General features: G+C 47.2%; 1 protein-coding gene across 1 annotated transcript; it reads left to right on the top strand.

Annotated features, from left to right (window-relative positions):
• Positions 1-26,479: 26,479 nt before the first annotated feature.
• LOC309375792 (E3 ubiquitin-protein ligase TRIM7-like) lies at positions 26,480-63,861 on the top strand (the record flags this gene model as incomplete). Its single annotated transcript, XM_081921717.1, is given in 3 exon segments — positions 26,480-26,622; positions 62,713-63,027; positions 63,029-63,861. Coding segments are annotated over 3 exon segments (1,011 nt in total). The 3' UTR covers positions 63,582-63,861.
• Positions 63,862-72,089: the final 8,228 nt, after the last annotated feature.

The raw sequence follows: 72,089 nt of genomic DNA, 5'->3' as shown, positions 1-72,089 counted from the left end.
CATGCTGGCCATATGACCCGGAAGCTGTATGCCGGCTCCCTCGGCCAGTAAAGCGAGATGAGCGCCGCAACCCCAGAGTCGGTCACGACTGGACCTAATGGTTAGGGGTCCCTTTTCCTTTACCTAAAGGCTCCTCTCTGTTGCGTTGTCTCCCAAAACACCTCCCAATACAAGACGCAGCTGGTCAAGTGCACGGGTCAAGATTTGGCAGCTCTTTTGACCACCAGAGCTCCACATGCCAGCCCTCTCCCTTTACAATGAATGCCCGCAAATTAATTAAGCAGAGGATTAGCACTTCATCATAAAGTGCTTTGAAGGTGGAAGGCACAATAGTGGTGGTAATTATGTAAATAATAATAACAGTGAGGAACTCTTTGATGTGTCCAGGAAAAGCGGCAGTGAGATTGCGGGGGTGCTGGGAGCCTGAGAGATGAAGCAGGATTTGTGAGCAGTAGCATCTCAGTGAGACTGGGCAAAGCGTTGCAAATTTAGTGGAGACGCTCCTATGGAGGGAACTGCAAATGGGTGGCCTGGGGCAGGGGCGGTGGAGAGGTCCCAGCTGGAATGTCATAGATTGGTTGGGTGCTGAGGAATTGTTAAGTTGTGGGTGAACATATCAAACGACACAGTGATTCTTCAAACAGCTCTTGTTTATTCACAGGCCAGAACAGAACTGAACAGAACTGAAGGGTTCAGCCAGCCTGCTTATATGGAGCTCCACTACAACGCAACAGTTTCTGTAACTATCCAATCACTGAACGTCACTTTCAACCCCTTATTTGCTTATGTGGACCTGAGTGAAAACTATCTACAGTATCCCCCTGCTGGCCCAGGGTGAGAACTTCAGTACATAACAGGAATGGTGGGAGGAACCAGCTGGGGAGCACCCAAGAGAAGAAGGCTCAGAGGCTAGGGAGTGCTGCTGGGATGATGATGAGTGTTCAGAGGGAGAAAACCGGGAGGAGGAGGTGTCAGAAGCTGAAGCGGTAACGGGGGTTAGTGAGCTCAGAGAGTCTGTGCAGAGAGAAGCCCAGAATCAGAGGTAGAAGCTGAATCAGGAGGGTGGCAGGAGTGAGGCTGTGCTGGTCCCGTGGGTTACCCGAGAGGCGAGGTCCAAGTCCAGTCCGTGGTTGAAGGTGCAACGTGGATGCAGTCCGTAGTAGCTGAAGCTGGGTGCAGGGCAGGGAGTCGGGTGAAGTCAGGAACAGGCTTGCAAGCAGGGAGCCAGGGCAGGTCAGGAGCTCAGGCAGGAAAGCAGGACAGGGTTCAGGCAGGAACTAACAACCAACAATGTTGCTCCCACAACTTGGGACTGGGGCTGGCCGGCTTTTATCTGCCCTGAGGCATGGGGCAGCCCCGATCCTCTGGTGACTCACCTCTCCTGGCCTGGAGGCGAGCACTCCTCCTGTGGGAACTTAGTTCCCTCCACCTTTCTGCCCTGAGCCTCTGCAGCTCAGGAGAGGTTGGAGGGTTACTGGACTCAGAGGCAACCTCAGCTTCCCCTGACGGGGCTGAGAGTGGAGCACCTGCAGGCAATGGGTCCTCAGGAGCCAGAGCAGACTCAGCTGGTGCCTGCACCTGAGGACCCAGCACAGGTGAGGACCCTTCAGGCTCATGCCCCAGCCCCGGCTCAGCTGGTTCTGGAGGCGGGGAATCCTGTGCAGGCTGGGATCCCTCAGGTTCAGCATCCGAGTCCGAATCACAGAGGCCAAGAAGCAGAGATGAGTCAGGATGGTGTCTTCCCCTCCTTCTGGGACAAACTTCCTTCCCTGATGGTCTCTCAGAACCAAGAGAGGCGTGAAAAGGTGGAGGTTGGCTGCACACAGGCGCAGTCTCCGATTGCTTGGGGAAAACCCTGGAGAGGCGAAGACACAGATGGCTGCAAGGAGGCTGGGACCTTTATTCTTGGCAACTGACCCATGGAGGCAAAGACCTATGGGATGGGGGTGGAGAGTTCCTGTGCTCATTAGGTCTGACACTCTGCCAAATCTGTGCAGACCCTGTTCTTGCTAATGTAGTTAACTCTGATGTGCATGGTGTGATTTACTACTGGCTGGCTCCTGTCAAAGCATAACAGAGGGCCTTCTCGGTAGTGGCGCCCGCCCTGTGGAATGCCCTCCTATCAGATATCAAAGAAATAAACAACTATATGACATTTAGAAGACATCTGAAGGCAGCCCTGTTTAGGGAAGTTTTTAATGACCGATGTTTTAATGTATTATTAATCTGTTGCTGGAAGCCGCCCAGAGTGGCTGGGGAAACCCAGCCAGATGGGCGGGGTAGAAATAATAATAATAATTATTATTAAATGAAACAAAGAAGAAAAAATGTAGACTGTAAAGTATCACAGTCAGGAAGGACCAAAGTACAAAGTTCTAGTGCAGTTTGGGGGCAAAAAAACACCACCCATCCCCTTCACAGATAATAAAGATTTATTAAAAAATAAAAGTATTCTCCACCTGTGAGTTCCATAGATATTGACAAAAAAAGTTCTATATGGTTTTAAAGAGTCGTCCATGACTGGACCTCATAGTCAGGGGTCCTTTTAGCTTTACCTTATGGTTTTAACGTGGGTAGCGCTGTGGGTTAAACCACAGAGCCTAGGACTTGCCGATCAGAAGGTCGGCGGTTCGAATCCCCGCGACGGGGTGAGCTCCCATTGCTCTGTCTGTGCTCCTGCCCACCTAGCAGTTCGAAAGCATGTCAAAGTGCAAGTAGATAAATAGGTACCGCTCCGGCGGGAAGGTAAACGGCGTTTCCGTGCGCTGCTCTGGTTCACCAGAAGCGGTTTAGTCATGCTGGCCACATGACCCAGAAGCTGTACGCCGGCTCCCTCGGCCAGTAAAGCGAGATGAGCGCCACAATCCCAGAGTCGGCCACGACTGGACCTGATGGTCAGGGGTCCCTTTACCTTTACCTTATGGTTTTAAATGAGCCGGATATTTGCATTTACTTGGTGGCACTGAGCAACCACGGGCCTCACAGGCGTATTTGTGTAAGAAATAAAATCATGCCTGAGCTCTACCCTTTAGATACTTTTAGTTTATGAGATATGTTTTCGAGAAGGGCATTTTACCAAACACAACTGTCTGCCAGCTCGGCCAGACCTCCACCCCATCGCTGCATCGCCAAACCTTCTTCCTCGCGATGCGCTTGCTATAACCTCCACTGTTAGATATGGAGGGAACCAGTGGCCCAGCCAGGCTCCATTTTACTGGGTGATCAATAAACTGTTAATTTAAAAATATCCTTAGAAAACAGCTTCTGGTCTGAGGTCTCCGAATGTGCAGCTGGGAAACAGATTGCAAAGGCGGCAAGAAATGCTATTAACAAGACTCCAGTGTTCCAGGAGATATTAATATTAATGGCGATATTAATGCCAACGAGCGTCAGCTCCAATATTTTGAGGCATCTTCTAAGCGCTGCTAATGGGTAATGACAACCCGGCAGTTTCTGGGGGGAATAGAATTGTCTCTGTTTAACGTGACGGGGCAGGAGCCAGGCTGGGGCTGCTTCCATAGCTGGTACTGTGATGGATCGGGGTAGGGGGGTGTCCCGTTTTGTGCCAGGGCCTGATCCCCCCCCCACAAAAAGGCTACCACTGGACATAAGTCTCTAGGAAGTTCAGCTTTTCAGAGGAGGGGGTCCTAAACCTCACAGACAAGGTCTCCTCCCTCCCTCCAGAAGAGAGAGAGAGGGAGATAGATATATTCTATATTCTTATTGTCCAGAGGACCCAGCTTTGGAACAAAAAGGGCATTGGACTCCCCTTCATTGGGAGCTTTTAAACAGAAGGTAGATGGTCAAGAACGGGAAATCGATGATGAAGAGTGAAATATACTTGGAGTCGAGAGTGGATTTCATGCTCTTTATTCAGCTCATAGTAGTGAGGAGGAATGGAAGTTCCCCCGAAATTTCTGCTTTATATACATTATTTACACAATGGGCCCCACGTGATTGGCTAAATGTAGGATTCTCCTGTAGGCCAATCAGGTTGCAGATTCCCTTCCACCTAGAGCTGGATTGGGTGGCTCCTGCGGACCAATCAGACTGCTGCATTCTGAATCCCATTGTTCTGGGACCAATCATACTGCTGCATTCTGAATCCCATTGTTCTGGGACCAATCAGACTGCTGCAATTTGGATCCTATTCAACATAACAAAGAGGTTAAACGTGTTATGATTAAATGGGCACAAGATTTAGGACACAATATTCAAATGAAAGACTGGGGGAAATTATGGAAAGTAGTTTTAAAATTTACTGCTTGTACAACTTTGAAAGAGAACTATATGAAAATGATGTATCAATGGTATTTAACTCCTGTTGAACTTGCAAAAATGTATAGAATTAGTTCCAATAAGTGCTGGACATGTAAAGAGAAAGAAGGTACGTTTTATCATATGTGGTGGGATTGTAAAGCAATTGAAAACTTTTGGGAAATGATATATAATGAATTGAAGAAGATGTTTAAAATAACTTTTGTTAAAAAAACCAGAAGCATTTTTGTTAGATATAATAGGGTAGGACTTACCAAAGGAGTGGAAGAAGTTGTTTATGTATGCAACAACAGTGGCTAGGATTCTCCTAGCTCAAAAATGGAAAGACGACAAGATACCAGCAAAGGAAGAATGGCAGGTCAAACTTATGGAATATGCAGAAATGGTGAAACTTACAGAAAGAATCAGAAACAACGACAATGAAGATTTTTAAAAAAGACTGGAAACCTTTTATGTTGTATTGACAGAAATACTGTAAAGAAATGGACTCACTAGCAGGGTTTGATTAAACACTGGCAAGTAAGAAAACAAGTTTAAAGGTCAAGAAACAATAATATGGAATGTAATTGAGTGCAAGATGTAATTATGAAAGAAAATTTGGTACAAAAATGATAAGAATTTAAGGGTATTCAGATATAAGATGATAAAAACAAGATAACAATTAAGCAGAAGTAGTAAATATTTAAAGATCCAGAAGGGGAAGTTGAGGGCAGTCATGGCGAGGGGGGATTTCCTTTTTCCTTTTATATGATAAATGTTATATTGTGTTATTTGGCTGAAAACCCCAACAAACAAACAAAAACACAAACAAGCAAACCTTCCAACTCTACAATGTTGTTGTTTAGTTGTTTAATCGTGTCCAACTCTTTGTGACCCCCTGGACCAGAGCACGCCAGGCACTCCTGTCTTCCACTGCCTCCCGCAGTTTGGTGAAACTCATGCTGGTAGCTTCGAGAACACTGTCCCACCATCTTGTCCTCTGTTGTCCCCTTCTCCTTGTGCCCTCCATATTTCCCAACATCAGGGTCTTTTCCAGGGAGTCTTCTCTTCTCATGAGGTGGCCAAAGCATTGGAGCCTCAGCTTCAGGATCTGTCCTTCCAGTGAGCCCTCGGGGCTGATTTCCTTCAGAATGGAGAGGTTTGATCTTCTTGCAGTCCATGGGACTCTCAAGAGTCTCCTCCAGCACCAGAATTTCAAAGCATCAATTCTTCGGCAATCAGCCTTCTTGATGGTCCAGCTCTCACTTCCATACATCACTACTGGGAAAACCATAGCTTTTACTATACAGACCTTTGTTGGCAAGGTGATGTCTCTGCTTTTTAAGATACAATACTTAACCAAAACCAAAGATGCTTTACGCAGTATTTCGAATGAGCCATCGATTTGTATAGCAGCATTATGTTATCGGCTGTTTTCAATTCCTCTCCTAATGATCCCTAGCATGGAATTTGCCTTTTTCATGCCCCACCACCACCACGAGGTCGACATCTCCACTGAGCTATCCCCTATGACCCCAAGGTTTCTTTCCTGTTCTTTCACTGCCATGAGCGCATGTGTGAAATTAAGGTTTTTCTTCTGGGGGCACAGTAGGTGGGAGGGAATCAGGCTGCTGACCAGGTCACAGATTTGCCTGTGGTTCGTGGCGGATGAGATGTAGAGAAGTCCCATCAGCTCCAGGAGTCCAGCAATATGGGGTGTGTGGTCCCAACAGGCTCACCACCTGTTATGTACTGAGCTGAATCCTAGAACAATAAGATCCAGAATGCAGCAGTCTGATTGGTCCGTAGGAGCCACCCAATCCAGCTCCAGGTGGAGGTGAATCAGCGACCCGATTGGCCTGCAGGAGCAGCCAATCAGGCTTCTGGAGGAGGTGAATCTGCAACCTGATTGGCCTACAGGAGCAGCCCGGAATTAGCCAATCACGTGGGCCCATTGTGTAAATAATGTATACAGTGGTACCTTGGGTTACATACACTTCAGGTTACAGACTCCGCTAACCCAGAAATAGTGCTTCAGGTTAAGAACTTTGCTTCAGGATGAGAAAATAAATCGTGCTCCGGAGGCACGGCAGCAGCGGGAGGCCCCAATAGCTAAAGTGGTGCTTCAGGTTAAGAACAGTGGTACCTCAGATTAAGTACTTAATTCGTTCCGGAGGTCTGTTCTTAACCTGAAACTGTTCTTAACCTGAAGCACCACTTTAGCTAATGGGGCCTCCTGCTGCTGCCGTGCTGCTGCTGCACGTTTTCCGTTCTCGTCCTGAAGCAAAATTCTTAACCCAAGGTAATATTTCTGGGTTAGTGGAGTCTGTAACCTGAAGCGTATGTAACTTGCAGCATATGTAACTCGAGGTACCACTGTATATAGCTATACGTTTTGAGGAAAGTTTCATTCATTGCTACTATGAGCTGAATAAAGAGCATGGAATTCACACTCGACTCTGAATATATTTCACCACCCCTGTTTTTAAAAGAGTTTCCTTCGCACATCAGGCTTCACTACCCACAACACACTCTTGCTCCATTCATTTCAACTCCTTCATGGAATCCCTCCAAATGATGCTCAAACACACATGTGACTGTGCCTCTTAACTACACACACACAATGTTTAGCACTGCCATTTCTAAGTGGTGTACAATGAGCTTTGAAAAGGGCTACAATAGAGATGCAATCAGTTGCAATTAACCACAGAATCAGGAAAACATACTGAAAATGCCTGCTGGAAAATAAATAAATTCAAAAGGGGACAGATGTTCAACGAGAAGGGGGCCTTCCTCATCTCAGACGGGAGGGAGATTCACAGAATTTGAATACATGAATGCTGGAAATTAGGATCCGTGTGCCTGAACGACAGGAACCACAAATATCAACTCCCTCGACAACCTCAGTGGGTGGATAGGAATGTAAGGTATCAGGTGGTCTCTCGGGTATCCTGGACCCAAATAATGAAGATTGGACCCGGCTCAGTGGCATGTGAGCGGCTGGTGCATTGCAGGGGGTTAGTCTAGATGTCCCTTGGGGAACCCTTCCCAGTTCTGCTATTCTATGCTTCTCTGAGTTATCTTTGGCCGAGAGCCCCTCCCTCCCGCTTCCATTCCCTTTGACTCATTCTGCTTCTGCAGCATGTTTATGGACATAATTACGGTGCGCTATTGATTTCCTGACAGCCAGCCTGATGTAGCTCAGTTACAGAGTCAAGCTAATTTCATACTTGGAGGTTTTTATGGCCCTTCGCAGCCTGCGGTGCCCACGCCATGCTGCCCTCCTCTTCGTGGCCAGAGATGGCGTCCGTGGGGGGGGGGTGTTACACCGACTCGGACCATTGGTCCATGTAGCTCAGTATTGTCTTCACGGACTGACAGCAGCTCTGGGATTTTACACAAGGGGTTTCTCCCAACCCTAGCTGAAAATGCCAGCAGGGATTGAATCTTGTGCTTGCAAGACAGATGCTTTTTCTCTGAGCTATGGTCCTTGCTAACAACACACACACACAGAGGATCTTCTGCCCAACCAACAGACGTCACAACAATACAAACACAACATGCAGGCTCCCGGTGGAGTACAGCGTCAGGTTTAAGGTGCCTGGTTTTGACCTTTAAAGCCCTATGAGGCCTAGGACCCACGTACCTACGGGACTGCCTCTCCTGGTATGCCCCATGGAGGACCTTACAGTCCACAAATGACAACATTTTGGAGGTCCCAAGTCGCAAGGTGGTTAGATAGGTCTCAAGTAGGGTCAGGGCCTTTTCAGTACTGGCCCCGACTTGGTGGAATGCTCTGTCACAAGAGACTAGGGCCCTGCAGGACTTGACATCTTTCTGCAGGGCCTGCAAGACAGAGCTGTTCTGCCTTGCCTTTGGTTTGGACTCAGTCTGACCCTTATGTTTCCCTCCCCTTATGGTTTTGATCTATGGGCTACTTTTAAAATGAGGCTGCATTTTAAATTGCATTTTAACCTATATTTTAAATTGTTTTTTTCCCCCTATTATGTTTTTACTGTAATTTTACTGGTGTTAGCCGCTGTGAGCTCTGGCTGGGGAGAGCGGGGTATAAATAATTTTTTTTTTATTTTTATTATTAGTTAATAGAAAATATATAATAGAATAATGATATCATTCAAATTGTAGGAGTAAGCCAATCAAAGTTCATATGTACAATATAACAGAGTGGTAGTGAGCCATGTGTTCAAAACAGATGTATAAGGACAGTCCCACAATAGTCTTTCAAAAGTTTCAATGGAAGACGTCTCAAAAGCCTCAAAAGGGCAGTGTCTCCGGAATGATACTACTGTTTCGTAATAGTCTTCATCAGCTTTATCTCACAGGAGGCACCACGAATGGAAGTCTGGATCAAGCCTCAGTCCCTTTGTGGCGTGGGACCGGTGAAGACTTTTTCTTTTCTTTTTGTTTCATATTGCAAACTGAAACATGGAGCGCTGAAACAAACCTCAAAGGCATCTTACAAGAAAACAGCAGTAGCGGCATAATCAAGAAGAACGAATAACAATACAGTGGTACCTCAGGTTACATACGATTCAGGTTACACACGCTTCAGGTTACAGACTCCGCTAACCCAGAAATAGTGCTTCAGGTTAAGAACTTTGCTTTAGGATGAGAACAGAAATTGTGCTCCGGCGGCGGCTAAAGTGGTGCTTCAGGTTAAGAACAGTTTCAGGGTAAGAACAGACCTCCAGAATGAATTAACCCAAGGTACCACTGTTCTTTTAAGACTTTTGAAAAGTTAAAACAGCAGCGTCCTAAAAATGGACGTCTCAGCTTTCAATACATCTGGGTAGGCTTGTCTAAGCAAAAACGTTTTTAGCAGGTGCCCAAAAGAGGAGAGCGAAGGAACCTGCTTGGTATCAATAGGCAGGGAGTTCCAAAGTATAGGTGTAGCAGTAAAAGGTCAAGTTCTTACAAGGGCGGAATGCGTATTATGTGGCACCCTCAGTAGTGCCAATTCCTCCGATCAAAGCATCCGAGTGGACATATATTGGATAAAGTTGTCTCCTAGGTCCCAAGTTGTTAAGGGCTTTATATACTAACAGTAACACCTGGAACTTGTCCTGGTAGCAAATCGGCAACCAGTGCAGGTCTCTGAGCACAGGCATTGTACGCCAACAAGGTATTGCTTGCTCCTGCCAGTGATCGTGCTGGAGCATTGGAGATGCTCCTTTAGGTATATACTGGGCAGAGGCCATTTAGGGCTTTAAAGTCAGCACCAACACTTTGAATTATGCTCAGAAATGTACTGGGAGCCCATGTTCAATTCCTGTCTCCATCCATTCTTTGTCCCCGCTGGGCCATCCTGCCTTATTTGCTGTGTGAAAGTTGCCCTCCTGGTCCGGGTCCTGGTGACACGATAAAACAATTGTTCAAATTAAACAGGCTCCTTGCTTGTCACCCAGACGAGTAATAGAGTGGTCCTGATGCAATTATGTATCGATTGGCATCGTTACAGCCACTCCTGATTGCTTCTTATTGATATACCTCCAAGGCAGCTGTTGCAGGCTGAGCCAAGGCTCTGGACGTGGAGAAAGCAGAGAAGCTCTTTCCAAACACTGGGTGTGCAGGCAGCTGGCCTCCAATAGCCCCTTTGATAACTGAGCGCAGGGGCAGTGGCGTAGCGTGGGTTGTCAGCACCCGGGGCAAGGCAAGTAATTTGTGCCCCCTAACTGCACACCTGGCACACCCCTCTCCACAGTGGGCGGCGACCCGGCGGCTTGGATCGGATTCGCACAGCCAGCACTGCAGTGAGAGAGAGTGAGTGAGCCAGGTAGGGGCAGAGAGCTGCGAGTGCGAGCGCGCCCCGCCCCCAGATGTTGCACCCGGTGTGGCCGGCCCCCCCTGCACCCCCCATGCTACGCCACTGCACAGGGGAGCAACTGAAATCAATCAGGACAGTGCAGGCGGGGAGCAAAGCAGAATTTCAGGAGCAGGTGAAGAGCCCCAGATAGATGAAGCTAGCCTAGCATCCTATCTAGAGGCCCTGGGGCCAGTCAGAAGCCCACAAGCAGAGCGGCAAGAAGGCCACAGCCCTCTGAGGCTGAGGGATCCCAGGGACTTTGGTTTGAAGTTGACTGACTCTTCTGAGACAAGTGATATAGGGAGGGCTCCTAGGGATGCGGGTGGCGCTGTGGGTTAAACCACAGAGCCTAGGGCTTGCCGATCAGAAGGTCGGCAGTTTGAATCCCTGCGACGGAGCGAGCTTCCGTTGTTCGGTCCCTGCTCCTGCCAACCTAGCAGTTCAAAACCACGTCAAAGTGCAAGTAGATAAATAGGTACCACTCTGGCAGGAAGGTAAACGGCGTTTCCGTGCGCTGCTCTGGTTCGCCAGAAGCGGCTTAGTCCTGCTGGCCACATGACCCGGAAGCTGTACGCCGGCTCCCTCGGCCAATAAAGCAAGATGAGCACCGCAACCCCAGAGTCGGTCACGTCTGGATCTAATGGTCAGGGGTCCGTTTGTCTTTGCCTTTGCCTGTTATGTACTAAGCTTGGATCCTAGAACAATAGGCAAGTAGGATCCTAGAATGAAACAACTGATTGGCTTGCAGGAAAAGACCAATCAGGCTCCAGGAGGAAGTTAATCAGCCTATTAGGCTGGTTGGACCGTAGAATGCAACAACTGATTGGCCTGCAGGAGAAGACCAATCAGGCTCCAGGAGGGAAGCAGAACCAGCCAATCAGACGGGAATCATTGTGTAAATAATGTATATAAAAGCCTGAGGTTTGGGGGGCAATTCAATCACTGTTTTACTAGCTGCAATAAAGGGGATGAAATCACTACAGGAGTATATTTCAGTTCCTTCTCCAGAGTCTTCATATCTGTGGTCTTTGTAGCTAAGTAGAGATTGTTCTTCTTGTTGGTTGGCTTTAGATGAGGAGGAGAGGTTATTTTATTTATTAATTATCCTTCCTCTTTTCCTCGCTTGTGTGAGAATGCAAATATCTGTTTCAGCAGAGTTAATATCACCACCCATGCGCAGCTTAGCTCTAGAAGCTATTAGGACAAGGTTGCGCGACCTTCTAGAACAATTACAATATGCAAGGATGTGATAGGCAGTCTTGGATTATCTCCCCACTTTTTATGTTTTCCTCTTAACAAAGAAATCACTCTCAGGCTGTTGAGCAAACAGGAAAAATACAAGGTTTACTCACTGATCAACGTCTTGCCAGGATTCTACAGTTGCAGGGATGAAGATCAGGCAGGCAATAATCCTTTAAAGGACCTACACAAGTCCATAAAAGGTAAAGGACCCCTGACAGTTAAGTCCAGTCGCGAACGACTCTGGGGTTGCGGCACTCATCTCGCTTTACTGGCCGAGGGACCCAACGTTTGTCCGCCGATAGTTTTTCCGGGTCATGTGGCCAGTATGACTAAACCGCTTCTGGTGAACCAGAGCAGCACACGGAAACGCCCTTTACCTTCCCGCCAGAGTGGTACCTATTTATCTACTTGCACTTCATGCTTTCGAACTGCTAGGTTGGCAGGAGCAGAGACCAAGCAACGGGAGCTCACCCCTTCGCGGGGATTCGAACTGCTGACCTTCCGATCGGCAAGTTCTAGGCTCTGTGGTTTAGACCACGGCGCCACCCGCGTCCCTCACACAAGTCCAGTTCAAAATTGTGTATGTGTTCTGGGTGAGAGCTCACAGACATCCTACCCCATTGTAGGCAAGAAAAGAGGGTGTGAGTGACAGGATAGAAGACACAGGGATTAACTCATTGCCTTTCCCCCACCACCAGGTTTTGGGGGTATGATGTCATAGAGTCCCCTCTGTGCAGGTTCTGAAGCTCCATAGGTGCCATTGTCCCTATTTGTCTAGCCACTGTGCATTTGTGATGCTGGCTGCACACCCTCCCACACTTCCTTATTGCAATTAAGAGTTATGAAATATACTCAGAGTCGCAAAGTGATTTCATGCTCTTTATTCAGCTCATGGTGGTGAGGAGGAATGAATGAAAGTCCCCTCAAAGTATCTGCTTTATATACATTATTTACACAATGGGCTGCACATGATTGGTTAATTCCGGAATTCTACTGTAAGCTAATCAGGTTGTGGATTCACTTCTATCTGGAGCATGATTGGGTGGTTCCTGCCAACCAATCATACTGCTGCATTGTTCTAGGACCAATCAGACTGCTGCAGTTTGGATCCTATTCGACTCAGTACATAACAAGTTATTCATCTATTTCATAGAATTTATACACTGCTTGTGCAACGTCTCAGGGAGGGAGACTTGGGGCAGTTGGGAGGTAAGTCAGACCAAGGTCCATGAGAAATACACTTGTTACCCCACTCCTCTTCCCCCAACCCCCACCACCAATGACGGATCTTCCTCGCTTGCCACCACCAACTCCTCCCCCCTGCCCTCCTCCATTTTGGCCTCCTTTCCCTCCCACGTTCCATGGTATTTTTTTGTTTTTGACTCATAAACATCTTGGTCTGGCCCTAGTTGATGGCAAAAAAGTCAGACTGGTTACAGTGGTACCTCGGGTTAAGAACTTAATTCGTTCCGGAAATCCGTTCTTAACCTGAAACTGTTCTTAACCTGAGGTACCACTTTAGCTAATGGGGGCTCCTGCTGCTGCCGCACCGCCGGAGCACGATTTCTGTTCTCATCCTGAAGCAAAGTTCTTAACCCGAGGTACTATTTCTGGGTTAGCGGAGTCTGTAACCTGAAGTGTATGTAACCTGAAGCGTATGTAACCCGAGGTACCACTGTAATATGAATGCAATAGACACTGCTTGAAAGTACTTGATATTCTCTTATATACAACATTGGCATTATTAATATATATATTTACATTCTATTGCACACTGTTACTTAAAAGTAGATGGGCTGTTGGCCTCATTCTTATGGCCTTATGCATTTTGGTTAAATTTTATTAAAAGAAGAGGTGTAATGCAGCTGTACCCTGACCTCCAGAGTTGCTTTTCCCAACCCCTCCAAACAACAATATCATTGCTTTGCTTTAACCAGAGCCTGCTGAATCCTTATCCAAATGAATCTCAAAAAAGCATTTCCATTGGGCCTGCAATGTGGTCTTCACATCATCGACAAATAATATGCTCACATCTCTGTTTTGATATAGAGGCCTTCGTCACACATTCCTTTCCTGTGCTTTCCTCAGGTACGGTCCATGATTTAAAGCTCCGTGTTTGAGCATAGACTCTGTTTGTTTGTTTTTTTTTGCTTCAGAGCTTTCCCACGAAGCCTCACTATTTAAAGCTGAATTGGAGCAAACAGCAATCCACAGGAAATCTGAATTGATGTTTGCTCCGACTGAGCACCAAAGAGCGAGTTTTCACAGGGAAAGCTGGGGGGGGGGGGAAGGGTGTGTGTGTGTGTACACACATGGTGTTTTAGAGTGTGGACCTGTCCCTAGAAAGAGCAAGGCAAAAAGTAAAAGGTAAAGGGACCCCTGACCATTAGGTCCAGTTGTGGCCGACTCTGGGGTTGTGGCGCTCATCTCTCTTTACTGGTCCAGGGAGCCGGCGTACAGCTTCAGGGTCATGTGGCCAGCATGACTAAGCCACTTCTGGTGAACCAGAGCAGCACATGGAAACACCGTTTACCTTTCCACTGGAGTGGTACATATTTATCTACTTGCACTTGACGTGCTCTTGAACTGCTAGGTTGGCAGGAGCAGGGACCGAGCAACGGGAGCTCACCCCATTGCGGGGATTCGAACCGCCGACCTTCTGATCGGCAAGCCCTAGGCTCTGTGGTTTAACCCACAGCACCACCCGCGTCCCTAAGGCAAAAGGTAGGTATGGTTAAACCCTTAATTTTCTTCTTGTCTGCATGGCCAAATGAGGCATTCCCTCCTGCTTGAGGAGATTTTACCCCTCCCATATCCAAGAATATGCTGATGTTCTCTGCTGATTCTCCAGAGAGGAGGGGCGGTTTCTGCTCTCTACTTATTCTGATCCAGCCTCACATCAAAGTGTCGGGGGGTGGGGGTGGGGAGAGACTGAGTGTCAGAGAGAGATTGTGTGTATAGATAAGGTTGCTGCTAAGAGCAGCTGCAGACACTCAGTGCAGTTCAGCATTTTCATTTAGACCTCATTTAGCTCTGTATATAGTTGTGTATTATAGTTGTAGATAGAATAAAGAAGATATTCTACAGAGCTGCTCTCCGAGTCGTTTATGCTCTGCTATACTCTGCTATACTCTGCTGTCCGATGACTGTCTTCTTGTTGGAGTGAATCCGGTGCTCACAACTCTAAGCTGTGAGTCCACAGCACTTTGACCTGTTCCTGTGCAGAAGGTGGTCTCTGGAAGTGCTACCCAGCTCACCTAGCCCAGTCGGGGCTGAAGTGGATGAGTCCAGTTGGTGATACTGGCTCAAGGGCGATGGTGACACTGCTGGGGTTGAGCTGTGGCCCCTGGGCACTTTGGACCACTTGGACTCCTCCTACCCCCGCACTTGTCGCTTAACTTTGCTGCTCTCCTTGAGCTCAAGTTTTCCTTCCAGGGCGAGTGATGGAAGGAAAGGTCCCAGCGCTTGATTGTGGCTCTGGGCACGTGCATTTCAGGCTGCATCTCATTCACAATCTCCCAGCTCTAATGTTGCATCATCCTCAAAACACAACATATGCTGCAGAAATAAATTACAAATTCCATCTGGGGCGGAGTGATGAATTGGAGCACTTGCAAAGTTGCCTTATCGCCGCCATGCATATGGGCACCATTGTGTGTGTGTGCGTTTGAGGGAGAAGGAGGGGGTGGGAGGGGTGGAATAAGGAGACAGTTTCCCCTCCCTCCCCCTCTTCTCCCCCCTCCTCTTTTTCCCTTGCTTGCAAGCCCTGTGCCACAAGACTGCTGTTGCCTTCCTTGCAAAGTGAAATCGAGGCATCTTTTCTTAAGCTGCCTCTCTCAGTTCCATGTTTCCCTTTAATTCCTGCAAAGGAAGGGTGCAAACGGCCAGATTCTTCAGCACATGTCAGCCTCTCACAGCTTCAAATTCCTAGTTCTCCTCAGGCCTTTCCCCCAGACGGTTGCCTCTTGACAGATCAGTGCTGCTGACCATTTCTCTTTACTGATAGGAAACTGTGAACGAGCAACTTTGGCCGGAGTTGGGCTTGCTCTCCCGGGGCACTTTGAGGTTATTTGAAACCACAATAATAGAGGTTCCACTTTATGTATTTCTAAGAGTGTTTGCATACCACCATCTCATAGATAGACCATCTGGTTGGTGAGCAGCAATATGCACACAATAAGGCATCACCATTAAAAACAGCCAAATATTAGAAACAAAATAATTGTTACAGTGGCTGGCTAATCAAGACAGATTTAAACAGCTGCACAGGCCTGTTGGCACAAATCCAGCCTTCAAACGATCTGAAAATCAAACACGAGGATGCCTGATGGATCTCTGCTGGAAGAGAGGCTTCCCTGCAGCAGGGAAGCAGCCACATGCAATGCCCAAGTATGGGGGACCAATTTAGAAATAAACACGAATAAACTGTGTGTCTCGTGAGACAGACAGATGCCAGCAACAATGCACAGCAGCAGCAGCAAAAGAAAAGGAAAAAGAAAAGCTACTGCAATTCTAGGCTGCATCAACAGAAGCAGAGTGCCCGGATCAAGGGAAGTTTTTTTGCATTGGTCTGTGTCCAGTTCTGGGCACCCCAGTTTAAGAAGGGTATTGAAAAACTGGAAACGTGCAGAGGATGGAGACCAACAGAGGATCAAGGGTCTGGAAACCAAACCTTATGAGGAACGGTTGAGGAAGTCAGGAACTCTGGAAAAGAGAAGGCCGAGAGGTGATGGGATAGCCACCTTCAAATATCTGAGGGGCTGGTCAGATGGAAGATGGAGCAAAGTTGTCTTCTGTGGATCCAAATGGCAAGGAAGGTGATTCTGATTAAACCTTGGGAAGAACTTTCTGATGGTGTCAGGAGTGCATGCAGGAGCCAGGCCCTGTGACCAATAGGACTTTGCAGGACTGTGGCCTTCCTAAGTTTGTTCTGAAGAGGCAAGGCGTGGCCACACAGGTAAGGCCGATTGGTAATTCACTGCACCTGGTGGCAAGAGCCGGGAAGGGATATAAGGTCAGCATTTTCCCTTCGGCTCTTTGCCACAGCAACACACCCCCTGCCTTGCTGCTTTTGGCTCCTTGACTCCTTGCTTCTTGATCCTCGGACCCTTGACTTCGTGACTCCTTGCTTGCTGACCCTCAGACCCTTGACTTCGTGACTCTTTGCTTCCTGACCCTCGGACTCTTTGTTTCCTGACTCCTGGATTCTGGACTCCCGTTCCTGCTCCCACCCCGCCATCTTGCCCCCGGTCCTGACGTCCCCAGCCGGGTCTTTGATCGCCCGTGAACTGGACCGTGGCAGTAAGAGCTGTTTGACAGTGGAGAGGACTCCCTAAGAATGTGGTGGGCTCTCCTTCACCGAAGGTTTGGAAGCAGAGGTTGAATGGCCACCTGCCAGGGATTCTTGGGCTGTGATTGCTGCATTGCAGAGGTTTGGATGACCCTCGGGGTCCCTTCCAACTGTACGATTCGATGATTCTGTGGTATCGCTGTCAGTTTACGTCTGCATCAGCCGTTGAATTAGAGGCTTCCCTTTCAACTCTTCCTGGCCGACAGATTGTGTGGGCCAGCTTACTCCCGCGGAAGGACACCCCCCACCGCCAGCACAAGGCTTTGGCTCAGAACATCTAAGCCTCTGCCTGTGAAATTGACACAGTGGTTGAAACGACACCAGGATGTTGGGTGCTGGAGGGGAAACAAAGGGCAGCCTTGACGGCCATTTAGCCCAGCAGGAAGAGGGAGTCTGGCAGGAAGGAGCCTTTGGCCCGGGGGCTCAACCAAAGGTCAAACTTAAATGTTTTAGGCATCTTCTGTCATTCAACCCTCGACTTCAAAACTCTCTGTGACACTCTTACGATGCCTTTGTGACACAGCGACTGCCGGATTCGAGTTTATGAATAGTAGAGGTCAAAGGGAAGTCCAGCGGCTAGGACCTTCTCAAGCAGGCCCTGACCCCAAGCAGGGCAGGGTGCTGTTGGTTGCAGGAAGAAAGGGAGCCCTTAACAGAGCCCTTTGTCTCCTGCTGTTTGTAGAGAAACTCACTGCAAGCTATGTTAAACGTATGGAATCATACAGAATTATAGAGATGGAAGGGACTCCATGGTTTCTCTAGTCCACCCTTCCAGCTCTACAATTCTGATTCTCATCCAGGTCACACCTTAGACTCAGCCCTCCAGCTACTTGATTTTAAGAAAGCAACCTCACGGTGGCTTACAGAAAAGATAAAGCAACATTTTTTTTCAGTGCAATTTGTGGGAATGTTAAGGATTGTAGGAAAGGATATATAGTGGTACCTTGGGTTAAGAACTTAATTCATTCTGGAGGTTCTGTTCTTAACCTGAGGTACCACTTTAGCTATAATGGGGCCTCCCACCGCCGCCACGCTGGCGGCAGGCGACTTCTGTTCTCATCCTGAGGTAAAGTTCTGAACCTGAGGTACTACTTCCGGATTAGCGGAGTCTGTAACCTGAAGCGTCTGTAACCTGAAGCGTCTGTAACCCAAGGCACCAGTGTATTGAATAAGCAATTTCCTTCCTTCACTCATGCTGTGAGTGATGTAGCAGAGCAAATTCCCCTCAATATAGCTGGAAGCTTGTTTGCACATTCATTTGAATCTCTGAGTTAAGATTATTTCTGGTGTCCCCTTTAGTGCCCTCTTAAAAGAATAAAGACACAAGCGTCTTTCTGAGTAAAGTAACAAAAAAGTGTACTCACTTTTGATCCCTGAGAGGCGGGCTTTGCTTGGTAGTTACACAAAGAAACTGTGAGTTCATCTCATATGGAGACTGAACTCATGTGTGGCTGGCTGAGAGCCAGCAGACAGCAAAATTACATGAAGAGAATACAAAATGGCTGCAGGAGAGCATCATGGCAGCAAAAGATCAGTATCAAGACAAGCAAGAATCAAGACAACTTCTGAGGCAGGACAACAAGACTGCGATGGAGAAAATGGCTACATGACTCGGCTCTTTTATGGAGTCAGTCAGGGCCATGCCTTTCAAAAAAGTTATGATAACAATGGACTAAAATAGATTAAAAACTCACACCAAGTTTCTTGTTAAGTTGTGGGTGAACATATCAGATGACACAGCGATTCTTCAAACAGCTCTTGTTTATTCACAGGCCAGAACAGAGCTGAACTGAAGGGTTCAGCCCAACCTGCTTATATAGAGCTCCACTGGAACGCAACAGTAACCATTTTCTGTAACTATCCAATCACTGAATGTCACTTTCTATCCCTTATTTGCATATGTGCCTGAACTATCTACAGCATCCCCCTGCTGGCCCAGGGTGAGAACTTCAGTACATAACATTTCTAAACAACTGTGAGTAGGCTTATTTAATCAGAACTATTTTCAAGGAGGTGACAAAATGAGAGCAGTGAAGGCCTGATATCAACAGGCGGGGAGTTCCAAAGTATAATGCTTACATTTGAACCCCTGGAAGTGTAACAAATGCAATAGGAAAAACAAGCTTTGCAGCAGTTAAAGAAGATACATACAGGGCAGCGACTATATCATGGATGAAGCTGGCCAGATCCGTGATGGGTAGCATGAAGCTGAGCAAGGGTTCCAATCCTATGGACCCTTGAAAGCTCATAAATAGAAGGAAGGAACCCCAAGGGTCATCTAGTCCAAACCCTGTAACTGTTAGCCACCAAGCTGCAAAGAGACGCATCACAGCAACCCAGCGGGAGAGTTCAGCCCAGAGTGAGGTGCTTTAGCTAGAGGCTCCAGAAAGCAGAGGTGGACGGGCACAAGACTGGTATTTGCAGCCTGGGTCTGCTTGCCATATCGACCACCACATGGGGGCGCCCTGCCTTCCCACTCTCTTGCTGGACCCCCCAGCCAGTGGGGACCTGGTTCCAAGCAGGGTCTCAGAGCTGCACAAATACTGTAATTGCCAGGGTTCTGAGCTAGGAAGAGCAATCAGACTAATTAGCCATCATGCAAATGAAAATAAGCAAAGGGGAGAAACAGCAAAGCCAGTAATTGAAGCCCAATAATGAATATTTAACTCTCATAAGTAAAGTTTAATTAAGTTCCCTATGGCTGAGGCTTTCTGCAACATCACTGTGGCTTTTGAGGACATTAAGGCGAGCTGGAAATAACCTGAGCAGAGAGAGAGAGAGAGAGAGAGAGAGAGAGAGAGAGAGAGAGAGAGAGAGGAGAGAGAGAGAGAGACGGGGCCTGCCTGTCTCTCTCCTTCACTCTCCCTCTCTGAGGAGTTGTTTTCCTGCACCGCACTTTAGCCTGTAGGTTTCATTAACAATAAAGTGGAATTAATTTAGAGGCTGAGTCCCCTGCCTCCACCCTCTCCCAAAATGAATAACAAACAGTTTAGTTCCATTAGAATTAATTAGGGATAAATTCTGACAAAATAGGTCATCTTAGTAAGAGTCCTGGATTTAGGGCTTGGTGCTCCTGGGTCTATTCTGGCAGCAGGAGACACCAAGGAGACACCAAGCAAGGATGGGTGAGGATAGCTTTGATAGAGACCTGGTGGAGCGAAGGGAACCAGTGAAACACAGTTATCTCTGGACAGAAGCTTTCAAGGAAGGACAGGAAAGGATGTACCAGAAAGGAGATTCAAACTAAACACTGGGAAGGAACTTTCTGATGGTAAGAGCTCTTCAACAGTGGGACAGACAACCTTCGAAGGTAATGGACTCTCCTTCATTGGAATTTTTTTAACGGAGGTCAGTTAGGGATCCTGTATGTGTGATTCCTGCATTGCACAGGTTTGGACTAGATCAGAGGTGTCCAAACTTTTTTCAAAGAGGGCCAGATTTGATGAAGTGAAGGGCCACAAGGGCCAACTGAAGTTGTTGATTTTACCCCAAAGTTGTTGGTTTGGGGGATTTTACCCCAGGAAATAAACTACCACAGGGGCTGGATTAAACTGACCGGTGGGCCAGATTAGGCCCCAAAATGGACTTTGGACATGCCTGGACTAGATGATCCTTTGGGGATCAGAAATCCCAAAAGGGACAGAACTGTTATGGATGTTGATAAGGGGTCCCAGAGGGAGCCTGAAACAGGGTGTGTGTCATTTTCTCTCTGATCAAAACTCTCAGGGAGATCTTCAGATGAAGAATCAGATCAAGGAAAAGAGCCCAAAGGAGGAGATGTTGTACTTGTTAGAATTCCTGGCTCCATGATTGCAGTCATGGGATTGTTGTCTATCACATGATGGTGTATGTTTTCATTCCACAGAGTGGGAAGTGACGGAGACAGGATGTTTGTGTTACTGTGTTCCATGAAGTGGGACTATTGTCCTTTGTTCTTTCTCTTTGCTGTCTGATGCTAGAGAGAGAGGGAGCCATGTTGCCATTAATTTCATTCTCCATTCTTCAATTGTAGGCGCCACAACAAACCCTCTGTGAGGTGAGTGGGGCTGAGAGACTTCAGAGAAGTATGAATAGCCCAAGGTCACCCAGCAGCTGCATGTGGAGGAGCGGAGAAGCGAACCCGGTTCCCCAGATTACGAGTCCACCGCTCTTAACCACTACACCACACTGGCTCTCTACAATTCCCATCAGGCTCAGTACCAGAATGAAACCAGCAGCGGGTAACAACATCAACTTCTGCCTCCTGTGTTGTTTTTGCTGCATTTGAAACACCAACATGACCTCTCCTGAGAGCCAGTGTGGTGTAGTGGTTAAGAGCGGTAGTCACGTAATCTGGGGAACCGGGTTCGAGTCTCCGCTCCTCCACATGCAGCTGCTGGGTGACCTTGGGCCAGTCACACTTCTTTGAAGTCTCTCAGCCCCACTCACCTCACAGAGTGTTTGTTGTGGGGGAGGAAGGGAAAGGAGATTGTTAGCCGCTTTGAGACTCCTGAAGGGGAGTGAAGGGCGGGATATCAAATCCAAACTCTTCTTCCTCTTCTTCTGCAAGCCTGGACATTGTACATGGAGATCCTGGCTGGCTAGATGACAAGACCTGCCCCCCTCTTGATGTGGTCCAAAGGAAAGCAGAGCAATAAATTTGGAACCAACTTGGCTACAGGAGTTGCTGGAAGGTCCCCCCACAAAATCCCAAGAATTGGAAGGTACTCAGGGCATCATCCAGACTGACCCCCAAACCCACAATATGAATTTTCTTGCACACCAACATGTGTGTTTTTGTACTTATATTTTGCCTGGAGCTGGATTATGCAGAATTAGACAAATTAACAGGAAGGATTCGAAACCTGCGGGACCAGAGATTCTTAGAAGACTGGAGTAAATATATGAACTATTTGAAAAGTAATAGTAATGAACAGATTGGAGGATTGCAAGAAGCTTTGTAAGGAGGACTATTTGAAATATTGCAAGTAAGACTAAGAGGAGAATTATTAGTTTAGGACAATTACGAGTAATAGAGAAATTAAGAAATGCAGAATAAGTGATAAAGAACGGAAAGTCATCAGAGGTGTTGACAGACGTATAAGATAAGAAGATATGTTGTATGAATGTTGGAAATGATATGTTAAAAAACTAATAATATATAAAAATATAGCTTGCCTGGAGAATTGCATTCTAAAAGTTGGGGGCATGAGAATTTCAAAGGCGAGCTGCCTTTCAGTTCATGTATAGCTTTGGGAAAGTACAACTTAAGTAGGTTAAGATTCAAAGTTGGAAATGAGTGGACTCCCCACCCCTGCCAGGGACCTAAGCCTGCAGCGCTCCCCAGGTGCTCCAGCAGGAGAGGGCTGGGATCAGCGGCTGATCACTCTTTTAACTCCAGCCAATTTCATTAGCACACTCTCTGCCATCTCTCCTGGGTTTGCTTTTCTGAACTTGCAGAGCTCCCCCTCCCCTCCCCAGCTGTGTGCTGAGTTCCTGGGATGATGCCTGGATAGAGATGCCTATTGATTTCAGTGTCAACCTCTTAATTGCAGAGTCTCCATCTAAATCCTCTCCAGCATCTCTTCGTGAATGAGCATTTGGATGTATGAGTGCCACTCATCAGCTTCCATCGCAGATGTGGGGCAGAGGCAGAGAGGAGAGCTTGCCTGCCTCCAAACCTTGCCTGCAGCCTAAGAATGTCAGGGATTCTTTCCTTGTGATTCCTGCATTGTGTGTGTGTGTGGGAGGGCTTGAGCTAGATGACCCTTGGGTGTATTTCCGAACAATTTTATAATTCCATTAATGGAGTGGAGCAGTAGGCGAGGACCACAGAGCTCCTCTCAGTTAACTGCTAGTCCCCACAGATGGAAAGCCAAACAGGGAAAGCTCCAAAATTCAGTGCTGATGCCAGGACTCATTTATATATACTTTTAAAAAGTAAGTGGAGAGTTAGTATGGTATGCCCCACAGAGGACCTTAAGGTCCACAAATGGACAGCACTTTGGAGGTCCCGAGCCTCAAGGAGGTTAGATTGGGCTCAACTAGGGCCAGGGCCTTTTCAGCACTGGCCCCGACTTGGTGGAACGCTCTGTCACAAGAGACTAGGGCCCTGCGGGACTTGACATCTTTCCACAGGGCCTGCAAGACAGAGCTGTTCCGCCTGGCCTTTGGTTTGGACTCAGTCTGACCCTTATGTTTCCCTCCCCTTATGGTTTTGACTTTTAAAATGAGGCTGCATTTTAACCTGTATTTTAAATGGTTTTTTCCTTTTTTTCTTATTATGTTTTTACTGCGATTTTATTGATGTTAGCCCCCCTGAGCCCGGCTCTGGCCAGGGAGGGCGGGGTATAAATAAAATTTATCATCATCATCATCATCATCATCCTGAGTAACCTCTATTATCAGAAGCCATATGTCCCCTGTACTTAGGTTCTGCTTCTATGCTTCCCATTAGGACATCAGAACATAAGAAGAGCCTTCTGGTCCGACCAAAGGGAGCCATCCAGTCCACCACCCTGTTCTCACAGTGGCCAACCAGACACCTGTGGGAAACCAGCAAGCAGGATTTGTGCACAAGAGCTCTGTTCCCTCCTGTGTGGTTTCCAGCAACTGGTGTACTCAGAAGCATTGCTTGCCTCCAGCCGTGATGGAAAAGCACAGCACATTTGGGCACCCGAGGCTAAGCGCAAAACGCCAGGGAACAAGCAGGGAGGGAAGAGCAACATTGAGAACAAGGCAGGGAATCCAAGCCCACCTATGGATGGTTGGAGTGAGGATCAAAGGCCAGGGGGGTGGGAGTAGGGGGAAGGAGCCTTCCCTGAGTCATGCTGGGTGGGTGCAGAACCTAGGAGACCTCAGAGCGCAGCCCCTGTCCATTTCCTCCCTAGGGGTGGGACGGAGACTTGACCCCAGGGTTGGGAGGAGATGATTTGCTGAGAGGCTGCTGTAGAAGAAGTGTGTGTGTGTGTGTCTGTGCTGCTGATGCGGTGGCAGACCTGGCCTCCAAGAAGCATGTTGCTGTTGTTGCTACCACCATGAAGGAGTTGCCAAGGCATTTCTTGGAGGCCGGATCTGCTGCCTCTGTGGATTACGCCACCCGAGTCAGTCACCTCACCTTGCCTCACAGGTGAGCCAGCCCTGTGGCCAATAGTCCTCTCCCCATGGAATTTGTCTTATTTCCCCCCAAAGCCATCGTTATGTACTAAGCTTGGATCCTAGAACCAGTGGCGTAGCGTGGGTTGTCAGCACCCGGGGCAAGGCAAGTAATTTGCGCCCCCTAACCCGTGGATTTTAGCAGGGGGCAGAGAGCTGCAAGTGCGAGTGCGCCCCCCAGATGTTGCGCCCGGTGCAGCCGGCCCCCCCTGCACCCCCATGCTACGCCACTGCCTAGAACAATAGGCAAGTAGGATCCTAGACTGCAACAACAGATTGGCTTGCAGGAAAAATCACTACAGGACTCCGAGTATATTTCAGGATGAAGAAGTACTATCTTTTATGCTTCCTGACACTTGACTGGCCACTATGAGAACAGAATGCTGGACAAGGGCAGACCCCCTTTGCCCAGACCCAGCTACTGCTGCCGGGCTCTTCTTGTGATGGCACTGGGGGATCTGCCTGTCAGGTGTGCATGCAGGATCCAGGCCCTGTGACCAACAGGACTCCGCAGAACTGGGGCCTTCCTCAGTTTGTTCTGAAGAGGCAAGGTGCGGCCACACAGGTGAGGTCGATTGGTAACTCACAGCACCTGGTGGCAAGAGCCGGGAAGGGATATAAGGTCAGCATTTTCCATTCAGCTCTTTGCCACAGGAACATGTTCCCTGCCTTGGTGGGTTTGACTCCTTGACTCCTTGCTTCTTGATCCTCAGACCCTTGATTTCTTGACTCCCAGCTCTCTGACCCTCAAACTCTTGGCTTTCTGACTTCTGGCTTCTGGACTCGCATTCCTGCTCCCACCCCACCATCTTGCCCCCAGTCCCAATGTCCCCAGCTGGGACTTCGATCGCCTGTGAAAAGGACTGTGACACTGCCCCAGATCTGAGCCATTTCCCATTGCCAGATGTTTCTGAGGTTGAGCAAAGAACACCAGCCAGCACTAATGTCAAAGGAATTATTAAGCCTGGAGGGGAAGCGTTCAGCAGGGATGAGAAAGCTCCAGTCTGCAGCCAAGTTGGGCCTGCTATGAGTCTCAGTTTGGCCCATGAGCCATTTCCCCCCAAATTTATTCAAAACCCAGTTAACACTATTTAGTTTAATTCAACAAAATGGATGGGCCTGATCCAGTGATACCAGCAAAGTCTGATAGTGATTTACATCTCCTGTTTCCCCCTTGCCTCTTAGCACCCCCCCTAAGTAACCCCACTGTGGGATGCGGGTGGTGCTGTGGGTTAAACCACAGAGCCTAGGACTTGCCAGTCAGAAGGTCGGCAGTTCGAATCCCCACGACGGGGTGAGCTCCTGTTGCTTGGTCCCAGCTCCTTGCCAACCTAGCAGTTAGAAAGCACGTCAAAGTGCAAGTAGATAAATAGGTACCGCTCTAGCAGGAAGGTAAATGGCATTTCCATGCGCTGCTCTGGTTCGCCAGAAGCGGCTTAGTCATGCTGGCCACATGACCCGGAAGCTGTACGCCAGCTCCCTCGGCCAATAAAGCGAGATGAGCGCCGTAACCCCAGAGTCATCCGCGACTGGACCTAATGGTCAGGGGTCCTTTACCTTTAAGTAACCCCACTGCCCACTTTGGAAACCGCTGCCCTTGAGGATGGAGCTGTGTGCTTTGAAATGGGATGCACAAAAGGCTGTCTTAAGCTTTCGTGATTCCAGCAAAACATCCAAAGAAGGAAGCAGACATCTCTTCCCCAAGGAAGATTTGGTTGCCATGTGCCTGCAGGAGGTATGGTTGCTGCTGGTTCTGTGCCCATTTAGTGCTCTCGAGATGTTTTGCCCCATCACCAGGGGCTGCCCTGGTAGAAGTCCAAAACAGCTGGAGTACACCTGGTTGGCAACGGAGGCTCTGGGGTAGCTGTTCAGAGATCCTTCCTTCCTTCCTTCCTTCCTTCCTTCCTTCCTTCCTTCCTTCCTTCCTTCCTTCCTTCCTTCCTTCCTTCCTTCCTATGGCATGCATGGTTTCCCACCTCATTGAATCCCTGCAACAACCCTGATGTAGAGAGCCAGTGTGGTGTAGTGGTTCAGAGTGGTGGACTTGTATTCTGGTGAACCGGGTTCGATTCCCCGCTCCTCCACATGCAGCTGCTGGGTGACCTTGGGCTAGTCACACTTCTCTGAAGTCTCTCAGCCCCTCTCACCTCACAGAGTGTTTGTTGTGGGGGAGGAAGGGAAAGAGGAATGTTAGTCGCTTTGAGACTCCTTCGGGTAGTGATAAAGCGGGATATCAAATCCAAACTCCTCTTCTTCTGTGAGGTAGGTAAGGCTGAGGGGCAGTGACCACCCAGTGAGCTTCATGGCCAACTGGGAGGATTTGAACCCTAGTCTCTCCAGGGTCTAAGTCTAACCTCCTGACCTTGTTACTACACCACAATACATGTCAACACCGGGGTGGCGATCAAGGGCACCATTTTAGGGGACAATAAATTAGGGAGGCTTCTCCTGAGTACATTCAGGACTAAATTCCAAAAAGGTCGTTTGTTGTGAAAGCAATTTGTGTTGGATTTGTTTTAGGAACTACAGCAGCGTTGTCAACCCGGATGAAACAAACATCCGATAACATTTGCTCTTAGCCAAAGGAGTTGGCATTTTTGGCACGCAAACTTAATGGGCGGTTGGGAGGCAGGTGGAATTGCTTGGAACGTCAGCCGCCTCCTTCAGCAAAGATGGCCAAAGTCATTTGGGCACAGCCCTGCGGAATAACAACAATTTGTGGCCTGGAAAACCTGGAGGTGCTGGTGGCTGAGTGTGGGGAGATGTGCCCCTTGACCTCGCCAGAAGAGGGAAGCATCTTTCAGCCTGTTCCTCCGTAAGTGGAGAGCCTGCTAGCAGAGAGTCAGGAGAATTGTGCTCTCCGCTTTCTCTCCCTAATCTGCATGTGCTCATCAAGCACTCTAAACAAACCACCAAAAATAAAACAAAATTGTCTCTTCTGCTAAACGGCAATCATTCCCCGGCGGCCTCTTTTCCAAAACGCCTCCGATGACAATGAGTGATTTGTAACAACATCCAATCGGGTGCACCTCACCCTAACCCATAATTGCCTGCTTTTCCGTGGCGCTTAAAAGCTTTCCAGGTTACAGGAACAGAAGCTTCTTGTCAGAACACCAGGCTATTATACAGATGAAAGGAGCCGGCGTTTTTCCCGCTGCCCGTTTTGTGATGGCCTGCCCCTCCCCTCACTCCCCTCTCTCTTGAGCTATAATGGGAGCGTTTGACTTCAGGACATTGCCAAGATGATAAAAAGAATTGGAGTCAGGCAGGCAAAGGCTCTCTAGCTAAGCGTGACTCCACAGAGACTGGACATTGCCACCTAGCCTCGCTGAATCGTGATGTTGGAAGGGACCCCCCAGGGTCATCTAGCCCAACCCCCTACAACACAAGAATCACAGAGGAAGAAGCCCCAAAATATGGCAATCGGAACTCTGTTTAGAAACCTTCAGCAAAGTGGAGTCTGCTACCTTCCGAGGTGGTCAACAACCTCTTGCTGTCAGAAAGTTCTTTCTAATGTCTAGTCAGAATCTCCTGTCATGCAGTTTGGATCCATTGGTTCAGCAGCAAACTAGCTTGCTACATCTTCCAACCACTTAGCTCATTTGGTTAGAGCGTGATGCTGATAATACCCCAACCCTCACCTAGCTGCTAGGTAGGGGAACAAGAGCCTGGGTGGTGTGTGAGAGCTGAGCTGGGATCAGTCTGGAAGGCGGAGATACAGAGACCTGCTTGCTTTGTGCTGGCTCCAAAGCTGTGCCTAATGGAGAAGCGAAATCTGTTACTGCTGTGAGCCCTTCCATCCTATGCTGAAGTTGTAGCTTTATGTAATTAAAACCATATATCCTAAAGACACCACAGTCTCTGCTGACGTTCATTCCAGGGAAACCAAGCCTGGTAAATGCATGGAACCCCGGGAGTCTCTCACCACTCGTAGACTGGGGGAACTTGCGAGAATAATTTCCCCTGCTTAAAAACTAGAACTGTCCCTCAAAATGAGCTCTCCTCTTCAACTCCCAATGAAAGTGTTTCCTTTCCAACCTGCCTGGTTTCACTTTTAAGAAGAAAAATCTGAAGGATATGTTTATTTTTTTTTGGGGGGGGGGACTGAGTCAACAGAACAACTGGAGGCTTTTAGGGGGCAGGGGGTGGCACTTCAACTAGGGGAGGGGCCTTGTTGGTATCACTATCCTAATGGGTAAACTTTAAAAAGGACACCCCAAGGACACCCTCATTTGAGTTGCGGATTTCATAAAGTTAATTTCATACAGAACTGATTTGTTGTTGTTTAGTTGTTTAGTCGTGTCTGACTCTTCATGACCCCATGGACCAGGGGACGCCAGGCACTCCTGTCTTCCACTGCCTCCCGCACTTTGGTCAAATTCATGCTGATAGCTTCAAGAACACTGTCCAACCATCTCGTCCTCTGTCGTCCCCTTCTCCTTGTGCCCTCCATCTTTCCCAACATCAGGGTCTTTTCCAGGGAGTCTTCTCTTCTTAGGAGGTGGCCAAAATATTGGAGCCTCAGCTTCAGGATCTGTCCTTCCAGTGAGCACTCAGGGCTGATTTCCTTAAGAATGGAGAGGTTTGATCTTCTTGCAGTCCATGGGACTCTCAAGAGTCTCCTCCAGCATCATCATTCAAAAGCATCAATTCTTCGGCGATCAGCCTTCTTGATGGTCCAGCTCTCACTTCCATACATCACTACTGGGAAAACCAGAGCTTTAACTATACAGGCCTTTGTTGGCAAGGTGATGTCTCTGCTTTTTGCACCCAAAAATACATCTGTCTAAAAAGATACATCCGTCGAAAATGTAGTCATCCTCAACTTGCAATCTCCAGCCCATGTTGCCACGTAAGTAGGGTTCCACTCCATCCCAATATTTGAGCGGCGAGAGAATCCAGTGGTGCAGTTTAATTTCCTTGGAACGAAGGTCAATGGAGCCTGTGGTATATTTTAGGATATGTGGTTTTTATTTACACATGGATACAACCTGAGCATAAGATGGAGCGACTCACAGCGTTAAAACCCCAACAGATCTTGCATCTCCATCAGTTACAGTTTTGGGTCCAGCACAGAGGAAGCAGGTCTCTGTGTCTCCAGCTTCCAGCTTGCTTCCAGCTCAACTCTCACACGCCACTCTGGCTCTTGTTCTCCTACCTAACCCCTCAGGTGAGGAGGGTGGAGGACAGGCCCACCCATTAGCCTGAAGGGCCCCATCACTTAGTGTTAGCTCTTGCAACCTGGGTCATTCTTTGGGGTTGCTGTTGAGGACATTGAAGGGGCCAGCTAAGGTTATTGTTTTACAAAGAAACTTGTCTGTCTAGTTCAGAAATAGAGATTCCAACCCTTCCTCAGGCACAAGACCCCCAAGAATTAGAAGGGACCCAAGGACAAGACCCCCAAACTCGTAACAACCTATTTGCCTGTGAACTTTCCTGAGTATATTTTAATAGAGAAATGGGTGATATACAGCTTAGAACACAACTTGAGATCTCTATCACTACAAGAAAAGGTAAGAAGGTGCAGAGTTGGACATTTCCAAAAGCTCTTTGCAATAGCTTTGATGACTCCTGGATCTACCTGCATCATGTGGAGAAGATCCTTCTGGATGCTCAGAAAGCAGATCCCATCAGTCGCAGACAACACAGTCAGATGACAGTGGGACTGGTGGGAGTTTGGGTACAAACATCTGGAAGACCACCAGGGTGTTGAAAGTTGCTGGGGTGTAGCATGAAAGAAGCAGCCCCTTTTCGCCCACGCTTTAATCTGGAACCCAACAATGTTCTTGCCTGCTAAGGGAGTCTCCATTCATCTGATTCCCCTTCCTCTTTGAAGTGTGAGAACAACATCAAAACAAATCCACAGAGGGGGATGTCAAACAGCTGGCTGCCAATTTCCAAGAGATCAAACTCCTGTCCCAGAATAGCGCGGCTGATTGCCATGTCATCATTTGCAATTTTCTAGCAATTAATTCTGCTCCTGGTGACATCCGGTCACTTTTATACACAAGGGGCTTCTTGCTGATCCTCCTTGAACAAACAGTCAAACATTTCATGGCAAAGCAGAAGCCGAGAGGATGTCGGATCCCAGTCATGTGCCCCCGACAAGATATATGACCCCGCCATCCCAGTTCAAGGGACCACTCCATGACCCCAGGGGTCACCGATGCTAGTCCTGAATCACTTCCTGTTCTGATGCTCTGACGGCGAACCATTGGTCTTAGAAAAATATCCTCTTGGAGCAGATTGAGTATGTTGATGGGGGGGGGGCAGGTGGCGTTTAATTCCCAAAGATCAAACTCCTGCCCCAGAAAAGCTCCCATCTCTGGGCTAAGGTTACCAGATTTTTTTCAAAGAATCCGGGGACATTTTTTTTTTAAGAGAAAAAAAAGGTTCTATTTTAAAAATCATTTTTTATAAAATTTAAGAAGTAATATCTTCTCTTCTGGGTCTCCTCTATTGTGCAGCCTTCCTCTGGGCTCCAGCCTGATCTCTTGGAGCACTATCTGCCGTGGAGTAGGCTTGGGTTGGGCCTGGGCTTGGCCATGTGTCCTTGCCCTCCCGGTGCTCTCCTACCTCTCTTCCTCAGCGGCAGTGGCGCGGCAAGGTCAGGGCTCCCCTCTTTTTTCTCCCTCCTCTTTCTCTTCTTCCTCCTCCTCCCTGCGTTGGCTCCAGGGTTTTTACTGGCCCTGGAGCGCTGCTGGGCAGTCAGCCAGATGGCTGGGTACTGTCACTCCCGGCTCAATTTGGGCCAGCGGTTCCCCCAGTTGACACGCCAGGCGTCCCCAGTTCCTCCTCGGCAGTGGCTCTGGCTGGCTTCAGGAGCTGCTCGCTGCCATGGCATCCGCCATTTTGCCTCACCGGAAGTCCCCATATGATGTGTCTTGTGCTGTTGAACCAATCATGCAACATTCATTCCCTACTAATAAATCTGCAACACTTAAAATATACATCTGGTGACATTAAATGAAATCCGGGGACATTCTGGGGACAGATTTTGTCCAGGGACAGATTTGTAAATCCAGGGACTGTCCCCGGGAAATGGGGACATCTGGTAACCATACTCTGGGCAACAGATTAGATTGGAAACAACTGTGGTCTGTTCCCTGACCAGCAGCTCATTTGCCATCGTGGTTCATAAACTTCTTTAGGCCTCCACTTGCTTGGTCCCATAAATTCACCCCCAGTGCCCCCCACTCTACACTATAAAAAGCATTATTCAAAATAGCAGTTTGCAAAGCCCAGGAAGGAAAATAATTGTTGCTGGCATGTCTTGGGAGACAATGGACGAGTGTGCTTTTGGGGTTAAAGTCAAACTATTGGAAAGTTACAGCGTCTGCTTTGGCTGTAGAGATGGATGCAGGAGAGATGTGTTTTATTGCAAGTGGGGCTATCGTTCTGCCAGGACACTGAGGTCCAGCTCCGAGGGCCTTCTGGCGGTTCCCTCGCTGCGAGAAGCCAAGTTACAGGGAACCAGGCAGAGGGCCTTCTTGGTAGTGGCGCCCACCCTGTGGAACGCCCTCCCACCAGATGTCAAAGAGAAAAACAACTACCAGACTTTTAGAAGACATCTGAAGGCAGCCCTGTTCAGGGAAACTTTTAATGTTTGATGGACTATTGTATTTTAATATTCTGTTGGAAGCTGCCCAGAGTGGCTGGGGAAACCTAGCCAGATGGGCGGGGTATAAATAATAAATTATTATTATAATTATAATGAAGACGTGTGGTTGCATTGCTGCAGATACACCATAGCATTTCTTCTCTCTGCACTCCTCCTAATAAATAAAATTGGGAAATGATAACACAATAACATTCAGAACAGTAACAATTAATTGCACATTTATTAAAAAATATATATCTATATATGCAAAACATATATGCAACAATGAATATACACAAAAATGAATATATGATCTGCTCTAATCTTGTAGCTAAAAGAAAAAAGAAAGAAAACCTACTGAATTATTGCCTGTTGTGCAATTGCAAAGGGTTTTGTGGGACAGTCTAAAAACCTTCTGTGATGGCCTGGGATTCCGATTCTGAGAGTCAACCGGAGGAATCCCAACTGGCACACGAGTCCCCGCCTCCAGGGCTGGCTGAACTGGGGCAGGGCCTTGATTCTGAGGAGCCTGCACCTGGGCCGGATCCTCAGGAGCAGGCACCAGGTGAATCCATTCTGGCTCCGGAGGTGGTTGAGGACTCCGTGCCTGCAGGTGAGTCTCCCCCTGGGCCCAGTAACCCTTCGGCCTCTCCTGAACTGCAGAGGATCAGGGCAGAGAGGCGAAGGGAACTGGTTTCTCCCAGGAGGAGTGCTCGCCTTAAGGCCAGGAGAGGCGGGTCTCCTGGGGGCCGGGACCGCCCCTGGCCTCAGAGAAGATAAAGGCCAGTCAGCCCGGTCCCAGGTTGCGGGAGCAACGTCGTTGTTGAGTACCTGTTCCTGCCCGGACCCAGTCCTGTTCCTCCAGTGTTCCTGTTCCCTGCCCGGCTTCCTGCTTCTGATCTTCGAGTGTTCCTGTCCCCGCCCGGCTCCCTGCTTCGGACCTCGCCTCGCACCTGGTGGACTATTTCCAGGCTAGTGACTCAGGACTGAACTTTGACTACGGTAACAGTAACCTTCCCCCCGGGACCAGCACACCTTCCCTCAAATTCCAAAATATTTCCATCATTAGAACGAAAGCTTTGTGGGATGAGGCATCCGACCACGCAAGGAGGAAAATGGAACCAAAGTGGGAGAAGGACAAAAGAAGTGTTTGCTGGATCAGAACAATGGCCCATCTAGCCCAGCATCCTGTTTGCACAGTGGTCAGGCAGAGGCCCCAGTGGGAAACCAGCAAGCAGGATTCAAGCTCAAGAGCAGCCTCTCCCACCAGCTGAAGTATAATACAGGCAGGCAGCTCTGGCAAAAAGGCTCAGCAGTCTTTATTTAATTGTGAACAATATATCTACATATACCACAATTTCATTTTTTTAAAAAAAAAATATCAGAGCAGTGAAAACAAATAGGACAACCACGTATACCACCTTGAGCTCCTTGGATGAAAAAGGTGGTATAAAAATGTAATAAATATGAATGCAAGAAAAAACGACATAACTAGTCAAAAATCACAGCTCATTTGCTAACTGTAGAAGAAGAAACATTTTTTTTAAAAAAAAATTGTCTGCATCAGTCAGTGTGGGAATGTTTAGGGAGGCAGGAGAGGATATATTGTTTAATGATATACTTCCGAACTTGCATTAGCAAGTTCTATGTCTTAGCAGAGTTTAAACATTCCCCTTTAAATGCACAGTGGTTCGCTTGCTGCTTGTCTGAACCTCTCTCTATAAGATTCCTGGTAAGATCCCTTCTTGTCCCTCTTAAAAAGAGTATGCACGGCAATCTTATTAAAGTGAATATAAAAGTAGTTTACTCACATTCATTCAGTTCACAGTTAGATCCCTGAAGGCAGACTTAGGTTACAAAAGTATATATACGTGTGGGACTATCCCATAAGGGAGTTAGTCCCAAGTGACCGCAGACAGGCAGTGACTTCTGCTCACACGTAGAGAAAAACAAAAATGGAGAAGCGAGGAGCAAAAGAAGATGTTGTGCTCCTCTGCCCCAGATTAGGCCACACACACAACCTCTAGTCACATGCAGAGGTTTGTCCCAGTTCAGAAGGAAACAGGAAGTTTTCTCCTGGCTGGTACAAAGCATCCCCTAGCATGTCCATTCTAGGAATGTTGTACTTGACTGCTATGTGTTTCACATCCCACAGTCTGGTGGTAGAGAAAATACAAATGTCAGATGAGTGCAGTACAGTGAAGATCACTGGAGGCCTGCACACAGTGCGAGTGGAGAGTGCTGCAAATTATTTGTGATTCGAGGACCCGATCCCCGCTTGGGGAATAAAGACACGTGGACACAGAATGTAAGGTTAATGGGTAAGGTGAAGGCCACAACTTTATTGATTACAGCATGTGAGAAGGTATTGGCTTAGGCATTGGACCACGGAACATTAGACTCCACCCACTCGTAGAGGGGTGAGTCTGAGGAGGGGTTAACCACCAGTAGGGGAAGCCTGTTGATGCTAATCCAACTATAGCCTCTCTTCCTGATGTCACCAGGGGTTATGCCATGGCCCCCCGCCACACGGGCATCGGACAGGATCCACGACCACCGGATTCCTTTAGCGGAATACCCAAAATTGTCGGGGAAGGCGATGGCCACACCTTGCCACCTGAAACACCAACAACACATTCCAATGCCTAACCGCCAAATACCACGAAAGTTGTGCTACGAGGTAGGCGAAAAAAACCAAGAGGCCGGGCCAATTTAGCCAATTGGAAAAAACTCCTACCAGGCCCCATGGTTAAATAGGGCGACCAACCAGAGGTCCATAGCAAAGTCTCAGGAACAGCTAATCTAAAGGGAGTGGAGGGTGGGTTACTCGAAGAAAATGTGTGTGCAATGGTGGGGATGGCTGGCGCGGCTGCGTTTGAGCAGCAAGCCACACCCCCGTCGAGCTTCCCTATTGGGTGCCCAACTGGGGAGGGGCGTGGCGCCAGCCCTGGAGTTGAAGCAGGGGGCGGAGCGCCCCCTGCATGAAGCGGGAATCATCTCCCGATCACAACCCCTCCCCTCCTGGGAGGAGGAAAGGTTTTGGAAGCATAATGCTCTTCCTACATCTATGAAGCTAAAGTATCTCTTGTAAGCCACCTTTGAGTCTATCGTTTTGATTTTCGGAGCAGAGCCAGAGGCTGGGGGGAGGCTGAAGAGGGAGGATGCCTTTGGTTTTGGCTACCAGATGATGATGATGATGATGATTATTATTATTATTATTATTATTATTATTTTGAAGCTGAGAAGCAACAGGGAGTCAGTAGTGGGGATGGTGAGGCAAAAGACCCTGGGCCCAAGCACACATGCATATTGTATAAAGGTGCAAAGCCCTTCTTTCGCATCCTGTAAAACATAAATGCGCATCTTTTAAAAAACTGGGCAATGGTGTGCCGCCTGCCCGTGACTCCCAAGCCTTCCCTGATCTCTTGCCCCCTTCCCCCTTTGTTTTGACAGATCGGGGAAGGCTTGGGAGTTGTGGGCAGCTGGCCCTTGCCGTTTTTTAAAAACTCTGCACATTTATGTTTTGCAGATTGCAAAAGAAAGGCTTTGCACCTTGCCTGGCAGAGAAACCGTGTGCCTTTTGCCCCTCCTGGGCAACAGTTGGCTGCCTGCAACTCCTGAGCCTCCCCCGATCTGTCAAAACAAAAGGGGAAGGGGGCAGGAGATCTGAACCACCGAACGTTCGCGGTTCACCTTTGGCAGTGGTGGTGGCAGGGAGCAGCTTCTGAAGCCAGCTAGAGCCAACTGTGCTACCAGACTGGCTCCGGGCTGCTGAGGCTGCCACTGCCACAGGGACTGAATTTGTCTGGGTACAGATATGCAAATCCGGGGACTGACCCCAGGAACCGGGGATGTCCGGTAACCCTACTTTAGGGTCTATGTGTCACTCCCTGGACACATAGACTCCCTGGAAAAGAACCTGATATTGGGAAAGATGGAGGGCACAAGGAGAAGCGGACGACAGAGGACGAGATGGTTGGACAGTGTTCTCAAAGCTACCAGCATGAGTTTGACCAAACTGTGGGAGGCAGTGGAAGACAGGAAGGCCTGGCGTGCTCTGGGGTCACGAAGAGTCAGACACGATTAAACGACTAAACAACAACAATGTGTCACCTTTCACCTTAAGCCCCAAATTCTTAAGAAACCAGAGAGGATAGGGAAAGGTTTTGTGCATCTGTCATTGCACAAAAACACGTGGTCTTTCAAGGACGCTGGATGTTGGGAGATTCAGGATAGATAAAAGAAAACACTTCTTCATGCAGTGCATAATCTGTGGAACTCCCTCCCACAGGAACCAGCGATGTACAACAACTTAGGGGGCTTTAAAAGTGGATTGGACAAATTCATGGAGAAGGCTAAGGCTATCAATAGGTACTAGCCAGGATGGTCATACTCTCCACAGTTGAATACCAGTTGCTGGAAACCTCAGAAGAGGAGAGGGCTCCTGTGTTCGAATCCTGGTTGCTGGCTGTGCACTGTGAGAACAGGATGCTGGACCCAATGGGCTCCCACTGGACTGATGCAGCCGGTTCTTCTTATATTCTTTTGGAGTAAGAGCAAGTGAAGGCAGACCTTGCGCTGTCCACGTCCCCCTCTACTCAGAAGACTTTGAAAGGTGCAGCCCTTAGTGTGTAGGGAAATATTATATGTTGCTGTTGCGTGTTATATGAGAAAGAAGCTGGACTCTCCGCCAAGCTGTGCTGATTAGGTGAGAACGAGGCCAAACTCAGAGGTCTCAAATGACTTTTCTTTCATTCTGTGGCAGCCACCTAAATCCTAAGACTTGGATCTGGAAGCTGGGATTAGACATTGTTTATTAAACTCCTGTTCACAGATGCCAGCAAAGAAAAGATTGTTGCCATTATGGATTGAGTATGTAGGGGGACGGAAAGGGGGGAAATCACGACTGCCTTGTTTACTCAATTCCCTTTCTTCCTTTTAAACTGGACTGTGAATCTAAGAAATCCGCTCTCTCCTCCCCCCACCTCACCCACAGAGAGAGAGGGACACAGAGAGAGAGAGAGATCTCTTCTATGTGTGCTCATTTGAGTGTTCATTGGAGTACAGCCAGCAGTAGCACTGGTAAAGCAGAGCGCCTGCTGTAGAAGCATCCCTATCAATCCGATGGGAAGGAAGGCTTCTGGCAACAGGCAGGGCTCCCCCAAACACCATACAGTGGTACCTCGGGTTAAGAACTTAATTTGTTCCGGAGGTCTGTACTTAACCTGAAACTGTTTTAAACCTGAAGCACCACTTTAGCTAATGGGGCCTCCTGCTGCTGCCGTGCCGCTGCTGCTGCACGATTTCTGTTCTCTTCCTGAAGCAAAGTTCTTAACCCGAGGTACTATTTCTGGGTTAGCAGAGTCTGTAACCTAAAGCGTATGTAACCCGAGGTACCACTGTATAACATGAGTAGGCAACCTTAAGGCCCGGGGGCCAGATGCGGCCCAATTGCCTTCTCAATCCTGCCCGCAGATGGAATCAGCATGTTTTTACATGAGTAGAATGTGTGCTTTTATTTAAAATGAACCTCTGGGTTATTTGTGGGGCATAGGAATTCATTCATCCCCCCCAAAAAAAATATAATCCAGCCCCCCACAAGGTGTGAGGGACAGTGGACCGGCCCCCTGCTGAAAAAGTTTGCTGACCCCTGCTATATACAAACATCCATGTTAGGGTCTTAAACTTGATGCCATCACTAAAATGTTGTGGGATGAGACTCCTCGTCATTTCCAGCTATTTCTTTGCCTTGAGTGTTCCTGTTCCTGTATATATTTGGCACCTGTAAGGAGAAGAAGGGCATGGAACTCCCTGCTACCTGCACACTCCCTGCTTCCGGTGATGCCACCTGCGATTGCATTGGCCTTTTCAAAAGCATCCCTGCTGGCTCAACATTCGGCTTTTGATCCTTCCTTCGTGCCCTGCTGCCAAGTCAGGTCTCTGCCATCCTATGCCATGCCTTTGATTTTCCTTCTTTGGCACCCAAATGCAGGCACTGACTTTGATCTCTGTGGATTTGATCTTGTTTCCGCTGGTCAAGATGATTTTTCACCTCTCCTTAAGGGCATTAGCTCTCCTTCACGGCCTCATCCGATTCACAGATCAAACTGCTGCAGTGCAAAGAGGGTCTCCTTGGCAGGGGCCTCTGACACCCCACTGGAGACCCCCCCTCCAGCCCCAAAGGAGCACTCAGCTGAGTCTGGTTGCTTGCCTCAGTGGTGGAGGAACCCTCTCTGGCACCCGGGGTGGTGTAGCCCGTACAGATTGCGTATGTGCGGCATCCCGTATTGTTTGTCTAATCCTCTTTTAAAGCCATCAAAGTTGGTAGCTATTTCTGCCTCCCACGGAAGGGAGTTCCATAGTTTAACTCTGTGCTGCGTAAAGAAGAAACTTCCAATACTCAACTTCATTGGATTTCGACAAGTTCTAAGGTTATAAAAGGAAGGTACTTTTTTCATATGTGGTGGAGTTGTAAATTGATTTAAAATTATTGGGATATGATTTATAATGAAATCAAGAAAATGTTTAAATTGACCTTTATTAAAAGACCAGAAGCTTTTTTATTAGGCATTTCAGGTCAAGAACTGCCAACAGAAAAGAAGAAACTATTTATGTACGCTACGACTGCAGCTGGGATGCTACTAGCCCAAAGATGGAAAAGCGAAGAAATACCAACCAAGGAAGAATGGATACAAAAATTGATGGAATATGCTGAAATGGTGAAACTAACAGAAAGACTCAGAGACAAAGATAACAGAGAATTTTTAAAAGATTGGGAATCATTTATATTTACAGAAACAATGTAAAGAACAATCCAAATGTCATAGACCAAATGGAGCAAACAGCACGCAGACCTAGTGGTGGGAGGAAAAAATCCTTAAATAAGAGACACGGGGAAATGATTAATGGACTTCAATGTCTGTACACTAATGCGCAAAGCATGGGAAATAAACAAGATGAGCTTGAGCGCTTGGTGCAGCAAACTAAATATGACATAATAGGCATCACTGAAACCTGGTGGGATAAGTCCCACGATTGGAATGTAATAATGGAGGGATACAATCTATTTCAGAGAAACAGACCAGACAAGAAAGGAGGAGGAGTGGTGTTATATGTCAGGGATGTGTATACCTGTGAAGAGATCCAAGATTTAGAACGTCAAAGCCAAAGTGAAAGCATTTGGGTCAAAATTATGGGAGAGAAGAATAACAGGGACCTCATTGTGGGAGTTTACTATAGATCCCCAAGCCAAACTGAGGACATAGATGATGCCTTCCTGGAACAGATGGCCAAGCATGCAAAAGGAAGGGAGATAGTAGTAATGGGGGACTTCAATTACCTGAATATTTGTTGGATGTCAAACTCAGCCAAGAGCATAAGGTCAAACAGATTCCTCACTGGCCTTGCAGACAACTTCATTGTCCAGAAAGTGGGAGAAGCAACAAGAGGAACAGCCATTTTAGATCTGGTCCTAACCAATGTTGATTACCTGGTTAGTGGGGTAGAAGTGGAAGGATCATTAGGCGCGAGTGATCATGCTTTTCTGAAGTTTACTATACAGCGGAAAGGAGCAGCCAAGCATACTAGGACTCAATTTCTTGACTTTAAGAAAGCCGACTTCATAAAACTTAGGGAAGTGCTGGGTGAGATCCCATGGACATGTAATACTAAAAGGAAAGGGAGTTCATGATGGCTGGGAGTTTGTTAAGAGGGAGATAGTAAAAGCACAACTTCAGGCAATACCAATGGGATGGAAACATGGAAGGTGCCTAAAGAAGCCAGGGTGGCTCTCTAAAGAACTTTTAACTGAGTTAAGATTAAAAAAGGATGTGTACAAAAAATGGAAAAGGGGGGAAACCACCAAAGAGGAATTCAAACAAATAGCCAGCACGTGTAGACACAAAGTCAGAAAAGCTAAAGCACAGAATGAACTCAGGCTTGCTAGAGAGGTTAAAAGCAACAAAAATGGCTTTTATGGGTATGTTCGTAGCAAAAGGAAAAACAAAGAAACCGTGGGGTCACTCAGAGGAGAAGATGGTGAAATGCAAACAGGGGACACAGAAAGGGCTGAACTCCTCAATACCTTCTTTGCCTCAGTCTTCTCCGATAAAGAAAACAATGCCCGACCTGAAGAATTTGGAGCAAATGATTCAGCAGAGGAAACACAGCCCAGAATAACTAAGGAGATAGTACAAGAATACTTGGCTAGTCTAGATGTATTCAAGTCTCCAGGGCCAGATGAACTGCATCCAAGAGTATTAAAAGAACTGGCAGATGTGATCTCAGAACCACTGGCAGTCATCTTTGAGAATTCCTGGAGAACAGGCGAAGTCCCGGCAGACTGGAGGAGGGCAAATGTTGTCCCTATTTTCAAAAAGGGGAAAAGAGAGGACCCAAATAATTAGCGCCCAGTCAGTCTGACATCAATACCAGGGAAGATTCTGGAGCAGATCATTAAGCAAACAGCCTGTGAGAACCTAGAAAGGAATACTGTGATCACCAATAGTCAGCATGGCTTTCTGAAAAATAAGTCATGTCAGACGAACCTGATCTTGTTTTTTGACAGAATTACAACCCTGGTAGATGAAGGGAACGCAGTGGATGTAGCCTACCTTGATTTTAGCAAGGCACTTGACAAGGTGCCCCATGATATTCTTGTAAAGAAGCTGGTAAAATGCGGTCTTGACTATGCTACCACTCAGTGGATTTGTAACTGGCTGACTGACCGAACCCAAAGGGTGCTCATCAATGGTTCCTCTTCATCCTGGAGAAGAGTGACTAGTGGGGTGCCACAGGGTTCTGTCTTGGGCCCGGTCTTATTCAACATCTTTATCAACGACTTGTATGATGGACTCAAGGGCATCCTGATCAAATTTGCAGATGACATCAAACTAGGAGGGGTGGCTAACACCCCAGAGGACAGGATCACACTTCAAAACGACCTTGACAGATTAGAGAACTGGGCCAATTTTAACAGGGAGAAATGTAAAGTATTGCACTTGGGCAAAAAAAATGAGAGGCACAAATACAAGATGGGTGACACCTGACTTGAGAGCAGTACATGTGAAAAGGATCTAGGAGTCTTGGTTGACCACAAGCAGAGGCTTGACAACGATATGTCAGGAGTGCTCTGATGGTGTTTCCTGCTTGGCAGGGGGTTGGACTCGATGGCCCTTGTGGTCTCTTCCAACTCTATGATTCTATGAAATAGACTCACTAGCAGGGTTTGAGTAAACATTTACAATTAACAAAAGTAAGTATAAAAGCTATACAATGGTACCTTGGGTTAAAGACGCTTCAGGTTACAGACTCTGCTAACCCAGAAATAGTACCTCGGATTAAGATCTTTGCTTCAGGATGAGAACAGAAATTGCGTGGTGGCAGTGGGAGGCCCCATTAGCTAAAGTGGTACCTCAGGTTAAGAACAGTTTCAGGTTAAGAACGGACCTCCGGAATGAATTAAGTTCTTAACCCAAGGTATCACTGTAAAGCTGATGTTAAAGTGATAAAAGATAACAAGAATTAATACATAATTTATACAGAGAATTCATATGAAAGCAAGCAGGGGAAGCCAATATTGGGGAAAACCAGAAGAGCAAGTTGCGGGAAGTCAAAGGGGGTGGGAATCAGGGAATGTTTTTCTTTCTTTTTTCATTTTGATAATTGGATAGTCTGTAATATCATAAAAATGTAAAACTTAATACAAATTTGTTTTTTTTAAAAAATAAGTCTATCTCCTTTTTACCATGCCACGATTCACAGATCCACCGGCATGGGCTTGCACCTGTGTATCCACAAGGGTAGCCTGTTTCCACGGCTGGAGGTGGTGATATGATAGCCTCACTGGGCCCCTGTTGTATCTGAAGGTTTCCCAGCTGGCTTCTCAGAAATTCAAGGTGACACCCTTAATTTAAACCTTAATACAGCTAACCGTTTGACTCTGTTATGTGTTAGACCTGCGGGGAGGGATTGGGGGAAACTCCGTTTTCATGCCAACTGAGATCATTTGTGCTTCTTAACTCTGTGAACTGAGGCAGAGCTTGCTTTTGAAATTCACACTTCTCTGAATTTTGTGATGCCTCCGATAAAAAATAAACACATACAGATGTGTGCATATTTGGGTAAAGTGTATAATGACTGTGAGGTTGATAATATAATAGAAATGCACAGAGTCAAGTAAAATGAAGTACAGTAATGTTCCGCGTTAGGAGCAATGCAAATGGAAATGATGATGAATTTTCACCAGAGTTATTTTTTTAAAAATTGCAAACTGTTGCTCAAATGTGTCAAAACAGCCTTAAAGCTAGGGGAAAATGATAAATGAGAATGGAGGGGTTTGTCCTATTCTAGAGCCGAGTGCTAAGGATGCTAAGGTCTGTTTGTGAAGAAAGGTACAAAGTCCTTTCTGTTGTGGAGGATAATTCAAAGATATGAGCAGCCCCACATGGCCAGACACCTCCCTTTCTGCTGATACTATTTTAGGCTGTATCAACAGAAGTTGAGTGTCCAGATCAACAGAAGTAATAGGACCATTCTGTTCTGCCTTGGGAGAAAAGCAATGACAAACCTAGACAGCATCTTAAAAAGCAGAGACATCACCTTGCCAACAAAGGTCTGTATAGTTAAAGCTATGGTTTACCCAGTAGTAATGTATGGAAGTGAGATCTGGACCATAAAGAAGGCTGATCGCTGAAGAATTGATGCTTTTGAATTCTGGTGCTGGAGGAGACCCTTGAGAGTCCCATGGACTGCAAGAAGATCAAACCTCTCCATTCTTAAGGAAATCAGCCCTGAGTGCTCACTGGAAGGACAGATGCTGAAGTTGAGGCTCCAATACTTTGGCCATCTCCCTGGAAAGACTCTCTGGAAAAGACCCTGATGTTGGGAAAGATGGAGGGCACAAAGAGAAGAGGATGACAGAGGACGAGATGGTTGGACAGTGTTCTCGAAGCTACCAGCATGAGTTTGACCAAACTGTGGGAGACAGTGGAAGACAGGAGGGCCTGGCGTACTCTGGTCCATGGGGCCACGAAGAGTTGGACATGACTAAATGACTAAACAACAACATTCTGCCTTGGTCAGACCCCCACCTACAGTCTTGTGTCCAGTTCTGGGAACCACAATTAAAGAAGGATATTGGCAAGCTGGAAGGTTGTAGAGGAGGGCAACCAAGATGATCAGGGGACTGTAAACCAAGCCTGATGAGGAACGGCTGAAGGAGCTGGGTATCATTAGCCTGGAGAAAAGCCTGAAAGGGGATATGAGAGTCATCTCCAACTACCTGAGGGGCTGTCACGTGGATAATTGAGTAATCTTGTTTCCTGTTAGCTGCTCCCGAGGGGAAGACCAACAGGTTCAAATAACACTAAAGGAGATTCTCCCTGAACGTTAGGAAGAACTTTCGGAGTGTAAGAGCCATTCAACAATGGAACAGACACATCCAGAAGGCAGTGGACCCTGCCTTGTTGGAGGTATGTAAGCAGAGTTTGGGTGGCCATCAGTTACGGATTCTTCAGCTGTTTCCTGCATTGCAAGGAGTTGGACTAGATCATGGGTAGGCGACCTAAGGCCCAGTCGCCTTCTAAATCTGGCCCATGGACGATCCGGGAATCAGTGTGTTTTTACATGAGTAGAATGTGTCCTTTTATTTAAAATGCATCTCTGGGTTATTTGTGGGGCATAGGAATTTGTTCATTTCCCCCCCTTCAAAATATAGTCCGCCCCCCCCCACAAGGTCTGAGGGACAGTGGACTGGCCCTCTGCTGAAAGAGTTTGCTTGCCCCTGGACTAGATGATACAGTAGTACCTCAGGTTAAGAGCTTAATTTGTTCCGAAGGTCCATTCTTAACTGAAACTGTTCTTAACCTGAGGTACCACTTTAACTAATGGGGCCTCCCGCTGCTGCCACGGCACGATTTCTGTTCTCATCCTGAAGCAAAGTTCTTAACCCGAGGTACTATTTCTGGGTTAACGGAGTCTGTAACCTGAAGCGTCTGGAACCTGAGGTACCACTGTACTTTGAGTCCTTTCCAACTCTAGAATTCTTTCAATTCTTTCGTTCCCACAGGCAGAGGGACCCTCTCCCATCTCTGGTTCATATCCAAAAGAGGCAGCTGAAGGTGACCCTTTCAAGATCAGGACCTTGCCTTTGTGGCTCCCTCTTGATTTGCAAGGTCTCTATCCAAACCCTTCTGAGTTTTCAGATCAGCAAATTTGTTCTCGGCAAACCTCTCCATCCCTAGAGCCCCACCAGCCAGCGCCTCTCCCTCTCCGCCTTGTCTTTCTGAAGCTTGGTTGCTGTTGTTCCCCACCCCACCCCCCAAGAAGCACTTGAACAATTTCAGACAGTCAGATTCGTGAGTAATTGTGTCCAGAGATGGCATTTAGATGCACGGCGCAGCAGGCACGGAAATGGCCAGCACTCAGCTTGGCTGCAATGCTAAATTTAACCGGAGGAGAAGCAGGGGCTGTTTTGCAGGCACAAAGCTTGGGATCCACACTTCCCAACCACCCGCCCTCCCACTGCAAAATGCCCACACTGGGAATTAACAGAGTTTCAATCAAACGTCCATTCATCTTTCTCCCCTGGCTGTGTTGTTCCTTTGAAAGCCACTAATCACTTCTCTTATCTTTGAGGTTGAAAAAGCTTTTGGTTAAGGATCAGTGTCAACCCTTGCAGATTTTCAGAGAAGGCTGCGGAGGAAATAGAAGGGAGCAGTGGGGGAGGGGCAGAGGAGGAGGGGGGGCTTCTGCTTGCTGGTGACGGGGGGGGGCCTCCAAATTGTTTGATGCTTTCCCCACTGAAATCATCCCCAAAGCAACTCACAATGTAAGGGCAAAATACATATCATAGAACTGCAGAGTTGGGAGGGAACCCAAAAGTCCAATGCAGGAATCCCAGCTAAAAGAATCCCGACAGATCTCTGCTTATAAACTTCCATTGAAGGAGAGCCCCCGTCACCTTCTGAGGGACAGCTCTTAACATCAGAAAGTTCTTCCTAAAGTTTAGTCAGATTCAACTGGCAGAACTTGTTTTTGAGAAACCCATACTGGATCTTACTAATCACAACATCCTTTTCTAAGTGCTCCCAGTTCCTTCCAGTCTGCAGGAAACTCAAATGTTGTCCAGGAATCTCAAAGATTATGGACAGAGGCTCTGAGATTATATCCGAAGGCAGCCCTGTTTAGGGAAGCTTTTAATGTTTGATTGCATTATTATTACTACTATTCTGTTGAGAGCCGCCCAGAGTGGCTGGGGAAACCCAGCCAGATGGGCGTGGTATAAATAATAAATCATCATCATCATCATCATCATCCACAAGCTCCTTTAGTAGCCTTGGGTGTAGCTCATCAGGCCCTGAAGATCTGAATTCATTCAAAGTAGCTAGGTGTTCCCTTATCACCCCTTTTCCTATCTTGGGCTGCAGCTCCTTCTTTGCATCGTTTAGTCCAGGGGTCAGCAACCTTTTTCAACCATGGGCCGATCCACTGTCCCTCAGACCATGTAGTGGGCCAGACTATATATATTTTTTTTTTGGGGGGGGGGGAGAATGAACTAATTCCTATGCCCCACAAATAACCCAGAGATGCCTTTTAAATAAAAGCACACATTCTACTCATGTAAAAAACACCAGGCAGGCCCCACAAATAACCCAGAGGTGCATTTTAAATAAAAGCACACATTCTACTCATGTAAAAAACACCAGGCAGGCCCCACAAATAACCCAGAGGTACATTTTAAATAAAAGGAGACATTCTACTCATGTAAAAACACGCTGATTCCTGGACCGTCTATGGGCCAGATTGACAAGGCCCTAGGTTGCCTACCCCCAATTTAATTTGTTTTCACCAGGTTGGGTATTGTTCATCTGGCAACTTTTCTTGAATCCTGTTTTATCAAATCCATTCATATTCTGAAACAACGGCGGGGAACCTCCAGTCCACAGGCCAAATGTGAGCCACTGGGGGGTCCAGTTGTACCCACTGGACTATTCCCCCCCCCAAAAAAATAAACCCCATGCCCACCTGTCAATCACTTGCTGTCACTCAGTTCTGCATCCCTAGCCTACAGGTGCCCCTTAAGAGCTAAGCCCACACCAGGGAGAAACGGAAAGAGACACAGCTCCCTCCTAAGTCCTGGCCCTGGCTAGGATGGCAGCATCTCTTTTTGCAGAACGAAAGACCACCAGCAGCACTCAGCGAAAGCAAGGCACAAAGTTGTTGTTGTTTAGTCGTTTAGTCGTGTCCGCCTCTTTGTGACCCCCTGGACCAGAGCACGCCAGTCCCTCCTGTCTTCCAATGCCTCCCGCAGTTTGGTCAAACTCATGCTGGTAGCTTCGAGAACACTGTCCAAACATCTCGTCCTCTGTCATCCCCTTCTCCTTGCACCCCCCATCTTTCCCAACATCAGGGTCTTTTCCAGGGAGTCTTCTCTTCTCATGAGATGGCCAAAGTATTGGACCCTTAGCTTCAGGATCTGTCCTTCCAGTGAGCACTCAGGGCTGATTTCCTTCAGAATGGATCGGTTTGATCTTCTTGCAGTCCATGGGACTCTCAAGAGTCTCCTCCAGCACCAGAATTCAAAAGCATCAATTCTTTGGTGATCAGCCTTCTTTATGGTCCAGCTCTCACTTCCATACATCACTACTGGGAAAACCATGGCTTTAACTATACAGACCTTTGTTGGCAAGGCACGAAGCAGGACTGCTCTTTTTTTCTCAGTGTCCCCAGGACCTGCCTAGTTCCACAGGCTCCTCAGCTGCACTTCTCTTGAGTAGCAGCTGCTACACCTCCTGCTCCCTTGCCTGGCTGGATGAAAGAGCCAGCCCTTTGAAAGCCCTTGGCAGGCCAAAATGTTTGGCTCCACCACAAAGGCCCCTTCAGCTCCCATTAGGGAAGGTGCCAGCTGCTGCCTTGCAGTGAGCACCACGTCCACCTGGCAGCATTCCAGCAGGGAGCTTTATCCAGAGTTGCAGGTCTGAGAAGAAAGGAACGTGCTTGTCCTAGGGTTGGGACTCTCAAGGGTGCCCTGGAATGCAGGAATCACATCTAAATAACCCCTGACAGCCAACCTCTGCTTAGAACCCTCTGTTGACTCATAGAGTTGTACAGCTGGAAGGGACTCCCCGGGGGTGGAGGAAGGGGGGTGCAGAGGGGGGCGGGTCGCCCTAGGTGTCACCACTGAGGGGGGGTGACAAAATGCCAGGCAGCATTCACTGCAGTGCTTGCAGTGCATGCAGTGCACCTGAGCCACACATCTCTCCTGGGAGTGACATGCTGGCTTGGGCACCTGCAGGCTCCGCACTCCCCAAAACGGTCTGCCCGCTGTCTCCCCCTCAGCTGTAGGGGAGGAGGCAGGCAGACTTCTTGGAGGCCCTGCGGAGCGTCCTGCCCCGGCTGCTCCCGCCCCCCTGGGCACAGGGCATGCACGCTGCCCCAGGCACCTGATCAGCTTGCTCCACCACTGGGACTCCCAAGGACCTATGCAGCCTAGGACCCACGTACCTACGGGACCGCCTCCCCTGTTATGTCCTGTGGAGGACTTTAAGGTCCACAAATGAAAACACTTTGGAGGTCCCAGGTCGAAAGGTGGTTAGATTGGGCTCAACTAGGGCCAGGGCCTTTTCAGTACTGGCCCCGACTTGGTGGAACGCTCTGTCACAAGAGACTAGGGCCCAGCGCCGGCGGCAAACTGCTATGTACAACTCATGTGTGGCGTCGTTAAGTACAGTGCATGCGTGCGATGCCACACATGTGCTGTACATAGCGGTTTGCTGTCGGCACCGGAATCCTCTGCTCTGCAGCCGTGAACGGTGGATCGTCCGCATGTGGCTGCAGCGACGTGATGGCTGCTTCTGCCGCCACGAGCCCCCGCAGAGTGCTTTCTTGTCACCCCCCGCCGACATGGCACCCAGGATGCCCTGCCCTCTCGTTGTGATGCCACTGTTCCCCTCCCTAGTGATTTCCCTGTGAAAACTCACTCTTTACCGCTGAATCAGAGCAAACAGCAATCTGCAAAAAACTCAAAATGCCTTTTGTTCCGATTCCGTATCAAAGAGCAGGTCATCGTGGAAAAAATGCGAGGCGGGGAAAAAGTGCTCAGACATAGCTTAGAAGGCACAGGGCAAAAGTTAAGTGTGGGTGATCCCTAGAATCAACGGGCAGAGAGTTCAGGGAAGCTGATTTGGGAGAAAGATGTCCTAAAAGTAAGAGCAGCTCAGCAGCAGAACAGGCTCCCTTGGGCGTTCTTAAAATTTAAGGGTGACTGTCTGATAGGAGTAATGCTGAAATTGCATTGTGAAGAGGATGTGAAGGGGGGGGGTTGGAGTGGCTCCCCTATGAAGAAAGTTTGCAATTGGGGGGATTTTTAGTTTAGAGAAAAGATGAGTTACAGGTGACATGATAGACGTTTATAAATTGATGCATGGCACGTAGAAAGTGGACAGAGAAAATCTTTTCTCCCTCTGTCATTACACCAGACCTCATACAATGAAGCTGAATATTGGTAGAATCAGGACGGTATGTAAAACGTAGACCTAGATGGCCATTGGTCTGATCCAGAAAGCTCCTCTTATGTGAATTAGAAGACACCTAGCTGCCCAGTGGGACGCGGGTGTTGCTGTGGGTTAAACCACAGAGCCTAGGACTTGCCGATCAGAAGGTCGATGGTTCGAATCCCCATGACGGGGTGAGCTCCCGTTGCTCGGTCCCTGCTCCTGCCAACCTAGCAGTTCGAAAGCACCTCAAAGTGCAAGTAGATAAATAGGTACTGCTCCGGCGGGAAGGTAAACGGCATTTCCATGCACTGGTCTCATTTGCCAGAAGCGGCTTAGTCATGCTGGCCACATGACCCGGAAGCTGTACGCCGGCTCCCTCGGCCAATAAAGCAAGATGAGCGCCACAACCCCAGAGTCAGCCATGACTGGACCTAATGGTCAGGGGTATAAAAATAAATAAATCCACCCAGCCCCTCTCCCAGCTCTGTGATTCAGCTTCCTGCCTATCAGTTCCAAATGTAGGTGATGCTTCTTGGAGGAGAACCTGCAGTGAGGGACAGGATACTGGAGAGCCAGGCCTCATCTTCAGGTTATCCTCCCTTCTGCTGCCTCCCCAGCCAGCTCCCCTGGCCCACTCGTGCCACAGTTCAGCATATTTCCTGTGCGAAATAAACATTACTTTCTTGCCCACCTAAGTCCAATTCATCTTCCTGTCAAGGAGATCACACAGAGAGGGAAGGAGGCAGCAAAAGGCCACTTATTGCTTACGTACGGCAAAAGGAACGGCGTGCTTGCCCACCCGACCCTCTTGGTGATAGACTTTCTCTCTCATTCTCTCTCTCCCCCCTTCCAGTTTCCTTGTTTAATCAAATTGAAGCAGGGATTATACGAGGCTGAAAAAGAGCCACCTTGTTCGTTGCAACGGTACCTTTGTTCTATCCAGGACTATAAAACCCTTTGCGATTATTATCTTTTTCATAAACTTTTATTGAATCCGGTGTTACGAGGGCCGTCGAAGGCGGTGCAATTAAACTTCCCCAGTCATCTCATTCTGAACTCCGGCGAGCTACACTGATGGGGAGATTAAAAAGTAATACAGATGACAAATGCAGGCAGACAAGCCCAGCCAAGGAGTCTGGAATGGAGGGGGTGCAGACAAGAGTCACAGGATGGCTGAGTTGAGAGTAGGCACTCCAGACCCAGCCTTTCCCTTTCCCTTTGGCTGCAGGTTGTCTACTGCACAGGTTCACTTGGGACTCAGCTATGTTGTTGTTGTTGTTTCGTCGTGTCCGACTCTTCGTGACCCCATGGACCAGAGCACGCCAGGCACTCCTGTCTTCCATTGCCTCCCACAGCTTGGTCAAACTCATGCTGGTAGCTTCGAGAACACTGTCCAACCATCTTGTCCTCTGTCGTCCCTTTCTCCTTGTGCCCTCCATCTTTCCCAACATCAGGGTCTTTTCCAGGGAGTCTTCTCTTCTCATGAGATGGCCAAAGTATTGGAGCCTCAGCTTCACAATCTGTCCTTCCAGTGAGCACTCAGGGTTGATTTCCTTCAGTATGGAGAGGTTTGATCCTCCTCAGCACCATAATTCAAAAGCATCAATTCTTTGGCGATCAGCCTTCTTTAAGGTCCAGCTCTCACTTCCATACATCACTACTGGGAAAACCAGAGCTTTAACTATGCGGACCTTTGTCGGCAAGGTGATGTCTCTGCTGTTTAAGATGCTGTCTATGTTTGTCATTGCTTTTCTCCCAAGAAGCAGGTGTCTTTTAATTTCATAACTGCTGTCACCATCTGCAGTGATCATGGAGCCCAAGAAAGTAAAATCTCTCCCTGCCTCCATTTCTTCCCCTTCTATTTGCCAGGAGGTGATGCTATACAGCTGCAAATAAAACGTTTTAAGTGTGTTTTAAAGTGCAACATACAAATGTGACACTAGATGGCGGTGGTGAGCTATGGCAAATTCAATATATTTTTTTCAAAACGCTTTTTTAAAAAAGCATTTTCACAGTGGTTCTTATATGCTTGTAGATTCTACCTTGGACCTCCCAAAAAGACCTAAGGAATACTGCCATCTTTCTGGGTCACCTTGCCGTAACCTGGACTCACTGAGGTTTTGCTGTAATGCGAGTCTGGGGTCTGCTTGGCAAGAAAGAACTAAGCTGCCCTAGTTTCCATATTTAGCCCTTCCGTTAGCTTCACATGCAGAGATTGGAAGACAAGAGCTGTTCTTCTCCCAGGCAAAAAGCTTTTCCAGTGACCTGGTCTGAAAAGCAAGTCTTAGCGGAGGAACGGTTGAGGGAGCTGGGTCTGTTTAGCTTGGAGAAGGAAAGACGGACAGGAGATATGAAAGCCATCTTCAAGTATTTGAAGGGCTGTCCCATGGAAGATGGAGCAAACCTATTTTCTGCTGCTGCAGAGGGTGGAACCAAACTAATAAGAGTCACGGCTAGCGCATTTGAAAAGCCAAGCAGTTTCCAATTGGATGGGGGAATGTTCAGATTCCTGCACTGCAGGGGGTTGGACTTGATGACTCCTGGAGTCCCTCTTAACTCCATGATTCTGTGATTCTATCCATTCCTGAGCATTTGCTGGGTCTGGGCACAGGCCCACTCTAAACATGATTCCCTGGGCCCGCAAAATGCTTTTCTCTGCTATTACCATTCTTATGGCCTGAGATTTTGAGAAAGCCTGGGAAACGAGACGGCAAAGGATCTAATGTGACAGAAAGAAGCTTCTTAACACTTTCTTTCTATAAAACATAATTCATTCTGACTCTTTTATTTTCTAGAAGGATGAACATAATGCCGCCTTAAAAACTAACAAATTTATTATGGCATGAGCTTGTGGGGGGGCCACAAGCCTCTTCGTCAGATGTGTGAAGTGTTAGCCTGAGTTACAGGTACATATACCCAGAGCAGTGTTAGAATTCCTGCTCCATGATTGCAGTCATGGGATTGTTGTCTATCACATGATGGTGATATGTTTTCATTCCACAGAGTGGGAAGTGACGGAGACAGGATGTTTGTGTTACTGTGTTCCGTGAAGTGGGACTATTGTCCTTTGTTCTTATTCACTTTGCTGTCTGATGCTAGAGAGAGGGGGAGCCATGTTGCAGTGCTCTGTGTGTGTTTATATGTAAATAAAGTAGATTAGCCAAAATGCTGAGTTGCTGAGGTCTGTTACGCAAGCTGCGCAAACTCTGAGGATCCCTAAGTGTGCCGGTGTCGGTTGGCATTGGTCGCTGTGATGTTCAGGCTTTTGAAAGCTTTTGAAGCTCCCAAACGATCATGCAGGAGGGAGGGAAAATGCCAGTTGGGCATTGTCTCTGCCAGGGTCCTACTCGAGTAGGCTGAGCTTCTGACAAGCAGACCCTCCAAAATTCCTCAGATGGAAATAGAGACTGCTGATCCCTTATTTTCAAATCTGAAAGTTGACAGCTATGTTCTCGATCCCCCTCATTTTCTACCAGAAGAAGGGTGAGGGCCACCACCACGACACCAACAGGACCTCCAGTGTCCCAAGAAAACCCCTTAATCTCTATTTTATTTTCTTCTTTGGTAGAGTTACAAAAAGAAAACCACACGCCAGTAAACAAATTTTAGAAAGGGGCAATATTAGACACACAAAGCATTGTTTTGTATATTAAAAAAAAAGACTCCTTGTGCTCTGCTCTGCTCCTCCTTTCTTCCCTCCCAGGGCACCCCTGTTCTCTGCTTGCTCCTCAGAGCCATCCGGTGTCAGCCCTTCCTTCTCCCTGCCCAACCTGCAGCAGCCACTGTGTGCTGCCCAAGGGAGGAGGCTGGCAGCAGTGGCCATGGACAGTGCTGGATTTACACATAAGCTAAACAAGCTATAGCCCCACTCTTCTCGAGGGCCCCCCAAAAAATTAAAGGGAAAAAACCTGGATGTACATTTTCAAAATATAAGATCAAAAACAAATAAAATAAAACCTACATACAGCAACCTTGTTTTGTGTTCTGTAGGCTCCTATGATGTGAGTAATGGGCCCCGCCTGCTAGCCTGCTCTCTGAATAATAATAATAATAATAATAATAATAAATTTTATTTATATCCCGCCCTCCCCAGCCGAAGCCGGGCTCAGGGCGGCTAACAACACCAAAATAGTGCGACATTATAAAAACATTATAAAAATTAATTAAAATCAAGATTGATGGCAGCCATAAAGTTTTGTAAAGGTTGCCAGAGGAGGGAGTCAGGCTGCGCCCTAACCAAAGGCCTGGCGGAACAGCTCTGTCTTGCAGGCCCTACGGAAAGATGTCAAGTCCTGCAGGGCCCTTGTCTCTTGTGACAGAGCATTCCACCAGGTTGGAGCCGCAGCCGAAAAGGCCCTGGCTCTAGTTGAGGCCAGCCTAACCTCTCTGTGGCCTGGCACCTTCAAGGTGTTTTTGTTTGAAGACCGTAGGTTCCTCTGTGGGGCATACCAGGAGAGGCGGTCCCGTAGGTACGAGGGTCCTAGGCCGTATAGGGCTTTGAAGGTTAAAACCAGCACCTTAAACCTGATCCTGTACTCCACCGGGAGCCAGTGCAGCTGGTATAGCACCGGATGAATGTGATCTCGCAGCGAAGACCCCGTAAGGAGTCTCGCTGCGGCATTCTGCACCCGCTGGAGTTTTTGGGTCAGTCTCAAGGGCAGCCCCACGTAGAGCGAGTTACAATAATCCAGTCTGGAGGTGACCGTCGCGTGGATCACAGTAGCTAGGTCAGGGCGAGAGAGGTAAGGAGCCAACTGCTTAGCTTGGCGGAGATGAAAAAATGCCGCCTTTGTAATAGCTGCAATCTGCGCCTCCATGGAGAGGGAGGTATCGAAGATTACACCCAAACTCTTAACGGACGGTGCTGGCACTAATTGCACCCCCGCAAGAGATGGGAGCTGCCCCCTCAGTCCCATATCATCCCGTCCCAGCCAGAGGACCTCTGTCTTCGAAGGATTTAACTTCAACCGGCTCCCACGCAACCATCCAGCCACAGCTTCCAAGCATCTGATCAGTGTGTCTGGGGCCGAGTCAGGATGGCCATCCATCAACAGATAGAGTTGGGTGTCATCAGCATACTGATGGCAGCCCAGCCCAAAACTCCTGACAAGCTGGGCGAGGGGGCGCATAAAGATGTTAAAAAGCATCGGGGAGAGAATCGCACCCTGAGGCACTCCACACACCAAGGAGTGGCGCGATGACAATTCCCCCCCAAGCGCCACCCTCTGTCCCCGACCAGAGAGAAACGAGCGCAGCCATTGAAGGACTGTGCCCTGGATCCCCACGTCGGCAAGGCGGTGGTCCAGAAGTTCATGATCGACCATGTCAAAAGCTGCTGACAAATCTAGAAGAATCAGCAGCCCCGACCCGCCTCGATCCAGCTGTCTACGAAGATCATCTGTTAGGGCAACCAGAGCCGTCTCGGTCCCATGGCCAGCGCGGAAGCCGGACTGGAATGGATCCAGAGCCGATGTTTCATCCAGAAACCCACCAAGCTGTTCAGCAACCGCTCTCTCAATCACCTTACCCAGGAACGGAAGATTCGAAACCGGGCGGTAATTGGATAGATCTAAAGGATCTAATGATGTTTTCTTTAAGAGCGGGCGCACCACTGCCTCCTTCAGTTCCCCTGGGAATGTCCCCGTGCCAAGGGACAAATTGATGATATCCCCCAGGAGGGCCCGCACCTCGTCTGGACACGCTCTAATCAGCCAAGACGGGCACGGGTCAAGAGGACAGGTGGTGGGCTTTCCAGCTCGGAGGAGTCTGTCCACATCGGCTGGGGATATCCAGTCGAAGTGGTCCAATACTGGACCCGAGGACAGTCGAAATATCACTGGTTTGCTCATTTCTATATACAGTGGTACCTCGGATTACAGATGCTTCAGTTTACACGTTTTGAGGTTATGGATGAGCCAAAACCCGGAAGTACCAGAATGGGTTACTTCCAGGTCTTGGTGCTCACGCATGCGCAGAAACGCTAAATCGCACTTTGCACATGCGCAGTAGTGACAAATCGCGTCACAAGCGCAGCAAACATGCCTCCCACACAGATCACATTCATAACCCGAGGTTCTACTGTATAGGGTGCCTACATTCTGCAGGGACTGGCTGCATGGCCACAGGTAGCATGCAGCTTCAGTCTGCAGCGCAGCACAGTTGAATGTAGCTCAAGCTGTTGTACCTGTTGTGTAATATGAGAGAGTGCTTGTAGACTGATGATCAGGCAGCATGGGCTAAGGGTATGAGTCTTATGCCTACTGATTGATTTCATGTAATACGTAATTTATTTATTTTGATACTTTAGAAAAATATTCATCTTTATTATTTAGCATATTTAGTAGGGCCCCATTACCTTCAGTAGCTTAAAGGTAAAGGTAAAGGTACCCCTGCCCGTGCGGGCCAGTCTTGACAGACTCTGGGTTGTGCGCCCATCTCACTTAAGAGGCCAGGGGCCAGCGCTGTCCGGAGACACTTCCGGGTCACGTGGCCGGCGTGACATCGCTGCTCTGGCGAGCCAGAGCTGCACACGGAAACGCCGTTTACCTTCCCGCTGGTAAGCGGTCCCTATTTATCTACTTGCACCCGGAGGTGCTTTCGAACTGCTAGGTTGGCAGGCGCTGGGACCGAGCAGCGGGAGCGCACCCCGCCGCAGGGATTCGAACCGCCGACCTTTCGATCGGCAAGTCCTAGGCGCTGAGGCTTTAACCCACAGTGCCACCTGCTTAGGGCCTCATCAAACCTAAATGGAGAGGCAACGCGATGCTCCCTTGCCACAGCCCCCAACACCTGTGACAAACGCTGGCTCATTCTCCTCTTTGAGCTTAGCGGCGGCAGCACTGACGGGGGAAATAGGGGTGTTCTGGGATCAAATCAGAAGCCGGGATGGCTTTTGTAATTCCAGAATTGTCCCTGGAAGGAACTAAAGACTACATTGCAAAGTTGGTTACATCATAGACAATTGAATGAACTGTTTAAGGAAGACAAGAAGAAAGGCTTCAGCTACCAAGTGTCAAACTTTCAAAAAGAGGTAATTGAGAGTGATATGAAATTACTTTTAAAAAAATGTATAATATATGGGGAAATGCTGGGTGAAATGGTAATGTCAGCACAAATAAAATGGGCTGAGGATTTAGGTCATAATATACAAATGGAAGATTGGGAAAAGATGTGGAAGGTGAATTTAAAATTTACAGATTGTATCTTATTGAAAGAGAATTATATGAAAATGATGTATAGATGGTATATTACGCCAGAGAAAGTGGCAAAAAGGTATAAAAAGGGATCTATAACCTGTTGGAAATGTTAAGAAAAAGATGGTACATTTTATCATATGTGGTGGAAATGCAAAAGGGTTAGAAATCATTGGGAAATGATATATAATGAATTGAAAAAAAAATGTTTAAAAAGACTTTTGTTAAGAAACCAGAAGCATTTCTCCCAGGAATTTTAGATCAAATTTTTTTTAAAAAGAAAATTGGAAATTATGTATGCAACAATAGCAGCAAGAATTATATTAGCCAAGCTTCGAAGACAGAATAAATACCAACGAAAGAACAATGGCAAGGGAAACTTATGGAATATGCAGAACTGGCAAAATTAACAGATAAATTACAGACTTTAAAAGAGAATGGGAACCATTTACAACATATATGAAGAGGCAACATAAAGAATTGGACTCACTGGCAGGGTTTGAATTAACAAGCACAGTTGACTATAACAAAAAGTAAGATTATATTTATTGGGATTTTTTTTTAGGAAACAACACGCAGGTTGAGTAATATGGAAATAAAACAAAATGGGAATATGAGGGAAGTCCCGGGGGGGGGGGGGAGTATGGAAAATTATTAGAGAAACATTGTTAGAGGATGTATACATGGGGGAAACTATTATTATTATTATTATTATTATTATTATTATTATTATTATTAAAAAGGATTGTCCCTGGAAATTCAGGACACTTGGAGGGTATGCCATAGTTTAGGGTGGAGTGGGGAGTAGGGTTGAAGTCGGAAGCGACAACAGGTGATATTATTTACATTATTAACAGTGACCATTCGCAGAAAGCATTATTAGACCAAACAGATATCCTGGCCATAGTAAGCCAATAAAAACAAACAATGCACTAAGAATTCTTGGTCTCCGTTCAGCCGACAATTCTGAAACTCTTGATGCATTGCAATCCAGTCATTTCCATCTGCAGCCTCCCTTGGTTTCAGGATGGTCAGCCAATACAGTGGTACCTCAGGTTAAGTACTTAATTCATTCCGGAGGTCCGTACTTAACCTGAAACTGTTCTTAACCTGAAGCACCACTTTAGCTAATGGGGCCTCCTGCTGCTGTCGCGCTGCCGGAGCACGATTTCTGTTCTTATCCTGAAGCAAAGTTCTTCACCTGAAGCACTATTTCTGGGTTAGAGGAGTCTGTAACCTGAAGCGTATGTAACCTGAAGTGTATGTAACCTGAGGTACCACTGTAGTCACTTCTAGGATGCCCTGGGAGGTTGAAAGGTTTGAAACCTCCATTGGTTTTTAGATATATTGTCATTTCAGATGTCAGATTTGTGTTCATTTTTTATTCTCCCTGAGGATTGGCTTTTTTGCCCTTTGCAGAATGCCGATGGTCGTCGATGGTGGTAGGTGATGCCACTGGAAGAAGCAGGTGAATGAATTTCTCCTCTCTTCTTCCCCATTTTCCTTTCTAGATTGTAGGCTAGAGGGCTGTTTTATCTTTTTAACTTTTCCTTTTCTTTTGAGTGATTTGAAAGCTGAGCTGGGAACTCTTTTTTGGCTGAAGAGCAGCATTTTTTAAAAATAAAAGAAATCCTTTTATCCCTTGATGTTGTGGGGGGTGTTATTGGGACCTATAATGGTGTTGCCCAAGTAGAATATGGGGACAGATTTGACCTCCGCCTTTTTCTTATAGGGTCTAGTCCACAATTTTCTGTTGCTGTCTTTAAGAAAGCACAGAACTGCCAACCAAGGTCAGCGGGAGGAAGGTCTGTCATTGTCCAAGATTGGGCTGTTGATCATTACTGACACATTTGAGTGGTTTCAGCTGGGAACTATCAACAGCACTTTCTCTTCCAGCTCTGCCTTTATGATAGATCATTCCTAGGTACCAGTCTGGCCTTGTTGAGCTGTTTCCCCCTCCACCTTTTCATTTTGTTGGATGGCTATTGCAGTTTGAGGAATGCTTGATGTATATTCTTAAAACGCAGAGTCTCCGCCTGATGGGCCTTAAGAAAAGTGGTTGTATCTTTGAGCTTGGTTGTGGATCTTGTTCTGGGTGGAAGCTGGAAGTATATAAATCTGAGCAGCGGTCAGTGCCAGGTCCATCCAGAAAGGGAACCTCTTCTGTGGACTGGTCTAGGCTCAGGCTGATGATGGGGTGAAAGTTTGTTCTCCTGGAAGTCCTGGTGAAGCTGTACGGGTGCATCCTGATCATGAGTCCAGATTATGAAGATGTTCTCCATGTATCTCAGGTAGAGACAGGACTTTTTTTCAGCCAGAACTTGCTGGAACTCAGTTCTAGCACCTCTCCGTTTGTCAGGAATGAGCCAGCTCCAAGCGAAGGTTTGCAGCCAACTGCAGAAAGCAACCAGGAAGAGAGAAGCTTAGATGTTAGTCAGGCAGGGGAGAGCCGGCAGCTGCAGAATTCGGCTCTTCCTGAGCTTGATGGGCTGGCTGATAAGGCAGTAGCTGAGAGCAGGCTAGAACACAGCCAAAGCCTGCAGGAAACACAAATAGGAGAGAACAGATTCAGAGACAGCCTGTCAGACCAGGAAGAGGTTGGAGCTGATCCACTAAGTCCAAAGAGTCGGTGAATGGGAGGGTTGCTAGACAGGAAGCAAAACAAGAGACGTAGGGATCATGAGTTCAATATCTTCTGTCGACGCCGGAAAGAGTCTTCAGAAGTGTCATCTTGAGTAATGATGCTGTCAGAGCCGTCCAGAGCTACCTGTTTGTTTTTGCAATAAATCCTCCTTTTTAATTACCTACGCTTACTGTGTTATCAAGCTGGCAACCTGGACCTCTGACACTGTTGGTGCCATTGCCATTCTAAGAGAACGATGGAGGTGTTCATGGTAAGTTCTGGCACCTCTTTTTCTAGAAAAATAGCACTGGGTAGAGGAGAGGTTTTTGGAGGCTGGGGTGGAGAAGACTTGTTCAATGTCAGCCATTAAATGTTTATTTAACTGTGGAGCCAGGCAAGTGACCATGGCAGTGCCACTGATCTGAAGACAACATGTTCTCCCCAAGGCTGAAGTAACTGTGGAGTACAAAGTAGCAGAATTTAATAGCAAGGTGTGCTGGAGCCTGTCTACAATGGTATCTGTGATAGCTTGCACCCCATCTCTGAGGGTGGTGTGAAGAACATAAGAAAATAAGATGTGTCTGCTGGATCAAGCCAATTGCCCATCCAGTCTAGCATCCTGTTCTTACAGTGGCTGACCAGATGCCCCATTGGGAAACCTGCAAGCTGGATCCAAATCTAAGAGCTCTCTCCCCTCCTGTGGTTTCCAGGAACTGGTATTCAGAAGCATTTCTGCCTCTGACTATGGAGGTAGAGCACAGCCATCATGGCTAGGAGCCATTGACAGCCCTCTCACCTGTGAATTTGTCTCATCCTGGTGAGAGCTGGACCATAAAGAAGGCTGATCGCCGAAGAATGGATGCTTTTGAATTATGGTGCTGGAGGAGACTCTTGAGAGTCCAATGGACTGCAAGAAGATCAAACCTCTCCATTCTGAAGGAAATCAGCCCTGAGTGCTCACTGGAAGGACAGATCCTGAAGCTGAGGCTCCAAGACTTTGGCCACCTCATGAGAAGAGAAGACTCCCTGGAAAAGAACCTGATGTTGGGAAAGATGGAGGGAACAAGGAGAAGAGGACGACAGAGGACGAGATGGTTGGGCAGTATTCTCAAAGCTACCAGCATGGGTTTGACCCAACTGCGGGAGGCAGTGGAAGACAGGAGTGCCTGGTGTGCTCTGGTCCATGGGGTCACGAAGAGGCGGACATGACTAAATGACTAAACAACAACAACAAGTTGGTGGCCATCAATACATTCTAGAGGAGCGAGTTTCATAAGTTAACTGCCATATTTTTTGCTCCATAAGACGCACCTTTTTCTTCCTAAAAAGTAAGGGGAAATGTCTGTACATCTTACGGAGTGAATGTGTGATCCCTGGAGCCGAATTGCCCAGGGGCAAAAAGCTAAGCATGCTTTTTTCTTTTTTTTGAAAGAGGGAAGTGGGTGTTGAAACAAAGCCGCTAATCTGCAAGTGATCGGGGAGGGAGATAAGGGACTCTAGTGATAAAGGAGGCTGCCTGGAAGGGGGGAGGTAAAAGCCTATGGATCCTCAGGATTTTTACATTGGGTCACCCCAAATTCACCATCAGATCACATAGCATACCCATGGCTACAGCCTGCACACACACAAAAAACCACGCATCCACTGTTTCGTGAGGCTGCAATGGTGCAAAAACATGGTTACAAAGCATGGATCCACATGGATTCTCAGGATTTTTGCACTGGGCTACCCCAAACTCACCGTCAAATCACATGTCTGTGGCCACAGCATGAACCACAAATATCATACATCCACTGTTTCGTTCAGAATATTTTTTTTCTTGTTTTCCTCCTCTAAAAACTAGGTGCGTGTTATGGTCAGGTATCTGGGAGGCTGCTCAGGAGAACTGTTCAGGAGCTGCAAGTGACTGGCCACAAGGACCAGCTCCTTCTTCTGGCAGGTCTGCAGTTTAAGTTTCAGCAAAGAAAAGCGGCCGCTGACTCTGCAAGCTGTGAAGAAACTGCTCCTTTAAAAAAATTATTGTCTATAGGGAATTAACTCAAAAGGGCACCTTTCAAAGCGGAACTTTTAACCTTCTGCAAAAATGCAGACCAATACTATGATCTGTGTATTTTTACATTAAGTGTGATCTAAAGAAAGATCGCATTATGCACTTTGTATGTCAAAGGAAATGGACATTTTTTGCCACCTGTCTTTCCACCCCTGAGTGCTTATTATTCCCTTTCTTCAACAGCGACTTTATTCTCCCTTCAACCTTCACAGCTTTAGGAAGCCGAGGTTTAAGCTATGTTTTCAAAAACATCTGCAGCAGCCCCTCTGCTACAAGCAGTTAGAACAATCCTATTCCCTTTGAAGCGTTTGTTTCCTCTATACATATCTCTTCAATGCAGTTTAAAGGCAACATACACACCTTTATTTCCTATTCTTGACAGCTTCTAATGATTCTGGACTTTTTTATATAAAAAAACCCAAACACCTCCCATCCAAGCCTTATGCCTTGAAACTGACAGGCTCCCATTTCACTGATTCTCTCTTTTTTACAGGGCAGGTTTTGAAATATGTTCCTTTTGATGTTTGTCACTCTTTGATGATTGTAGTTTTTGTTGGAATCGGGGAGGAGTTTTGATCCAGTGTCCTCTGCTTTGTTTAGAGGCGTATGATAGCGAGACGTCTTTCTCTCAGAACACGGCTGGACCAACAGCAGTGGCTGAAAAGGGCATGGCAAAAATGCATCCTGATTTCAGGCATTTGCACCAGGGCTTTGCACTTCGAGACACTTTGAGCATTTGGCCTTGTGGGATGTAATCCTCTGGAGCAGTCAAGTACAACACTTCCTGTTTGCCTAGAGTGAACATGCAGGGGAATGTTGGTCCAGCCAGTTGAACTTCCTGTTACACCTGGTCTGGAGCATCCTTCCTTTTGCATGTGACCAGGTAGGTGGCATGACCCTTCCAGACCTAACAAAAGGTCCAGTCACGCAGACACCTTCCTCTTTTTGACACTTTTGCCTTTTGCCTCCTGGACTTTTCGACAGTGGAATTTGCTGCCAAGGAGTGTGGTGGAGTCTCCTTCTTTGGAGGTCTTTAAGCAGAAGCTTGACAACCATATGTCAGGAGTGCTCTGATGGTGTTTCCTGATTGGCAGGGGGTTGGACTCGATGGCCCTTGTGGTCTCTTCCAACTCTATGATTCTATGATTCTATGACTGCACTGCTGGCTCTCAGTCAGCAATACAGGGATATACCCATTTGGGTTAAATCCACTCCTTCTGCTTATTTGCAACTTCAAGCCTAAAGCTTGCCTTCAGGAACCACACTGTGCTCTGATCATGAGTAAACTTCTGATTGTTACTTATGAAGAAGACTGTTGTGTCTTTATTCCTTTTTAAGAGGGATAAAAGTGGTCTTACCAGGAATATACTCCAATCTGAATGAAGCTAGATTGGATTGCTTATTTATTTATACATACATACATACATACATACATACATACATACATACCCCGCCCATCTGGCTGGGTTTCCCCAGCTACCCTGGGCGGCTTCCAACAAAATATTAAAATACAATAGTCCATCAAACATTAAAAGCTTCCCTAAACAGGGCTGCCTTCAGATGTCTTCTAACAGTCTGGTAGTTGTTTTTCTCTTTGACATCTGGTGGGAGGGTGTTCCACAGGGTGGGTGTCACCACCGAGAAGGCCCTCTGCCTGGTTTCCTGTAACTTGGCTTCTCGCAGTGAGGGAACTGCCAGAAGGCCTTCGGAGCTGGACCTCTGCATCTGGGCAGAGTGATGGGGTTGGAGACGCTCCTTCAGATATACAGGACCGAAGCCGTTTAGGGCTTTAAAGGTCAGCATCAACACTTTGAATTGTGCTCAGAAACGTACTGGGAGCCAATGTAGGTCTTTCAAGACCGGTGTTATGTGGTCTCGGCGGCCGCTCCCAGTCACCAGTCTAGCTGCCGCATTCTGGATTAGTTGTAGTTTCCAGGACTCCTTCAAAGGTAGCCTCACATAGAGCGTATTGCAGTAGTCCAAGATGCAAAACTAAGAACATAAGAAGAGCCTGGTCCATCTAAAGCAGGATCCTGTTCTTGCCCTGGCCGATGAGATGCAAGCAGGACATGAGCACAGGAACCTCCATGGTTTCCAGCAACTGGTATTCAGAAACATTGCTGCCTCTCACTGAGGAGCCAGAGAATAGCCATCAGAGTTGGTACAGTGGTACCTCAAGTTAAGAACTTAATTCGTTCCGGAGGTCCATTCTTAACCCGAAACTGTTCTTAACCTGAAGCACCACTTTAGCTAATGGGGCCTCCCACTGCCACTGCACCGCCGGAGCACGATTTCTGTTCGCATCCTGAAGCAAAGTTCTTAACCTGAAGCACTATTTCTGGGTTAGCGGAGTCTGTAACCTGAAGCGTATGTAACCCGAGGTACCACTGTAGTCATTGACAGTCCTCTTTTCCATGAGTTTGTCTAATCCGCTTTTGAGGCTCTCCAAGTAGATGGTCATCGCTGCCTTCTTTGGCAGGGAGTTCCATAGTTTAGGTGAATGAAGAAGTTATTTCTTTTCTCCTCAATCTTCCAACACTCTTTTTTTAATAATATTTGTTATTAAATTTTCAATTTTGTCATAATCACAGTTCCATTACATAAATCCATAACCACAAGCATTGCTCAGACTGAGCATCGACCTCCCCCGTCCCCCTTTCTGACCTCAAGCATAATTACTTAATTCTAAGCATTTCTAGGACCACTCTCTTCTTTTTGTATTTCCCCTCATTTAATGTAAATCAGTTCCTTAGGTTCACATTACAGAACATTTCAACTCAAACCTACAAACGTTTTCAGATGTTTACAATGTTCTTTCACATATAATATAAATGTGCTCCAGTCCTTTTGAAACAGTTCGTCGTGCTGATTCCGGACCTTCCCCGTCAGCTTTGCTAACTCTGCTTATTCCACCATCCTACTCAGCCATTCTTCCAATGTTAGAAGTTCCTGCTGCTTCATTCTGGCCTATCTAGCAGCCCTGGACAAGGAATGCAAAGACCTCCTTAAATTAACAGAAACGGAGAGTCTGAAGGCTGTGGAGAAGTTGAGAGAACTGCGCCGGTTCCTGGAAGAACAAGAGAAACGTCTGCTGACTCATGTGGCAGAGGTGGAGAAGGAGATTGCAGAGAGAAGGGATGAGCAGCTGGCCAGATTCTCCAGGAAACCCTCCTCTCTTGAGAGGATCATCCAGGAGATGGAGGAGAAGAGTCAGCAGCCAGCGGGTGAACTCCTGCAGGATGTGAGAAGGACCTTACAGAGATGCTCTGCTATTCAGTGAAGAAATTCAGAAAGCAAATGTCACTCTGGATCCAGAGACAGCCCATCCCTGGCTCAGCCTGTCCAAGGATGGGAAAAGCGTGAGATGGGGAGACAAACCTCAAGCCCTGCCTGATAATCCTGAGAGATTTAGCCACAAGATTTGTGTGTTGGGATGTGAGGGATTCACAGCAGGCAGACATTTCCGGGAAGTCACTGTGGGAAGTGGGGGATGGTGGGCTTTGGGGGTCGCCAGGAAGTCTGTGAAGAGAAAGGGCATCTTCCCCTTAAGGCCTGAGAGAGGGATCTGGGCTGTGGGGAAGAGGGGAGAGAAGTACTGGGCCCGTACCTCCCCTGATCTTTCGCCTCTTTCCCTGAGGGAGAAGCCCAGGAGGATCCGGGTGACTCTGGACTATGAAGGGGGATGTGTGTCTTTTTCTGACGCTGACTCAGGAACTGAACTCTACACGTTCTCAGGAGCCTCGTTCTCTGGAGAGACCCTCCTCCCTTTCTTTCATCTGTGGGAAAATAAAACCCACCTCAGTATCTCCTGAGGAGACTAAATCTGCCTCTCAGGCCGAGCAGGAGTTTCTCTCCAGACCAGAGTGACTGACATAAAAAACATTTACCCGCCAAGAGCAGGTTCGGCAGTTTTTCAAGGGCTCTTTGAGAGGATTCATTCCAGTCAAAATCAGCAGAAATAACAAAACAAAAATGGATTGCTCTTGGTTTGCATTTTCTTTCCTTTTCCCAGAATTCCCTCTGCAGCTTACTTCTTAGAGAGACAGTCACACTCTTAGGAGTCCTAATAAATTTTCTCACCTTCAAAAAAAAAAAAAAAGTATCCATGCAGCCGTTGTGGCATACATAAACAAGTTTACATCTTTTTTTGGAATTTCATCTCCAATTAAACGTAACAATAACGCCTCTGGGTTTTTACTAAAATTATATTTAAACACCTTTTTAAATTCATTATAGATTATGTCCCAGTAAGCTTTCACCTTAGTACACGTCCAATCTTCCAACATTCAGCTTCATTGGATATCCATGACTTTGAATATTATGAGAGAGGAAGGAATACTTTTATCAGTCCATTTTTCCTCACGCATATGCATGGCATTCTATAAACATCTGTCGTGTCATCTCTTAACTCGCCTTTTCTCTAAACTAAAGTCCCCAATACCTTTCCTAATAGGGAAGCTGCTCCAACCTCTTGATCAAACCAACCACAGATGGAAATTGAGTCATTCCTGCCTCTCGCAGAGAAGGAGAGGAGGCTGTGAGCTGCTTGCTTGTATGCTGATTGGCAAGTTCAGGATGTTTCCTCAATATAAAATTGTCTTGGGCTCCATGATCACTGCAGATGGTGACAGCAGCCACGAAATTAAAAGACGCCTGCTTCTTGGGAGAAAAGCAATGACAAACCTAGACAGCATCTTAAAAAGTAGAGACATCACCTTGCCAACAAAGGTCCCTATAGTTAAAGCTATGGTTTTCCTAGTAGTGATGTATGGAAGTGAAAGCTGGACCATAAAGAAGGCTGATCACTGAAGAATTGATGCTTTTGAATTATGGTGTTGGAGGAGACTCTTGAGAGTCCCATGGACTGCAAGAAGATCAAACCTCCCCATTCTGAAGGAAATCAGCCCTGAGTGCTCACTGGAAGGACAGATTCTGAAGCTGAGGCTCCAATACTTTGGCCATCTCCCTGGAAAGACTCTCTGGAAAAGACCCTGATGTTGGGAAAGATGGAGGGCACAAGGAGAAGGGGACGACAGAGGGTGAGATGGTTGGACAGTGTTCTCGAAGCTACCAGCATGGGTTTGACCAAACTGTGGGAGGCAGTGGAAGACAGGAGTGCCTGGCGTGCTCTGGTCCAGGGGGTCACAAAGAGTCGGACACGACTAAATGACTAATCAACATCAACAAGGTGCATAGGTACCAGTCCCTGTCTCTATCACAACTTCAGATAATACTGGATCTGCCCAAGTTCCACATCTTCTGTAATCAATGGTGAAGAATCCAAAGTCTGTCCCTACTAAGATATCAGCTCCTCTGCTCCATCACATAAGAAAATACAGAGGCCTTTTCCTAAATAACTCGAAGGAACCAATAATGAAGTGGAATTGTATAAGCAAGAGATTCCTGAAGGCAGGAGAAAAATGGTCCTTCAGATCTATTTATTTCTAGAACTTCTTATGTGACGATTACTCTCTTCAATGGAGTTGCTCTCAGGCTTTGCTTTCAAGCCATCAAGAGTTTTCCAAGAGTGGTACTAATGGAAAGAGAGAAATGATTTGAGTTGAATCTTGGGGCAATAGGAACGAAGCTCCGTTTTCACTCAGATTCTCAAAATATTCTGCCGATAGTAGACTCAGCTCAGTCAAGCCCCACTTCTCCCCAAGTCTCAGGGACCTTTTTTTCCTAAGTTGAAAAGTCCGGAATGTTGTATAACCTTTCCTGGAAGGGAAATTGCTCCATCCCTTCAATCATTCCGCTCCAGGTCTCAGGAAGGCCGATTCAAGGTAAGACATGGGGAGTCATGAATCACAACTGTGTCGATGGCAGACTTCAGGAAGACTGCTGTCACCTCTCTCTTTCTGGGAGTGCTCCAAAGCTCTCCTTCAACAGGACCTACTGTACACATCACAAAGAAGAGAATAAGATCAGGTAGTCGACTGCTTGAAATCCAATGCCGGATTTACCTATAAGCTAAACAAGCTATAGTTTAGGACCCCACTCTCTGCCCCCCAAAAAATTTAAAGGAAAAAAACAACTGGGTGTACATTTCCCAAATATAAGATTAAAAAAAATCAAATAAAATCTACATACAGCAACAGTGTTTTGTGTTGTGTAGGCTCCTATGATGTAAGTAATGGGCCCTGCCTGCTAGCCTGCTCCCTAAAATATCACTGGTTTGCTCATTTCTATATACAGTGGTACCTCGGGTTACAGACACTTCAAGTTACGCGTTTTCAGGTTATGGACGCACCAAAACCCGGAATTACCGGAAAGGGGTTACTGAGCTCGCGCATGCGCAGAAGAACTAAACCACGCTTTGCACATGCGCAGAAGCACCAAAGCGCATCATGCACAGATGCGGCGCTGCAGGTTGCGAACATGCCTCCTGCACGGATCATGTTCGCAACCCGAGGTTCCACTGTATAGGGTGCCTACGTTCTGCATGGTCCATTACTTACATCATTGTTTTGGATTGTTTTGGGGGGTCCCCAAGAGAGTGGGGCCCCAAGCTATAGCTTGTTTAGCTTATAGGTAAATCCATGGAGTGAGCTTCCGAAGGGCTACTGTCCCTCCCTCCGCTCCCCAGCCCAAATTCTGCAAAGCAGACCCAGGAATGTGCTTGGCAGGGAAGCCTACAGATCACAGCAGCGGCTCCCTGGAGGCCATCAGTGACACTGGTGAGAAGCATGCAGGTGAAAAATACCTGCAGAGCTCCCAGAGTGGCAAGTCAGCACCAAAGGTGACAAGTGGTGCCTTCTGCAAGGTTTTAAATGAGGAAAAGAATCTCACCAGGCTGCAAGCCTTCCTGAAAGTTGCCAGCTCTGTAGCTTTTGAGGAATCTATGGAAGCAGCAAAGTGGTGGATTAAAGGTAGGGGGGGGGGAAACCACCACCACAACATGCTCTGCCTGCCCCCAGGCATCAGCGTGAGGCAGTGGAGCTGAAATATTGTGGCCCTTCATCACTGGGTCTCACAATAATTCCTCAGCGGGCATTTTACTGCTTCCCACTTTGAGGGGTTGATTCCTCCCTCTTCAACCCAAGACAGAAAATCAGGTGAGGGGTGCCACACTTAAACAAACACTATTTTTAAAATGTTAAATTCCGTTTCAGGGCAAGGACAGGGACAATCCCAACAATTCAGCTTCCGTTCACCTACGAATTGTGGGAATGTTCAGGGATGCAGGAGAGGATATATTGTCTGATTATATCCTTTTCCAACTTGTGTTAACAGGTAATGCTGGGGGTTTGCACCACCACAGAATTAATTTTGACAAATATCAAAGTCAAAATCCATTTATTGTGAGGACCATGCCTGTGCACAAAAATCAACACTACAATAGTTAAAAATATTAAAATTCATTACATACTATGCCAACAAAACCTTTTTCCCACAAAATAGAAAAGGAGGGAAAACGAGCAGCGAGTTAAACAGACGATGAAGGGGTCTTTACATTGTCGTCCATAAATCTTTCCCTGGCTTCCATGGCCTTCATCACAAAGACCGCTACCACATGGGTAATGCGTGGGTCTGCATCAACTAACAAAAATTTTACTCTATCTTCAGGACTGGTTATAGAGTTGGGTATAATTTGCAGCAATGCGTCTCTAAAGCCCGAGTAAATGGGGCAATAGAGGAAGTAATGTGTAAGATCCTCTTTAATTTTCATAAGGCAAGGACATAAACGATGTTCTACTGGGGTTTTTGTGTATCTACCGGTCAGATAAGCAGTTGGCAATGTTTGAAACCATGCCATAGTGAAAGCTCTCCGAAGGGTGGGATCAGTGATCTCCACCAAGTAGTTGGCACAGATTTTGACTGCTTTTACTCGGGGGAACCAGTAGGAAAACCCAGAGTTTTTTATCTTGGTGGAGTCCAAAAAGGAGTCTTTTTCAAAGATCCATTCCCGAACTTTATCAGGGCTCCACAATTTGAGAGTATTAAACTCAGGTAGGTTGTATCTGGATAGAATGTCTAGTAGGTTTTTATGCCAAATGGTATTATTTTGTAATGATACAAAGGCTTGTTTAGCCAATAAGGTGTTCGGGGCATCTATGAGGTTGGTGAAAAAACGCAGGAATCTTAAGTGGGCCCTGGCAGACACAGAAGGTAATCCTACTTCCACTCTTAGGAGAGCTGCCGGAGTACTCTGAGGGAGGCCTAGAATTCTTCTGAGATAAAAATTTTGGAAGATTTCAAGCCGTTCTAACAGCTTCTGATTCCATCCCCAGAGTTCTACTCCGTATAACATCTGGGGAATCACTTTTCCAACAAATGTTTTTAGTGCCGGGGTCACCAGTTGCCCTCCCCTCGAATAAAAAAAGCTGAGCAGAGCACCAGTTGTCCTACGTGTTAGAAGGGCTACAGTCTTGAAGTGGGCAAGCCAGCTAGATGTAGCTTGGAAAGTGATACCAAATATCAAAAGTTGGTATAAGACATTACCGCTTGAAAAAAAACCAGCACTTCTGCCCTACAGTGAATCTGGATAAACTCTGGACGCTTGTTAGTGAGCAGACAAGACTCAACGATGCCAAAAATCAAGCGGGATTAGCTCCATTTATTGACATCGTACGCTCAGGTTACTACAAAGTCCTGGACAAGGGACAACTGCCCAAACAGCCTGTAATCGTGAAAGCAAAATTCTTCCACAGAAAGGCAGAAGAGAAAATCAAAGAAGTTGGTGGTGCCTGTGTGTTAGTGGCATAAAGGATTTTTCTATGTATCCAGGCTTCAATAAACACGATTTCAGCTGTGTATTGATAAAAAAAGAAGACGACATGAGAAGAACATAAGAAGAACGTACTGGATCAGGCCAATGGCCCATCTGGTCCAGCATCCTGTTCTCACAGCGGCCAGACAGATATGATACGATACAATAATATTTATTGTCATTGTCCCATACAGAACAACGAAACTGAAAAAAATCTACATCAGACATTCAAAAACCAACAAGCCTGCCTTCCCAGCTATCCCAGCCTGGTTAACCCCCTAAAAACTCTGATACCCAATAATTAAATACAATATACTTCCATATATAGAGAGCCAGTGTGGTGTAGTGGTTAAGAGTGGTAGTCTCTTTTTTTTTAATAGATATTTATTAAAGTTTCAAAAATTATATAAAAACAAAACAAAACAACAATACAAACAAACACAAACAAAAACAAGTATAATTTCATTCCCTTATTTTCTTATACCTTACTTCCCAGACTTCCTCATACCTCCCCTTTCTGTATTCCAATTTCTAATTATTAATTCAGCAAATCCTCTCCCTTATTTTCCATTTAGTTTTAACCTTTCTTTTCTTTTTACTTAACCATTACAGCTGGGAACCACATAATTTCTAAACCAACGTCATTCTAACATTCATTAATTTTGCTATGTTTCTTAAGATAGTCCTTAAATTTCTTCCAATCTTCTTCCGCTGTCTCTCTTCCCTGGTCTCGGATTCTGTCAGTCATTTCTGCCAGTCCCATGTAGTCTATCACCTTCATCTGCCATTCTTCCAAGGTGGGTAGATCTTGTGTCTTCCAATACTTTGCGATGAGTATTCTTGCTGCTGTTGTAGCATACATAAAGAATGTTCTATCCTTCTTTGGCACCAATTGGCCGAACATACCCAGGAGAAAGAGCGGTAGTCTCGTAATCTGGTAAACCGGGTTCGTTTCCCCACTCCTCCACAGTTTTAAAATTATGGTGATATGGGAAACTGTCGTGTGACGGGCCAATGGCCGTAATAAAGATCAATCCAATCCAATCCAATCCCCACTCCTCCACATGCAGTTGCTGGGTGACCTTGGGCCAGTCACACTTCTCTGACGTCTCTCAGCCCCACTCACCTCACAGAGTGTTTGTTGTGGGGGAGGAAGGGAAAGGAGAATGTTAGCCACTTTGAGACTCCTTTGGGTAGTGATAAAGCGGAATATGGGCTACCTTACACTGTGTTTAAAACCAAAATTGCATTTGAATAGAAAATGTTTCTCAGGCGGCTAGTCCTAGTCTTTATAACCCTGTACCTTCTTCCAGAGGCTCCAATACTTTGGCCACCTCATGAGAAGAGAAGACTCCCTGGAAAAGACCCTGATGTTGGGAAAGATGGAGGGCACAAGGAGAGGGGGCGACAGGGAATGAGACGGTTGGACAGTGTTCTCAAAGCTACCAGCATGAGTTTGACCAAACTGCAGGAGGCAGTGGAAGACAGGAGTGCCTGGCATGCTCTGGTCCATGGTGTCACGAAGAGTCAGACACGACTAAACGACTAAACAACAACAACAACCTTCTTCCAGAAGGCAGAAGCTGAAAGAGATCATTTCTGGGGTGCGCACTGTCCTGCGCTATCTCTGCAGCTTTCTTATGGCACCTGGAAGCATAGATTTGATCCAAGGTGGGAAGAGTGCACCCAATTATTCTCTCCACAGTCTTTACAACTCTGGATGTCCCAAAGGGAAAACAGCAAGCAGGATCTGAGCGCAAGAGCTCTTTCTCCTTCCGTGGTTACCAGGAACTGGTATCTTAACTGGCTCTAACTGTGGAGGGTTGAGCATAGCCACCCTGGCTAGTAGCCATCGACAGCCCTCCATGAGTTTGTCTCACCCTCTTTCAAAGCTATTTAGGTTGGTGGCGATCATTGCCTCCCGTGGGAGCAAGTTCCAAAGTTTAACTATGCACTGGGCTAAAAAAGGACTTCCTTTCATCTGCCCTGAATCTTTCACAGGGCTGACAATGCAGAGGGAATAAAGTTTCATATAGACACAGCACACGCCAGCTCATTAGGAACCCTCCTAAAAATTTAAAACAAGACAAATCACCTTTCAAGGGTAGTACATGGAGATTCAGTGCGATTAGTACTATTAATATGGAGCTGTGAGTGAAGGATGGAAAGGGGGGTCCTTTTTGGAGCGAGCTATTAGTCTATACAAGCAGGCATCACAAATATGCAAGGGGAGAAGGAATGTGCAAAAACCCAAAGACCTGAACCCTGGAAGCTGACTCATAAAAGGAAGGGGGGACATGGGAGAGGTCCAGTACCCCCACCCCCAAGACGCAAAAATAGGGCAGAACAGGTTACAGTGGTACCTTGGGTTACATACGCTTCAGGTTACAGACTCCGCTAACCCAGAAATAGTACCTCGGGTTAAGAACTTTGCTTCAGGATGAGAACAGAAATCGCGCCGTGGCGGCAGCGGGAGGCCCCATTAGCTAAAGTGGTACCTCAGGTTAAGAACAGTTTCAGGTTAAGAACGGACCTCCAGAATGAATTAAGTTCTTAACCCGAGGTACCACTGTACTGTTTTTGGGGGGCAGGGGGTGGGCAGATGTGGGGGACTCCCTGGTCCTGAATGGGGTAACTGTGCCCCTGAAGAACCAGGTGCACATCCCGGGAGTCATTTTGGACTCACAGCTGTCCATAGAGCCACAGGTTAATTCTGTGTCCAGGGCAGCTGTCTACCAGCTCCATCTGGTACACAGGCTGAGACCCTACTTGCTCGCAGACTGTCTCACCAGAGTGGTGCATGCTCTAGTTATCTCCCGCTTAGACTACTGCAATGCGCTCTACATGCAGATACCTTTGAAGGTGACCCGGAAACTACAACCAATCCAGAATGCGGCAGCTAGACTGGTGACTGGGAGCTGCCGCCAAGACCACATAACACTGGTCTTGAAAGACCTACATTGGCTCCCAGTACGTTTCTGAGCACAATTCCAAGTGTTGGTGCTGACCTTTAAAGCCCTAAATGGCTTCGGTCCAGTATACCTGAAGGAGCGTCTCCACCCCCATAATTCTGCCCGGACACTGAGATCCAGTGCCAAGGGCCTTCTGGCGGTTCCCTCACTGCAAGAAGTGCAGTTACAGAGAACCAGGCAGAGGGCCTTCTCGGTAGTGGCGCCCTCCCTGTGGAATGCCCTCCCATCAGATGTCAAGGAAATAAACAACTATCTGACTTTTAGGAGACACCTGAAGGCAGCCCTATTTAGGGTAGTTTTTAATGTCTGATGTTTTATTGTGCTTTTAATTCTGCTGGGAGCCACCCAGAGTGGCTGGGGAAACCCAGCCAGATGGGCAGAGTGTAAATAATAAATTATTATTATTATTATTATTATTATTATTATTATTAGTCTGCTTTCAGCTGCTTATGGTTGATATCGTGCAATTAAATTGCACATAAGATGTGAACGTACTGTACAAATATAAAATCAAACCAAAATCAACCAGTTAAGCCAGAGGTGACCCACCTTAATTCAGTCACTGCCAGCTGGTGAATTCTATGATCTGCCTCTCCTTTGAGGTTCCTATAAGATCCATGCAGACCCTCCAGAGGCAA

Source organism: Podarcis melisellensis, assembly GCF_964234715.1.
Source record: "Podarcis melisellensis genome assembly, chromosome: 8".
Classification (NCBI taxonomy): domain Eukaryota; kingdom Metazoa; phylum Chordata; class Lepidosauria; order Squamata; family Lacertidae; genus Podarcis; species Podarcis melisellensis.
Note: the sequence above shows the minus strand (reverse complement) of the source record. Positions and strands in the feature narration are given on the sequence as shown.